The sequence below is a fragment of the Onychomys torridus genome, chromosome 19 (assembly GCF_903995425.1).
Source record: "Onychomys torridus chromosome 19, mOncTor1.1, whole genome shotgun sequence".
Classification (NCBI taxonomy): Eukaryota; Metazoa; Chordata; class Mammalia; order Rodentia; family Cricetidae; genus Onychomys; species Onychomys torridus.
Genome location: NC_050461.1, coordinates 6,480,008 through 6,552,096, shown reverse-complemented (window position 1 = coordinate 6,552,096; position 72,089 = coordinate 6,480,008).

Sequence of the window (72,089 nt, the reverse complement as noted above, 5' to 3'; positions counted from 1 at the left end):
TATGGATCAGCTCAGGAGTTAAAGGAGATCAGGGAAGACCCGCTTGCACCCAGCTACTTATTCCCTAGGGAGAACCCTGGGACACTCCTGTGAGTCTTTAGTTCCAAGGGAGTGAGGTCTTCGATGCTCTATCTTAAGGTGAATCACAATAGATGGAGAAAATAAAACATTCTACAATAAAACCAAATTTATGCAACATCTGTCTCCAAATCCAGCCCTACAGAAGGTGCTAGAAGGTAAACTCTAACCTAAAGGGATTACCTGAATCTAAGTATTTCTCAGTCATTTGAGTTTCTTCTTTTGAGAATTTTGTTTATATCTGTACCCCATTTTTTAGTTGGACTATTTGTTTTCTTGATATCTAGTTGTTTTCTTTATGTATTTTGGATTTTAGCCCTTTATAAGATGTGATGCTTAGGGTAATACATTCTAATGTGATGCTAATCTTTTCCTATTTTGTAGACTGCCACTTTGTCCAAGTGTCCTTTGGTGTCCTTTGCCATATAAAAGCTTTTCAGTTTCATGAGGTCCCATTTTTTAATTATTGATCTTAGCACCTCTGTTCAGCAAAGTCTTTTCCTGTGCCAATGAAGTCAAGACTATTCTCTGCTTTCTCTTCCATCAGGTTCAGCACATCTGTCATTAGTTGAAGTCTCTGAGCATGTGGAGTTGAGTTTTATATAGGCTGACAAGTATGTGTGTATTCTTCTACACAGAAACATCTAGACTGACCTGTACCATTTGTTGAAGATGTTGACTTTTTTCCAGTGTCTATTTCTAGCATATTTATCTAAATATAAGGTGTTTTTAGGTATGTGGGTTTATGTCTGGGTCTTCATTTTGATTCCATTGATTAGCATATCTGTCTTTATGCCAACAATATGCTTTTTAAAAATTTACTGTAGCTCTTTAGTACAATTTGAGGTTGGGAATGGTGAAATCTCCAGCAGTTCTTTTATTGTTAAGAATTATTTTAGCTACCCTGTTTGTGTGTGTGTGCGCGCGTGCGTGCGTGTATGTGTATGTTGTATCTGTGTGTGTGTGTGTGTGTTTCCATATGAAGCTGAAGATCATCAATTCAAGATCTGTGAAGAATCGTGTTGGAATTTTGACGAGACTGCACTGAATCTGTAGATTGCTCTTGGCAGCATGCCTATTCTTACTATGTTAATTCTACCAATCCATGAGCATGGGAGATTTTTGTTTGTTTGTTTGTTTTTTGAGACAGGGTTTCCCTGTGTAGCTCTGCGCCTTTCCTGGAACTCACTCGGTAGCTCAGGCTGGCCTCGAACTCACAGAGATCTGCCTGCCTCTGTGTCTCCTTCTTTAGGTTAGGGAAATTTTTTTCTCTAATTTATTGAAAATACTTTCTGGGTCTTTGATCTGGGAATCTTTTCCTTCTTCTATTCCTATTATTCTTATATTTGGTCTTTCCATAGTGTACCATATTTCCTGGATGTTTTGGGTCAGGAATGTTTTAGAATTAATGTCTTCTTTGACCTAGATGTCCATTTCTTCTATGGTGTCCTCAGACTCTCTCTTCCATCTCTTGTATTCTGTTGATGAGGCTTCCCTATGAGCTTCCTGTTCAAATTCCTAAATTTGTCATTTCCAAATTTCTTTCGGTTTGGGTTTTCTTTATTGATTCTATTTCTACTTTTGGGTCTTGAACTGTTTTATTCATTTGTTTCCACTGTTAGTGTTTGTGTAGATGTCTTGAAGGAATTTCTTCATTTCCTCTTCAAGGAGCCTGCTGTATTCATCAAGGCCATTTGAAGGTCTTGTCTCATGCTTCAGCCATGTTGCAGTTCTTGGGGTTACTGTAGTAGGATTGCTGGGCTCCACTGGACACATATTGTCCTGGATGTTATTGACTGCGTTTTTACGCTGGCATCTAGGTATCTGGGTTGGAAGAAGTTTTTTTTTTAAAGATTTATTTATTTATTTATTTATTTATTTATTTATTTATTTATTTGTTATACAGAAGAGGGCACCAGATCTCATTACAGATGGTTGTGAGACACCATGTGGTTGCTGGGAATTGAACTCAGGACCTCTGGAAGAGCAGTCGGTGCTCTTAACCTCTGAGCCATCTCTCCAGCCCCCTGGGTTGGAAGACTTTAATTCTAGGAGCTCATATCTGGTCTTGTCTTTGTTGAGTGGGTACCTTGTTTCTTGGTTTCTGTTGTCCTCTCTGATTTTTAGGGTGGTGTGGTGGCTGTGTATTGCCTGGTAGGGAATTCTTATGGGATCCTGCTAGGTGTGGCCACTGGGGGTTCCTAGTAAAATGTGTTCCTAGAGATTGGGACACTTAGAAATGAGAATGGGTTATGAGGGGATCTGAGGGTGTCCATAGGAAGGAAGAAAGCTGGATGTTCCATCAGGATATGCTTAGTCCCCTGGGAATGAAAGCAGAGAGTGAGGGAAGGCTACAGAGTTGGGGATGAGACTGGGGGATTGGATTTGGAGGAGAGGAGGGAGAGGTGAAGAGCTACAGTTAGCCTTCCTGCTTCCCTGCTGGAGTGGCCTTTGGTTTTCCATTGAGTCCAGATTTGGTTTTGAAATGATTAAAATCTAAACAAGGAGGAAAATAGTTAGAAGCAGAGGGAAGAACCCTAAGAAAACCATTTTTGTCAGACAGGATTCTGCACTGAGAAGTGGGGAGGTGAAGCATTATCCTTCACTGTGATTACAGTTTTACAAAGTATCTGCTAATTAGAAAGGACTGAGGAAAGCTGAGACAATCATGACACTTAAAATTCAAGCCACTGACCTGGCCTTGCTTTCACACATGTTAAAAAAATGTATTTTTCATTGGTAGCATCAATGTGTTATATTTTTCCCCATCAAAGAGCAACTAATTCCTGGTTTGCCCCTTTCAACTTTGCAACATCATTTAGTCATCCCAAAAGTCCCTGGACCAAGGGAAAGTCACCTAGCCACACCCCACACCAGGAAAAATAGAAGACATATTGTGTAAGGCACTTTCCTTCTGCAGTGTGTCTGCTGATCAATTATTTCATTTATTCATCATGAGCTGGAGCAGTCACGGCACCTTGTTTACAGGAAGTTCTTTCAGAAACGAGCTTTATAAGCTTAAGTGAACTTAACACCAAATCGTATCACTCAGAACTCCACCTATAACTATTTTCTTTGTTCTTACCTGACCAGGTAAGGAGGAAGGTGTGGTTAACCCTCTGGGGAACCGTACACCATTCTTGGGGATTTCTATCAGTTTAAAAATAATCCAGAGTAATGTCATAAACTGACCTGGTTATTTTAGGCGAATTCTGTGACCTCTACTCACTGTTTACTTCCAGTGCCACACAGAGCTGGTATTACCTGTTCATCTGTTAGGCTTATCAGCTGAGCCCCTTGAAGCCTGGGACCATGTCTATTCAACTTTTTATCCTCCATGTTTAATACTATTAGAACTTACCAAATTATTATACCCTTAATTTTCTGTATTCTGTATTATACTGCCAAAGAAATTAATCTCTGCCAAATTAACAAATATTTTTAAATCACATGTACTTTGATACCAAGAGGGCAAAACTCAGTCTGGGCACACCTTGATGACATGGCAGAGATGAGTAATGTGTCAGCTGGGGATGGGAGTGGGTGGAGAGAGAGCATTTGTAGAGTCATAGGATGGTAGAAAGCCTCCCCAGCAGGAGGGTTTACCCAAATTCCCTGTTATCCTTATTCATGTAATTCCCCTTCTGACTTTACACAAAACCAGACAGTTGTCTGGCACCATCCTGGTCTGTTACACAACCAAGATACATTTTCATGCAAGCTTTTAATTTCCCTGAGCAGACAGGTTTTGGCTTTCCATACCTTGAAGGAAAACAAACTAGCAGTCTCATGGAAGGGCTGTAGGTTTGTATATAGTTGTCGTCAAGGCCCAGCACAGGCAGCCCCACCACTTGATGAAGAAATGAGACCCTGGAGGTGGTTATCCTGCCCTATGCCAGATAGGGTGTCAGCCTTTCAGAGAACTGGATTTGTGCATGTCTGCTTTATGACTCTTTGCCTGGTCCATGGTACCTCTTTGTTCTTTGGAGAACTCTTTGCTATAGAACTGAAGAAGTGGGATCCTCAGAAGAAACAATTCTCTATGAATCAATTTATTCCATCACTTTGGCCCACAGGGAGAATGCTGGGTGGGACACCACAGCTCCATGGTGGAGCCTAAGTGTCTTGTACAACAAAGGATGAATTTAAGGATGACCACAGGAGAACAATACTTCCTTTGTTGTGGAAAATCTCCTCTAATTTTTCTCCTGGTTGTGGTTGCTGCTAAGGCTGTTTGTTCATGCAAGTGTTTATAGCATGCCTTTGCACTTTGTCAGAGAAACTGGCCCTCCATCCTGCCATTTTGCAATAGGACTTCTTACTGTATCTCGTGAATCTAATAATAGGCATTGTGGCAACCACCTGTGCGTAAGATCATTGCCCCATGGGTTTCCTTCTAATACCAGCCTTCCTCATGTCATCCCCCAGATCTGAATGGGCACACCCCTTCCTAACAACATGGAAAATATGTCATTAAAAAAAAAGAAAACGAAAACAACTTGCTCCTCCATGAACACCTTGTGACTGACACTCTATGAAACACGATGTTAGCAAACCTGTTGTTCATCTTGCCAAACCAGGAGTTAGGTAGATGTCCACTGTCTGAATCAGCAGGACATCTGAGGAAAGTGTTTTCTACCATTGTCAGGCTTTGTGTGGAATGCTCAGTTTCTACCAACACCATACCATTAGATTCAGTTTCTTGGGCTGTAAGTCAAGTAATTTGCCCTCTGGGTAGATCTCTCTGTCAGACACAATATGTGTGTCCATGTCTGGTACTTGACTTGTAAAATGCACTATATTCTCAGATAATGAAAATGAAGATAGAGACTGCTCCAAGCATCACAGCACCACAAACACTGTGCAACACCCAAGTCAGCCTTTCTTGTCTTTGATTAACTACCTAAGCCTAGTTACTTAATCTTTTTATTTATTTATTTTTATTTAGTTGGTTCATCTATAGAATTATGACTAATTATAACACACTGCCTACCTTAAGGCAACTTTTTGACTCCTGATACTTTAAGGTTTCTTAAAAATCGCATTCTCATTTTGATTATATTTCTATATTAACAGTACAGGGTTTTCCTGTAGGGTTTTTAGGCCTTCACTGACACTGAGATTTAGGTGAAGTTGAATATAATCAGCTTCCATCTTTGTTACTGTGTGTTCTTGCTTCTGTTTAATACTAGTTCAGGTGGATTTGAACAGTGACATGTCACAAAGGAATCATCCTTAGGGATGCTTTCATACCATGTCAAGGTTGTTAGGTTAAAATCCTTATCCAGTTGTAAAAGTCAGACATAACCATTCAAGATGACCTTTTCATGGCCCCAAGTGTTAGCATAGGCATCTTCTCTGTGCTACTTTTCACCGAATAACCAAGCTCTCCAAACCATATAATCCCCCCTGCTTCTGCTCATCTAGGGTTAAACAATTGCCCAAATGTGACTTGCTTTCAGCCCAGCTGGGTAAGCTGTTTAAAGAGATTTTGAAGATGAAACTTGAAAATAATAACAACCAAAAGGAATGACTGTTGGGGATGTATTTTAATGATCATCTGCAAATGGTTACTCTATTGAACGTGTCATTAATAAACTGAATTGCCCAACAGTCCTTTTAGCTAGCCGTGCTTTGTTTCCTGCATGTGCGTCTTTTCCTATCACTGCCAGGCATCATTTTAAAAACATATGGGTCCTGATAACGAGAATTTGAGTACAAAGAAACTCATGTAAGGTAACACAGCTTTATCTCCCTTTTAGTATTCTCATTTCTCCCTCCAGACTGTGGAAGGACACACAGAAAGCCAATGCTTACATGCTGTTTCCTTCCTGAAAATATCTCCCCACAGACACACACTGGTTTTGTTTTGTTTTGTTTTGTTTTGTTGTTTTTTGCTTAGCTTTGTATACTACACCCACCAAAGATTTTGCCCATTCCTGTAGCTTTGTGGTTTTCCAAGATTTTTATTATATTTTAACACAAACTCACACTTTTTATTTAACAAATATTTACAATACTTAGTATATCCCCAAAGACTGTTCTAAGTACCTTAAAGATATTGATCAACTAAATACTTATAATACTGTGGTGGAAACTATTATCCCCATTTTACAGTTGAGCATACTGAGCAGATATGTGCTTAAATAAACACCCCAAATTCAATAGTAGGAAATGGTAGACCTTATTTTGAACTCTGCCATGAGCTATATTCTGTTCTGTTTTGTTTTTTGTCCTATTGGATCCTATCCCACCAGATTCTTTGGTATAGTTTGTACATAAATGTTGCTAAGGACCTTAAGTTCCTTTAGCAACATGGAAAACATTTAATGTTGCTTTGTGTTTGCTATCGCTGTGGTCTGATAGTACAGGATATGGTGTACATGTCACTAGTGTGGCTTTTGGCAATGCTGTTAATGTTACATTGGTGGATATATAATAAGGAGATCATGGCGAACTCTCTATAACTTGGACTTTCAGTAAACACTGGTATCAGTGGTTGAATCAGGGTCATTTCCATGCTTGCGAGTTAGATTACACCTTTGAAATAGGAAGTGATAGTTAATTATAGGGGACACAAATGTGTCCTTCTATAAATCTGAAGCCTCAGGAAAAAAGGGCCCTAGATTGGAGTGGAGGTGTGGATACTTCTTTCTGAGCTGGAAATGAGGTTCTATATTCAAGGACTTGGACTGGGGCTTTACGGTGGTGGGAAGGTCTCCCTGGCTACATGGTCATCATTTGGAAGTGGAACGAGGAAGCCCATAGTCTCAGCAGTGGCTCTGGGTTTATACTTAAGAAGTAAAGGAGTATGGTAGATAGTAGAGTCCTCTGTCCTGAGCCTGGAGAAGCTCAGAGAGAACCCTTGATGGTCTCTTTGAGTGTCAAAATCCAGAGACTACTATGTTCTTCACACCCTTCAGGGGATCTGGGTTTCTTCCTGGAATTGATTTTGTTGCCATTCTTAATGGCCGGTTTTCAAAATAATTGACTCCAAGAGTAAAAGCTATTTTCATAGCACTACAAAGACATTATTTGATTTTGTGACCATGTTTAGTCTTATGGATGTAGAGTTCTTTGAGACAGATCTGCTGCAAAAAATGAATGAAGAAGTAAACAGGAGAACCTTAAATGTGAGACAACATCCTGTCCCCACTGTTTACATTTTGTCAATGCCATTTTTATTATCAGGAAAATATTAATGAGATGTTATCACTATCAATGTATAATGTATAAGTTATTTTAATGTGTTATTAAATATATACACACATTAAAAGTCCCAAGTTTTAATTTCTAGTATCACTAATTATTATTCATAAAAATAGACGATGAATTGGCATCATTAATAGTTGCTAAGAGTGAGCAGGTGGAGCCTTAAGAAGACCAAGTTTGAAAACCGATACGCTAAGGACACTGTCTTTTGAGTAATTCTATGTAGTTCAATGCCATGACTGGATTCAAGGTGAAAAAGAGAATGGGGATGGATTATTGGTCTCTACCTATAATTTTCTATGTACTTTCCTGGCTGTCAGAAAGCAAAGAGCCTAAAGATATCTGTACCAAGACAGAAAAGCCTGGGATATAGGCCCTCCCTTGTTACTCAGCAGTTACTCACACGGTCAAGTCCAAACTCACTGTGGAGGACATATATGAAGGTATGACTACTGGGAGGTATGGTTCATCAGGTGCCAACAAAATTATATCTACCTCAAGTACATTTAGAAAGAGAGCTATGATTTTATTTTTATTACAGACTGATATTCTGAACTAAAAGAATAAAACATAATCATCTATTACATTTTATGCATCTACTTATTTTTCATGACAAATTTGGCAATTGAACAAAATATTTTCTTCCTGAAATATCAACTCCTTAATATGAAATATTACTAAGATAATAGTAGTTAAAACAGCCAATTAATTTATCATAAAGTGACTACTTTTCTCAGAAAAGTAATTCTGAAGACAATAGTAGGAATTCTGTCTTATACATTCCTCCAAATTTTTCCTAGTTGGGGCTTTAGTCAGAATTTGAAGACACATCTAAGGTAAGTGCTGCTGAAATAGGAACTGGCAAAACTCAATACCTGAGGGATGACATCAGCTAAGTATATTGGTGCTGATACTGATGATTAAGGCTGATCTGCTGAGTCCTACCACAGAGACTTGAACATTCGTCAGGCACAGGCCAGATGGACTTTGCAATATGAGACTGGAAAACAAAAGCTATAAAAATACAAGTTGCAATCTATATAATAGTATGACAACAATATGGCAACAGTGATGCTTCATAAAATTGAATCTAAAGAAAACTAAAGCTGCTTTAGGGACTGGGAGATGGCTGAGTGGGCAAAGGTACTTTCTGTCAAGCCTGACAACTTGAGTTTTATCATAAGAAAATCAAGCTGGAACTGGTTCTAAAACTTCCTCCCTGCTAGCTAGCTTTCATAGTAAGAGACAGTGCTATGATGGATTCTGGGGGAGAGGAGCCATTAAAGGTCTTGCCTAGAGATGGACCCTGCACATTACAATACTATCCTATAAGACAAGATGTGTTTAGTAGTGGCATTAAGGTTATGGGAGTAACCAACCATGTTTGGGTTGGATTTAAAGCCTGTTCCACGGGAGAGAACTCATGCCTGATACTATAAAGCTTATCAAAAGCCTGTGACCAGGGGTTTCAGAAGCTCTGAGGAGGAATCTACTACTGTTGTCAAACTGCCTTCTAAATATTTGTGTTTATCCACCCAGATTAGTGTGACACTCAACCTTGGCTAGAGATTCTCTTTATAGCGTTTAATTCACAGACTTCTAACTGGTCAAACTACTGAGAATAAGTTACTATTCAGTGTCAATCTCTAAGTGTCAATCTTTAACCAAAGGTTCAGGGAACATCTCAGAAGAGGGAGCAGAAAGAATGCAGGAGCCGGAGAGTGGGGAGGAGAATGCTGTCTTCTGAATGTAACACGCCAGGGAGCTCATGAACTTAGCTCAGGTAGGGTTACCTGCACATGAAAGGCACAAGATCTAGCCAAGGGGATGAGTCAACACTTCAAAAGCAAGAATGTAGACTCAGTGGGTTATAGCAGAGTGGGGGTGGAGAAGAGGTGGAAGAGGGAGGGGATATGTTGGGAGTTCCTAGGGAGCGTGGGAGGGGAACAGGAGGTGCAGATAATCAAAATACATTATTCCCTTGTACAAAACTGAACAAATAAAAGATATTCTACTAAAAAAAGATAGTAACTGTGTGAAGAACTGCAAGAAAGGTTTAAATTTTGTTAATCAGTATGGTACCTGGAACATGCTAAATCTTCAATAACTGTTTTCTATTATTATTGTCGTTCTATAATTTTTGACAGCTTTTCTACTGTTTAACACGAAACTGTGTGATTTGATGTGTTTTAAAACATGTATATACCTGCTGCCATGGGCTTTCTGGCTGAGTGTACATAGGTTAACATATTATAAAAATTTTTTGGAATAGTACTTTGTCTAGTCAAAGAATTTAAAATACAAATTTGAAAGGGAGCATAGAAATCTATCTTTATTGCATATTTCTATTTAATAATTTTTTGTTGGGAATGGCACCAGGAAACATTGAAAATTAATAAAAGTTATTATTGGTGCCTTGAGTAGAGAGAGCAGCAGCTTTCAGAGCAGCAGGAAAAGTAGACAGAGTCTCAGAACATTTGTGTCCAGCCCTGTGATTTCTTAGCTACAGAACTGTATGTACTCTTAGTAGTCAGAGAGTTCTCAACTACTGGGATCCCACAGTAGTTGAAGTGAAGACACAGAAGCTGTGAAAGTCCCTTACAAAACAGAATACTAAATCTTAACTGCAGTGAGTACTCTGGGGTGCTATGATGGAGTTGCAAGGCATACAATAGATATTAATTTAACCTTTCTTAGGAAGCATAAAAGTGTCTCCTAGACAGTACATGGGTTATTGTTAGTTAAGTTGTTTGTCTGCAACCACAAAATAAATAACAATTTAGTACAGGGTCCTATAAACCAGCTACTAAGTCACTGAGGATCTTGTGAATGGAGACGCTCCATGATAAACACTCATTCCAGGGAAGCTATATCAATACCTGTGTTACTTTTACTTCTTAGAGATCTGTTAATTCCATAGTCTTCTATATGATGCTGAAAATGATGTGAACCCAACTCAGGAAACTTGTCACAGTCAGAAATGTAAACAACTTCCCAGACTTCCACTCCCATCTTCCACAAACACTGAGACTGATCTTATTTGCTCAGTACGCTACATGTGTCCAGTTTGTCCTCCATGCTTCCTAACCTAGTCTTTGCCACATCTCCAGAAAAGCCATTTTAATATCTGTGAAAGATGAGCAAACAGGCTGAAGAGACTAAGATTCTCAGCCAGGAACATACAGCTAAGTGACTGGTGTTCAATGTCCATCCCACATGCACCCTGTGCCTCCATGCTCTAGAAGCTGAAAGATGCAATGGAACCCTACAATTCTCTCTACTTTAAATGTACACATTTTAAATGGTGTCATTGTGATCCCTTTCAGTTAACTGGGGCCCAAACTTCTAGATATGGGGTTGCATAGCACTTAGCTACCAGCATCACTGTAACAGATATGTGGCTGTACCAATCTTTGTACCATAGAACCAACAAAGCATTGGGAAAAACAGGCTAAGTGCAAAATGTTACACAGGGCTTTTTTCTCAGTGTATAAAAAGTAAAAGAGGAATAAGATGCCCAAATAAAATTTCAGCCTCCCCTTTTCAAAGAAAAATAATTAATACATGATGTGGTAAATTGCCTTCATTACCAAGAGACATATGGTTTCATAAACACAGTCGGTGAACAACTGAAAGGATGTTTGCTCAAACGTTCAGCCATACAGCTTTCCAATGCTCTCATGACAGTGTGAGAATAAGGAAGCAGAATTTGCCAGGACTCAAATCTTTCTGAATGTTGTGGTATTAGTCAAGGAAGTTGACTGTGCCTACGTGCCTGTGGTGGCTTCGGCTTCCTGCTGTCACCTGTCACTCTCGCTCTCCTGGTATCCTGCCCTCCAGCCAGAAGTAACCACCTGCAGCTCTTTCCACACACATTTGTTCATGTGTCTCTGTGTTTTTGCCGATTTGTTTTCACTATTGTTCAGTCGATAGTATCCAGTAGGACTTCCTGTGATGATACATGAAATGTTTCTTTGTATGCTTCAGCGTGATCAACTCCAGCTACCTGTGAATACTGAGCACTCAAAGTGTGACTGAGGAACAATGGAGTGTGTGTATGTCATTTAATTTGAATTGATTTAAATATGCACAAGTAATGGTAGCTAAGGTGTTGGAGAGTAAGTGCATCCTGATGGTCTTCCCTCCTTGTCTTCACTTACCACTTCTGGAATGGTACTGTTGACTCACCCACTCATTCTTCAAGATTTGAGATGGCAACCCTTCCCTAACCTTGCTGCATTTTCTCCATTTATCACCACATGCAGTTCTCTTCAGACTATCAAGGAACCTAACACAGCCCTTTCTTTGTTCACTGTTGTAGGCATAATCAAATTTCTGTATCTCTAAAAGCAAATGCTCCAGGAAGCAGCAAGCCTGTAGCACAGGTTAAAGGAAATTCAGTAAGCCACCATGAATTTCTGCCTTAGAAAACGTACCTGGGTATCTCAAACTTGTCCCCCACCCCTGTCTCTGACAGGGAGAAGTCATTGAACTGAACACCTTCCATGGCAAATCTTAAACTGAAAGTTTATGTACAACCCTCAGCAAGTCATTCATCTCCTGAAGCCAGATGCCCCTTTTGTTCTTAACTTCAGGAGGATCTTGCTCCTCTCTCTATTTCCCTGAGGATATTTAGAAATACTAAACCTTTGCCCCTTTTATCAAAGAGACTTTTGTTTGATTCTTTGGTATCAATATAGATTTAAGTCCTTTGTGAAGGAAGTGACAGTGTTTTATCAATGAAACACAAAAATGAAGATATTTTCTCAAAACCATGAATAATGACAATACACAATAGTTAAAAAAACTCTTGCCTGCTTTATCATGTTGGCATCTACTCCCCTCATGTAGTACAAGGAGGGGAGGAAATTTTCATGCCTTGTAAGTTTAACATATGGCTCATTAATACATGAGGCACAAATTCAAACAGCATGCCATCATACTTAGCATTTGGAAAGATGCTTTTATACTAAAATAATAGATTTGGACTACTGACACTCAATTAAAATCATGTATATTTAGTTTATGATTAGCAAGTCTTAAGTTGCCTTTTTTCCTGAAAAAAATATTATATCCAGACATTTGAAAGTCTCTTCAAATGGTTTTATTTAGTATCAAAGAGTTTTCACTTTAAAATGTTAACATTCAAATTAGTCACAGCACAAGTGGTTGGAAAAGATACAGCAGGAATCTTGTTCAGGGAATGAGCAGTTTCCAGTTCACCAAGTTGAGCAAGATGCACTTGAGCACAGTTGGGAGCTGATTATGGACTTCCAGGTGGAGTTCCTAGGACACAAAACTGACATTGTCATTGGCACTGTGAGTCATCCAGGGTGCTCCAGAGCAAAACTGGCTCAGCGGCATGTCCCTGTGACTCAGTCCGGTGGTAGGCTTTAGTCAATGAAGGGAGTGATTCTTCAGCTGGACATGCTAGTGATGGAAAAACCAGCTACTAACCATATCAAGAGGACAATTAGTTAACTAAATTAACTTTCAAAATTATTTTCTTTCAAACTCTCTGGAGTCTGACCTACTCCTTCAAATTAAAAACTTTTTAGTTACATGCCACTAGTTGTGTATTGGATAAAAGACCAGCCATTCATGTTTACTGTTGACTAGGGTCTCTTTCAGGCCTTAAACTAATACGATGATTAATACTAAACATTTGCTTTCATGGGGCTCATATTTTGATGGGGAACCTAGACAATACATAGTTTTTAAAAAGTTACTTATAGCATGTTTACTATTGATCTGTGCTAATGACAACAATATGGGGTAAAAGATGGGCTTAAAGCACTTGGAGAAGACACCAGTGAATTCAGAGCAGGATGGTGAACAAGGAGGACAGAGCAGCAGACACAGAAGTCATTGGAATGGAGATGATACAGCAAGGAAGTCAGTGGCAGGAGGCTGATTTCATAGAGGTGGCCAGCATCAGTCCTTCTCTCTCAGTGAAATGGGAAATTCTCTAAAGAGTTTTGTACAGAAGATAATCTGACTGGTTTTTAACATTTCCTCTGGCCACTGTGAGAGAATAGAAGTTGGGAGGTTAATGCAATAACCTAGGCTCTGGGTCCGAGAGGCTGATGATTTGGATAAGGGTCATGTGGGAAGAGGTGAAAAGCAGCTGTTCTTTGTGTTTATTGTTGAGCTAGAGTCCTCAGGACTTGTTTGGAAGGTTGCAGTCAAGGACCACTTGATTCCGGCATTGGTCTGAGCAACTATAAATGTACTGACAACAGTAATGCTGTTTACGGAGATAAAGGAGTCCAGAGAAAGAGCAGGCTTCATTTTATTTAGGAAAGTGGGCAACTATACATGTAATCAGAAACAGTTTGAGTTTGGAAATTTTGATCAAATAGTTGGATGGAGATATACAGTTGTTTGATAGAATATACATCTGTATTGTAGGGATGGTCAGTGTTGGAACCTTGACTTATAGATAAGACACAAAGCCAGGAGAGTAGACAAGATCATAAATATGGATGCTTTATGAGGTGTCTGAGGGCTGATGTATAGAGAGAACATCAAAGGAGCTTGAGGACTGGCCAATGGAATGACTGGAAACCAAGAAAGATGTCCTTAGCAAGATGAGGAAGGCAGGGAAAGAAGGGACCAAGCATGTTCAAGGCTGCTGGGATGGTAAGGCAGAAACAAAAAGACTGGGATGGGGTGGGAGTCCCTGCTGATTACCATCATGTTTTGTTAAAGGGAGCAGATGAGAAGCTAGTAGGGAGGAGTTGAAGCGGTGTGTGGGGAGGAGGAGGGATGGAAAGAATGAGCACAGAAGATTGTTTTTGAGAAGTTTTCTTGTAAAGGGGAGCAAAGAAATGAAGCAACAGGCTGTGGAGGTAGGTATGTGACAGTCAAGGCAAAAGTCTTTTAGAATGACGTGGTTACGACTTTCACTTCGCTCCTATTGTTCACCTGAGCAGTAACAAACCATTGTTTGCTCTGCCTTTGTAGTGCAGCAGCAGATACACTTGAAAAATGCTTACTCTGCACATTAAATGTTTAGTTCTCCTAAGGGTTCTTGTTTTTTTGTTTTTTTTTTTCTTTTTTCTGAGACAGGGTTTTTTTGTGTAGACCAGGATATTTTAGAACTCACTTTGTAGACCAGGTTGGCCTCGAACTTGCAGAGGTCTGCCTGCCTCTGCCTCCTGTGTGCTGGGCTTAAAGACGTGCATCACCACCACCCGGCTTAGTTTTCCTAATCCTTATAATAACTATATGGAGTACTTACTCTTATGTTCCTAACCCACAAAAGAGGAAACTGAGCTTTGAAGAGGTTTTTGTTTATATCCAGGATCACGCAATGGAGATACAGGTTCAGAATTTTTTTTGTCACAAAATTTGAAGTCTTGACCACTACATGTTCATTTCTGCTCTTTGTAACTGCATCCAGGTGTAACTTGAACTTCACATATTGTTTACGTACTCTTTCATCACACTTTTCTGAGCATCTTTTAGTTTCCTGTACCTAAAGCTATCTCTCTTCCCTGGTGGCTTGCTCATGTGGGAAAGCCCAGCTTGTCTTCAGGATGAACTGGAACACACCAACAGCAAGGACACCATTCTTGGAAAGCTCTCAACGACCCGACCAATGCTGAGTATTCCAAGGCCCCATTCCAAACTAGAAGAATATAGTGGATCAATGCTTTGTGTTTTTAAAATACAAACAGAGACAAGAATACACTAACTGATCTCTGTGCACCAATGAGATAAGATATTGAAAGTAAATAAAGATAGACCAGGAAATAAGCAATAACGACTTATAAAACAATATCTCAGTGTTGAAAATGTTCTGCCTACAGAAGAAGAAAACATTCCTCAGTCTACTTAGTAGGTAACTTTTATTTGTCTTTAGAGACAAATCTGAGGTATAATAATGAAATGGGTTCAAATTGAATTAAAGTGGGCCTGTAGGCACAACAAAAAATAGATAATCTCATTTAATTTCAACAGCTGCTGTAAATCCTACAAATCATGGGATATTTGGGTCTTTATCATTGTTTAGCTGGATCCCTCTTAAAGGTGTGCTTGAAAAGAAGACTTGTCTACATTTCATTGATAAAAGGGAGAAGGAGCAAGAGTAGAAACGTGGAGGGACTGTATATGGCCTTGGTTCCTTTTCTGCACTCTCACTCAAGAGATTAGGAAAGGCTAAGGAAATGTTTTAGTCTAAATATCTCCAAATTACTAAAGATAAACAGTTTGAATCTTTGGATTAAACCATAGCAGACCAGGGAATAATAACTGAAAATATGAATAAAGAGAAAATGTATTCCTACTGACATCTTACATGCTCCAGGGTGGGATCGCTGAGCTGTCTCTCATATACCTACAAGAAATAATTGAATTCAATGCTGTGTCTTTGTCCCAGAGATTATTTTAGAACCTATCTTAACTAGGTCTCTGTCTCTGTCTCTCTCTCTGTCTCTCTCATTGAGATTCAGCAACTGCTAACTTATTGATTCTAAAACAAGTGAATCTCCAGGGTTCTTAAGTGGTCTCTTCTCTCCATTGGAAAGGATACAAGGCACGTGCAGACTCTTGTTCTTGGCTGTGGGGACTGTCCCTCTATCCCACCAGAAAACACACATCCCCTCACCTCAGCCTGGCACAGCCACTGCTAGAATTTCCTTTGTCTTAATAACTGATGTGACCTACACCAGGGTTTTTATTTGGTGGAAGTGGTAAAGGAAACATCTTGGTGATACTGTGCATAAAACCATGCTCCTAAGACCTGTGGACCTCAGTGATAAAAGAAATGGCCTAGCTATGTGCAACTGGGGCAGTACTTTGCTGGTCATGTTAGAGGCACTCACGCTAGATTAATTATTGTCTTGAATACTGCTCTTTAAAGTAAATGCAAAAGTAAAAATGCAAAGAAATGTGAAGTGGGGCCTTTGCCATTGGCAGATAGTTATGAGTTTATGTGACAGATAGTGGAAACGGGCCCTGGGAGGGTGGGCCCCACTGAACATGATTCTGCTATAAGGTCAAAGTATGTAAATCCAGTCGTCAATATGACCATTTGTTTGCAATTATTTTTCTAGAGGAAATAATTTTTGAAATAGTTTTACATGACTAGAAATCCTGTGTTCTGGTAAGAATCTTGTCAGGAATGAGTGAGCTTTGCACTCAGGAAAAGGATGCTTTAAACACAGTGTTGTGAAAAATCTAAGATGTGGATTCAGAAAGTCCTTTGTAGGTGGATTGAAAATCAAGCAGTGTGTCCAAGGGAATAGAAAGGCACTCACAATTGTGACGATGCTTTGCAGGGAGCTCATCTGCATCAGCCAAACTCTAACTTAAGACGACATTGTGCTCCCACTACCCAGATTAGCTTTGTTAAATTTCCATGCCCATTTCCAAGAGGCGAGCTCAAACAGAACAGCCAGAGAAGCTCATATGTCCTCTCTTTCTGGACAAAGATGACTATTAGCTTCAGGAATTTGGAACTGAAATCCAGAGAATGTCCTCAGTCTAAGTTGGGTTATGTCAGGGCAACTGAGTGGTGATCTCCAAGTTAAGTTGTGTGCAAATGGAGATGTTGGAATTGAGGGTAGGAGAGAGAGAGGGACCGACAGTATAAAGGAAAAGAAATCAGAAATAGAAAACCTGGGCCAGTTGAAGAAGAGGGATTCCTATAGATAATAAAAACAATGGGTCAAATGAACTGTCAGATGTCATCTATTTTTTTTTATTAAAATGAATTACATGAAATTTCATGAGTCCAGACGTGTCTTTGAGGAGGGCTATGTGTGGATGCATCACACACAATCTATTAACGATTTAGGACATGCCTGCTAGTTTTCCCCCTGCCCCATTGGAAGTGAGGCTGTGTTTCATCTGCTAATACCAGGGCATGCTGGGAATAGCTGTAACTAACACAGCTCCTTGGGAGTAAGGACTTCTGAAGCCTAGTTGTTAAATGTTCCTCCTCCTCATACTTCTCTTCTTCCTCCTCCTCCATCTTCCTTTCCCTTTTCATTTTGAGACAGCATCTCACTATGTAGGCCAGGCTGGCCTTGAAGTCCTATAAACCCTCTGGTCTTAGTCTCCCAGATACTGAGATTGTTGGTGTGTGCCATCACACCCAGCTCATGCCCTGAATCTTCTGCTTGGTTCTTCTGGGGTGCTTCCTCTAGGAAAGACATATTCCATTAAAGGACAACTGTTCTGAAACCAGCATGCTGGAGAGACTGTGTATATATACTGGAATCAGTTCCAAAAGAACTTGCAGTCTGCACCCAATACCAGTGTCAGCCACAGGAATGAGCCATCCTGGATGTGCATTTTTCAGATAACGGCATCTCTAGCCAACATCTTCCTGCAACCACATAAGAAACAGTCAAGCAAGAGCTTTCAGCTGATCCTCCTAAATTTCTGACTTAGAAAACCGTGAACAAGAGAAAAGGCTTGCTACTGATCACACAACCAATAGTGCCTAGCAGAGCCGGCATAACCAGAGATAAGATTTTCTTGCTATTGGCAAAGATGGTCTAGTAGGCATGCTCCTTTTCATTCTTTGTGCTGGAGACCATCCAGTTAGGGTGCTCTAACCCTGGCTAAGAACGTGAAGACTAAATTTTGGAGTTAAGTGTAGGAAGCTTCTTTTCACAAGCTTATATCAGGATAGAAACCTTTGAGGGGGGGTGCGGTTCAGGGTGGAAAAACCTCTGAGTACATGTGAACAAGTGAAAAGTCATTACTGCTTGCTACTGGGAAAACTCAAGCAAATGCCTCACAACAGTGCCGGGAACCATCAGAACAGTGAGGCCTAGCTGGGTAAGGAAGAGAGGGAACAGGGCAGTGTTGCCTTGATGGTGTGCCAGCCACCGTGGTCTTCAGAGGAGGTGGGAATTCCAAAGCCCCTCAAGCTGCAACACATGACTTCTTCAAGACAATTGCTTCATCGGTGCCCAGCTGTATCAGATCGCAGCTGAGTGCGCTGTTTCATGACCTGCTTTCTGATTCATGGAATCAATTACCCAGCCTTTGAAAGTTCCATCTGAGAGCACAATGCTAAACTGACTGCTATCTAGATTTAGTACAAATGAAACAACCTGTGTTCAAAGAAATCCTGCTGGATGTGGTGGCACAGGCCTGTAATCCCAGCACTTGAGAGGTGAAGACAGAAGATCATGAGTTCAAGTCTACCCTGGAGTTGGAAGCCAGCTTGGGATATATGAGGCTCTGTCTCAAAAGTTCAAAATGAAAAAGAAAAGAAAACAAAAACAATCCCAAAGGGATGCTATCTACTCACCTTTTTAGATCTAGGTCCCCACAGGCAAAAGGCACCAGAAACCAGGCTATACAACAGTGCAGGAAGCCTCCTGCCCATGACTGTGATACACAAACAGCCCTCTCTAAAGCCAGCTGGTGGTTGCACCAAAACTGGTTTCAGTTCACCAAATATTATAGTCAGGTGAACAAAGCCTGAAAGCTACAACTGTACACAGCATCTATGCTTTTATTGACAATGAATCAAAAAATTTAGTGTGTGTGTGTGTGTGTGTGTGTGTGTGTGTGTGTGTGTGTGTGTGTGTGTGTGTTGGTTTTCCCACCCTCTGGGGCCTGGGGATGAAACTGAGGAAGGTCGTCAGGCTTGGTGGCAAGCCCTTTACCTGCTGAACCATCTTGCTGGCCCTGAATTTAAATTTTTAATAAAACACCCTCTGTTTTGTTTTGTTGAGTCCAAAATTCAGCCAGGAGAAGTTAGTTTCCAGCCACTTTGAATCCTTTCTGGATTAGTTTCAGATTTCTCTGTTTTATTCTACTGAGTGAATTTCCCAGGAAGCAATGCCTGAAGACAACATTTTTGTGCTTCTTGTAGAATGGCACTAAGCTCAGCTTTAATGTGATGTTTTTGATTCCTACAAAAGATTCGTATTCATTTTGCTGTACAGCATTTTTTATGTAGAAATATACTTGGGGAATTTCAACTGGAAGTTTGCAGGAGAAGACATCTGTCTTTCCAGACAAGCCTGTGTGTTGCCTCTCGTCAGCTAATTAGAAGGGTAGCTTATTTCCTCATTTGGCTTGAGTTCTAAGGCTTGGGTTAGATACAGCATTCAAATAAAAAAAAAAAAAAAACCAAAAAACCCACATTTCTGGTGCTGTGGACTTTTACTTTTTCTAACCCCAATGTTCTCTAAGTTTCCTTAGCTGTAAATTTCCCTACTTCTCATGTCTCCTGTGTCAAATCTTTTGGGGACATGTATGATTTGAGCATAAATGTATATAAAACATTTAGCAAATAGCAGATAGTTTGTATGGCATGGATTTGTGAGCCCAATACTCTGGGTTTTTGTTTGGTTGTTGGTAAACTTTTGTTTTGGAGGCTGGGATCTCACTCTGCTTCCCTCTCAAGTGGAGCTGCATACTGCTTCAGGAAAAAGCACCCATTTGCCATCCACTCGGTTTTCCAGCTGGGACTTTCCTGGTGGGGCTTTCTAGACTCTTACTCATTCCTTTCTTTCCTGACTACACCACCTCCTTCCTCTAATAATTTCGAGTTCTCTTTCCAGAAATATCAACCAGGCGGGTACAGTTTTTCAGTGCTTCCTATTCTAGTGACGTAAAACACCCACAAAAATTCTCTGCTAATCCTGAGTAAAACAAACAACAATATGTCAGCAGTGCTCTGAGGCCACATCATGCAAGTCAAATCCACACATGCCAGTAATATGACTGTTGTTGTGTGCACATTCTTAAGGGGCAACAAGCAAGCCTTTGCTTTTTGTTGGGTAGGCTCAAGCCCATAAATGTCATTATTTAGAAATATCAAAGATACTTGGTTTGGTTTTGGAGGCTAGAATTTGTGTCTGAAAACGGTCCCAGTTTTCTCAGAATTTATCAGTACCAAAAGAGGCAAGATTCTTTCAGTTTTCTTTCCTCTTTGTTTTTATGTGTTTTAAGGTTCTTATGTTGTATTTACACAAAGTATTTCCTTTGAAATACTGTGTCTTTGTGTAAATAAGAAAAGCAAGGCACATTTGTATCTCGTTGCTATCTATCTAGCTGTGAAAGAGACAAGAGACACAGTTTGTGATGGCTGACTGGCAGGCGTGGATAAGAGCTCTGGGTTCACCATGGACGGGTCCTCAGGAGCCTCTGGAGGTCTGTGAAGGATCCCACCTCGTTGATTCTATGTCCTGAAAATTACCTGAACTGTGCAAGAGAGTAGGATGGACAGAGCTCAGCTTCCCTCTTTGAGTCTGTGATGGTTGTGCACATCCCACTTTAGACACACCTGTTCTTCCTAGAGCTGACCGACTTGCAGGTCACACATTCTAGCCACTTGATCTAGAATTCAATATAGAGAAAGGAAGAAACCATCTAGGCTTCAGAAAGGACAGGTAGAGTTCCTTGAACCAACCCAAGATATAGTCTACTTATGATGTTGGATGAACTGTCACAGGGGTGAGGGACCAGTAAGTATGTTTAGAAGTTTTCGTTTGTACCTCTCATGCTGAGGTTTCTTTTTTTTTAAGGAATTTTTTATATTCATTTTACATACCAATCACAGATCCCCCTCTCCTCCCTCCTCCTGCCCTTCCTGTCTTCTCCCCAACCCACCTCCCATGAGGAGTCTGCAGAGCCTGGTACATTCAGTAGAGGCAGGTCCAAGCCCCCCCCCCCCCCCTGCATCAAGGCTGTGCAAGGTGTTCCACCACAGGTAGTGGGCTCCAAAAAGCCAGCTCATGCACCAGGGATGGATCCTGATCCTACTGCCAGGGGCCCCTGAAGCAGATCAAGCTACACAACAGTCTTGCTTATATAGATGGCCTTGTCCAGTCCCATGAAGGCTCTACAGGTGTTGGTCTAAAGTTCACTAGTTCCCACTAGTTTGGTTTGGTTGTCTCTGTAGGTTTCCCTATCATGATCTTGATGTCCCTTGCTCATAGAATCCTTCTTCTCTCTCTTTGACTGGACTTCTGGAGTTCAGCCTGGTACTTGGCTGTGAATCTCTGCATTCCATTAGTTACTGGATGAAGGCTCTCTTGGTCCGATCAGACCCAACAGATTCTGTGTCTAAGGAAGCTGCTGAGGTCGCAGGGAGATGGGTGGGTTTGGGGTAGGGCTTAGGTCTTCTAGGTTGCAGGGTCCCATGAGAGGTTTTGGTGGGGGAGCCTGCCCACAGGAGTCTGCCCTGCTGGTGGGCAACTGGGCCAGTGATGGGAGTGAGGTTTCTTTTTACTTCTGCTTTAGACCCGAAGAGTTCCCCAAAGCTTCCCACCCCCACCCCTGCTGTAGTACTGTTTAAAGACAGTGGAAACTCCAGTATCTTAGATGGAAGGAGGAAGAAGGATACTAAGGGTGTGTCTTTTTGTTTAAAACTTATACTTTTTATTTTACATTTAATATTTTATGCTTTTTAATATTTAACAATGTCATACATAAATAGTTTATTTTGATCATACCCCTATTTTACTCTCTTATCATGCCTACTCCTTCTGAACCCCTTCTTTTCTCACAAATCTAGAGACAAGTCTTTGCAGAGTATATTTTGCACCCCCTACCATAAAATAAGCAGGCTTCTCTGCCAAAGGTCCCCATTGCCATACTATTCCATCTCCTATCAGGCACAAAGTAATGGGACCAGCTTGCCTTGCACTAAATGCAGCCTTTGAAACTACAAACTGAAAAGAAATATTTCTTCCTTTAAATTGATTTCCCTCAGGCATTTTGTCTCATTGTCACAAGGCTGACTATTTTTTTTTAATTGGGTATCTGTTGGTCTGGACTCTTAGTTGAATGTGAGTAAACAAAAAGACAAAACAAAACATTGAACTGAGCATAATCCATCAAAGCAATTTGTTAACTGAGCAGTACCAGGTTATGACTAATTTCTTCTTTGTTTTTTTATCTGAGAAGACAGGTTCTCATTATGTAGCTCTAGCTGTTCTGGAACTCACTATGTAGATGAGGCTGGCCCCAAACTCACAGAGATCTTTATTTGTCTGCCTCCTGTGCACTCAGATGAAAGGTGTACTCCACAGCCTGGCTGACTAATTTCTGATATGGTTGTAGTCAGAGGCTCTATTGTGATTTGTTACTCCCTACCTCTTTGGCAATTGTCTTCTTTGAGTGATGGCCAGAGGATGCCAGCCTTCAAGCTTTACAATCTTAGGAGGCAGAAAACACCTTTCTTCAGGAATGAAGAATAGGTAACTGTCCAAGACCTGCTCAGCTTGAATCATCTAAGTATTCTTTAATACAATGGAGGTCTGACTCCTAGACAACATGTCCACTTCTAAGTAGGGAATTGGGACCACCCCTAAGGAGTAGAGAGGTCCATTGTCAGAGACTGTTCCTAGAAGATCCAAAGCCATTACAGCCCAGATACCCACAGCTTGTGAGCAGAGGCACTCTGCTCATTGTCTGAAGACCTATTCCCACTCTGCCTTCATTTTGCTGTTACTTTGTATGCAGAAGTTCTCTATGGCCCAGACATCTTAGCTTCTCAAAAACAAGATTATGCAACAGTCATTTCATTGAGTCTGTGGTGTGAAGAATGTAGAAAAGACAAAAAAGCAGGGTTTACTATTAATCATCTCTGCTGCCGAGACCTGGATATTGCTAGGCCATCTGTTTACTCACGTGTAGAACAGAATTTAATTTGCAGGGTTCTAAAAGGGAAGGTGATTGCTCAATGTTCAAGCAGAAGAATGGCTGCCAACGCTCCCAGGTGTTCAGGATGGCCACCTGCTTCCCACATGCTTCACTGGAGTGAGACAAAGAAGGTTGTGCTGGTCTCAGCTTCTGATCATGTCAGCTCCCTCTCTCTGACACAGCTCTGAAGTGTTGAGCGTTTATTTGGGGGCGCCTGGCAATGTAGACTTTCAAAAGCCAAAGCATTTGAAACATTCATCTTTTTATCCCTAAAAATGGACAAGAGGACTGATAACTCTCCCAAAGCCCGGGCCACACCTGCCGCTGATCCTGCATCACGTGGTGATGACTCTCCCGGAGTTCACGGCATTTCCTTTGACACATCAAAGTGAAACTCCTAGAAGACAAAAACAACGTATCTGTTGTCAGACAAAAAGTGCCTCTGTTAGAAACTCTAACACAAGGCTGAGTCTTTTTGAAGTCCTAATACCTAGTTGTCTAAATTTGAGCGTTAAAATCGCTGAGTGGATACTGGTGAAAGTTCAGGCTGTCATTCTGGAAAAGCCATCCCTTTCAAAAAGGACAATATTATAGAACTGGGCAAAGAAGTTGAAAGACCAATTGAATCCACAAAGGCATTTCCCCCAGAGGAATACGTTACCCACACATCCAACTGGTCATGAGGGTCCCTGAATTTCAGGAAGTCTACTAATGCGCTCCCTTCTCTCTTTCTCCCTTAAAGCCCTGCTTCTGGCACTTCAGTCTCCCAACAGGATATTCTCCCCTAACTACTTTCAATGTTTTCTTTTTTCTAATCTCTTTTCTCTAGCAATCCTTCCATATAAAAACATCTATCTGAGGCCTTGGGACCGTTCACTAGCCCCACCATGTCTTAGCTTTCTTAGCTGTTACTTAGTTCAAAGGATGATATATGGAGTGGTTTGAATAGAGTCTGGTTACATATTGGCTGCATAAGTGTGAGTTATTATTTCTTCTCTTCATAAGATCCAGTGCGGAAACTCCTCCCATCTTCCAATAAAGACGTGTCTCCCATGTGTGGCATGCAGGTCCCTTCAGAACCTGTTTGCTGTGCTTCCCACTGACCCCCTTTCCTATTGCCTCTGTCATCTGGGTTCTGTCCAATGCCACCCAGTGTCAGATTCTTCTGCGTTTCTCCCTAGGTCCTCTCTGTGTGAACCATCACTGACCTTGTTCCCCCTTCTGCAAGGCCACACTCCAGTGAAATTTCTTGGTATGGCTCAGTGTCTTTTTGGTGCTTTCTTATATTGTTAGAGAAGTATGGTTGGGGTTATAGCTCAGTAGTAAATTGTTGGCCTACCATGCATAAGGCCCTAGGTTCAGTTCCCACTAACACACACACATACACACACACACACACACACACACACACACACACACACCAGAAAACAAAGTAATTGTGGTATATTTTTTAAAATGCATATTACCATTGCTTATTAGATGTATAGAATTACCTGAGACTTTTATCGCTTGATTTTTAACCTTCTCAACAAAAATAAAATTTCTGTTAAATGAGAAAGCTGAGTCCACAGAGATGAAGTTACCTTTTATCTAAGGAAGTAGCAATGTCTGGATTCTGGAATCCATAGTCATCTACCCATATGCCTTGCTCTTTCTCATTCTGATAACTTCCTTCCTTTGCTACTTAGAATCACTGCACTGTCTCTTTGCCTTGAACAGCATCATTGAAAGCTCTGCCTCTGTTCATGGAGGAATTCGCCCAATAAAAGTGGAAGCCGGGCGGTGGTGGCGCACACCTTTAATCCCAGCACGCGGGAGGCAGAGGTAGGTGGATCTCTGTGAGTTCAAGGCCAGCCTGGTCTACCAAGTGAGTTCCAGGAAAGGCGCAAAGCTACACAGAGAAACCCTGTCTCAAAAAACCAAAAAAAAAAAAAAAAAGTACCTGAATATTAGCTCAATTTGACCTCCATATTCACCCAAATGTGAGCATCCATTCCCCTTTGCTCTCTGGCATTTTCCAGTTACCATGTGGATGTCTCTTCTCCTTTCTCCTTGACTTTCTAGACTGCCTTGGCTCACAGGTGGGCATAGAGAATGGCCACTGGCTCTGTGTGCTCAAGTACTGAGTGCTTTCTTACTGAAATGTTTCCCTGGCGTCATCTTCAGTCTGGCCTGTGTCTTTGCTTTCCATTCCTAAGGACAAGAGAGTGGGCAGTGGACTTCTGGAGGGCAAGGATTGTAGCTTTATTGTGAAGTAGGGACCTGGCACATAGTGAATGATAATTAATGGCCCCAAACAAATGACTGACAGAAATGATAATAAGCAGTCAACAGTATACAATATATGAAAACTGAAATCCAGAGGAGTCAAAAGGTGACTGAACTTCTGTTAAAGAGTCAAAAGGTAACTGAACTTTCATTTCAGTTCTAATGAGAAGTTCATTAGTGGTGGCCCGTGGGTGAGGTTTATGCAGGCAATCCCGGTAATGGTAGTTTGAAGAATGGATTAGTGCCTCTCATAGTGCCACCATCTACCAACATGCTAATCAAGGTAGCAGCAGCCAGCTATGACTGGAAGATTAAGAGGTCAAGGCCAACCTGAACCATGGGATGAGCTTGTCTCATTAAAAAAAAAAAAATAGGTAGTTCTTCTAACCAGCTGAATTGAGCCAAGGGCCATTCCTTCTGCTAAACCTTTCTCTTGATGACTCATTTATTTATTCCTCAATCCTCTGAAGTTTGACTTTTGTGATTTGTGTCAATTCCAAAACTAAAAGAAAATACCTTTCTTTCCTTAGGGAAGTAAGGTACAAAATATGAAACATTTTAACCCATAACCTGGCACATGCTAATGATTTTATTGTTTTTCTTTTTTGACAAGGTCCTGTATGTAGCTCTGGCTGATCTGAAACTTACAGTATAGACCAGGCTAGCCCAAGACTAACAGCAACATGCCTCCTCTGCCCACTGAGTGCTGGGATTAAAGGTGTGCACCACCAGGTCTGGCTCACATGCTCTCTATTTAATATACTTGTTTTATTCTTCCATTCTTCCTAAATACCAACTATGTATGATTCTCAAACTTCATTTTTAGGAAAACAGATTCGTTGTAACAGCTAGTCAGTCTTAAAAATAATGAAATAGAATTTTTTTACAAATATGGTCAGATGCATTTTTAAAGAACTGTACATTACTACATATGCCTTTGTAAAAGGGACATGATGCATTTTCCTTCCAGCCTGAGCATCTACCAAAACCTTGATGTCTTTCAAGTTTCCTGAAGAAAACAATTAGGATTGATTTCTCTGGGCTTCTCAGGCATTCAGTGTGGTCTGGAAGAAGTGGGCCTTACTTCAGGTGATTCGAGTTTGAGCTCTGGTTATCTTCAAAGACAACTCCCCCATCCCAAGACAGTGTGGTTTATACACTGCTCTAGAACTTGTCTGGCCATCCTAGAGCTTTTGCAAAAGCCAGCAGCCTCAGGACCCTACTTTTCCTTCCGTAAAAGGAAGTCCCCGTTCTCCAGTTCCAAACCATTTTCTCTCATTCTGTGAGAGGATTAATGTTGGTTACTGTCCCAGGCAGCCACTGTCTTGAGTAAGCATTTGCAAGCCTTTCCAGGCTCAGGGAAGCTTGGCAGGACTATTTGGCAGTTCCCCGAGCTTACTAGAAATACCAGAAGCCCACAGTTTGCCTAATGCTAATTGAAGTTTCAGCCTACTCTCCAAACCTTTATAGCATTTAGAGGATCGAGTAACTTAGGAAATGTCTTAAGACAGAGATTGCCTAAGGCAGATACTAATTAAAAAATCAGCATGACAGACAGCAACAGAGTCCACAGGTAACCCCAATGAGCTGCACCCCAAATCTTCAGAGAAGAGCCTTTGTAAGTTTCAAAATATTCTGTATTTCACTTGCAGTGCACGGGATCACTTCCCAACATCACCTCCTGAGGCATCCATGTAAATCTTGCTTCTTAGCTTTTAGGAGTGTTTGGTTGCCGCTGAGCCCTCCCATCAGTGGGTGTGGGACTCTGGTATTCTCCACACCTCAGGGGTGTGGCAAGATGGGTCACCTGTGCCAAGTGGCTTCCCCCACCCGAGGTGTGGTGCTAGCTCTTCTTGTTACCTCATCTTGGAGTGTTTTAGTCTCTCACCACAAGTCATCCAGAAAGAAAACAAATTGGTCATAGGGTTTATACCTTGCTCTTTTTCATTCATTATAACTTTTTGAAATTATAATATAATTACATACTTTTGTTTTTCCTTTCCCTTCCCACACTCCAACCTCTCCCATGTATCCTTCCTGTTCTGTCTCAAATTCATGGCCTTTTCTTCTTTAATGTGTGTGTGTGTGTGTGTGTGTGTGTGTGTGTATGTACATGCATATTCCTAAATACATAAATACAACCTGTTCAGTCTATATAATGTTAACTTTATGTATATGATCCCAGGACTGACCATTTGATATTAGTTAACCAATTGGCGGGCTCTTTCCTGGGGAAGATCATTTCTCCTGCACTCAGCACTTCCCATTTTCCCATAGTTCCTTGTCTAGGCTTTGGGGTTCCACAAGCCTTTCCCTTCCCATGTCAGCATCTCTATTGGTATCACTGCTTGTGTCTTGTTTAGACAGCCATGTTGATAAGACATCATGGGTATAGCTCCTCGGACACTTCTAAGAGACACAACCTCAGGGCAAACCTCCTATTCCCCTGTCTCTTATGATTTTTCTGCTACCCTCTTCTGCAAGGATTCCCTAAGCCTTAGTTAGGTTCAGGAATAGCGTAATAGATTTATCAATTGGGGCTAGGTACCACATACTCTCTGTTCTCTGCATCTGGATCTGTTATGGTCTTTTGTAATGGTCTCTTGTCTGTTGCAAAAAGAAGTTTCTTTGATGAGGAGTAAGAGCTATACTTATCTGCAGTATAAGGATAAATATTTAGCGTGTAGATAGGGATTCTGCTGGTTTGTAAAGTGGTAGTTGTATGATCTCCTCCAAGATTGGTGATACTTCATTAATTGCAGGTCCTTGACTAGGTTTCTAATATAAGGCATGGTTTCCCCCTTGTTGAGTAGGCCGTAAATCCAACTAGAGAGCTGCTGGTTACCACTGTGGTCTTCATGCCACTGCTGTACCCTTGTGCAGTAATGCCCACACTACCACCACCTGTTCACCAAGTCCGAGTGAGGGGCTATGGATCAAAAAACAAAGACAAGAGACAGCGGGTCATTTGCCTAATGCCCTTTTTTGAAGGAGGGAGGAAACCTTAAATACAGGCTTACAGCACAATGCGGGAACCCCAGAGGGCAGATACAAGAACAAAGAACCTCCGGTGAGCCTTCAGGAAGAAGGAAACTGGCAGAGAATCAGCATAGGGAGGACATCTGGTCAAGGTCAGCAATCAAGGCAACAGCTACTCAAAATGGGGACCAGGGCCCCCCATACCCTTAGGGTTATCATGTCATGCTGGTCATTGCTGTGGTTCATAGGTGTCATAGCTGGGTAGGGCTGTTGGTTGCTTCTATCCCTTGGAAACTTTCATGAGACCTTCTGGTTCCATGAAAGCTAGTGCTCAGGGAGGAGGTTTTTAGGTCTGATCCTGCTTAGGGCCTCTGGGTCCATGTCTGAAGTGCATGGTGTCTTCCACAACAGGGATTTGCCTTCCACTTCTGGGGTACAATGAAGGAAACATCCTTGCTGTCATTTTACTGTCCTCTCTTCAGTATTTATCTCCCCTTCCTCCCCAATTAAAGCCCCCCATTTTCCCACTTCCCCCTTTAAAATCCCTGTACCCTGCTATTCCCCCATTTATTGCCCCCCATATCCTCTTTCACTTTTCTAGTTTTTGTAGTTTCTCCATGTTATATACTTGGATTGGAAGACCTGGCGCTAGAAACTACAGATGAAAGAGAACATGCAGAAATAATCTTTCTGGGTCTGGGTTACCACACTTAACATGATCTTTTCTAGTTCCATCCATTTACCTGCCACTTGCATGATTTCATTTTTCTTTACAGCTGAGTTGTGGACATGTGCCACATTTTCACTGCCCACTCATCAGATGAAGGACATTTGGGTTTGTGTCCACTTCCCAGCTATTATGAATAGTATGACAATGACAACGGCCTTGCAGGTGTCTGTGGAGTAAGATGTTGAGTCTTTTGGACATATGCCAAGGAATGGTACAGCTGGGTCATATGGTAGATTCCACACTTGTCTCCATGGTAGTTGGACTAGTTTGAAACTCCACCAACACTGAATAAGTGTTCCCTTTCTTCACCCTCCCCATTCCTCTTCTTGGATGTTTTGTTATTTTTGACATTCTGACTAGTTAGACTCCACTTTTGTTGACAGGCTTCAAAATACTGGTTATGGCTGTGGGGCTCATGGAGCAAGTCTTTCAATTTTCAAATATGTATTGTAATCACTGGACTGTTTCTAAGATACAGATACAAAGGAAAGGAAGAGAACCAAGTAGAATGGAAGGAACAGCCTTTCCTTAGAGAACCATGGATTTAGAGAGGGTGAAGAAGAAAATCTGGTCAATGTTCTAAAACAGTATGCTTGAAAAACTATTTCCATCTTTAGTTGTTCTAATGTATCACTTTCAAGTAGGTATTGATTTTAGTGTGCAGCCAAGCATGGCTAGAGTGCTGATTACCAGGATCCCTCTTTGAGTTCTGGCAATAATTGGTTCCGTGAAGTGAAGACCTTAACAAAAGACTTGAAGCTAGAGAAGTGAGTGTATAATGGCTCAACTTAATCTCCACAGAGGTATCAGGGAACAGCCATGCAGTTCTATCAGGGGGTCCACAGCCTCACGCCTGAGTGAGTTCACTAGCTCCCAGGGTAAAGAGAAATAAAGGCTAACATCAAGCACTTTCATGACCTACTTTTTGTTTGTTTGTTTTTTGAGACAGGGTTTCTCTGTGTAGCTTTGCACCTTTCCTGGAACTTGAACTCACAAAGATCCGCCTGCCTCTGCCTCCTGAATGCTGGCATTAAAGCCAACGCCTGGCTTTGACCTATTTTTGACTGTGTACTTGAAGAGACACAGTTATTGTGAGCATTTATCAAGGGTTATGTGTTACATCATGGAAGACAGAATATAAGTTCAAGAGGAAGCAGGGGATGTCAGAAGCAGAATGGAGAAGGCTTCCTGGAGGGCCAAGGGTTGGCACTAGCTTGGGAAACATGCCTTATTGTTAAGTTCTGTGTGAGAGAGTTGAGTTCAGGATGAATAAGCCATTTCCAAGAGGTGACATTGATTTGTCATGTAGGGAGACCTTGGTGAGGAAACAAAGCAAAGATAGCTCCTCGTCAGCTCTCTTCTGAGCTGATGTGGGAAGCATTTAAACACACAACTCAATTTGCAAATAAAGCAATCGTGTTATATTCATAAATGGAAATTATTGCTCAGACTAATGGAACTGAATAAAGCAATTTCTTAGTTCTCAAGTAGAGGTATTAGTGATTTTTCTGAGTGTGTCACAGGACTTGCTGGCTGGTGGCATAGCAGTGCGAAGTGATGAGAAGGCCACAGCACATGTGCACACAACCAAGCGAAGATTGCTTTAGAGTAGGATAAGAAACTGTAGTCCTAGACCCAATTCAGGCCAATCTGTTATTTATGTGTGGCCTGTGAGTGAAGAATGGTTTTTGTATTTGACATTGTTTTTAAAAAATCAAAGGAATAATAATTCACAAGTGAAAATTATATGAAACTCAACTGTCATTGTCCATAGTGAAGTGTTTTGGGATCAAGCCACACCCGACTAGAGTTTCCCCATTGTCTTCGGCAGTGTTTGTGCTATAGTAGCAGGCTGACTAGCCAGGACTGAAGCCAGCGGTGACCTTCTTATCACTTTGCCCTGCTGTCCTCCAGCCAACAAGCTCACTGGCGCACTTAGACATTTGCTCCTTTGAATGCCACAAGCAAGCATCACCTTTCTGAGTGAGAAGACGTTAAAGAAATACATTTTAATCTGTACAGCAGATAACATTAACAGACAAGCATTTGCAATTAATTTTGGTTATGGAAAACATCAAGCTTAATCCTCCATTAAGGCAAATGTCATCCTTTCTCCCCCCAAGAATTACTATTTTTATTTTCATTCATAGACCTGCACAACAGAAACTACTCAAATAGTTTTTTATTTTGAATTAATTCTTTTAAAAACCAGAAAGTAGCTTTCTCCAGTTACAAGAGTATTTCTACAATATTGACTCTGCCTTCTGGCCACTAAAGCCTAAAATAGTTATCATCTGTCCCACAAAACCCTGTGCTTTATAACAGGGTTTTATACTTGAGGTAAATTTTAAAATTTATTAATTGGTGTGTTTGTGTCAGTCTGTCTTTGTGTCTGTCTGTGTATATGTGTGTGCATGTGCATATACTTATATGTGTATGCATGTGCATGTATGTGTGTGTGCACACGTGTGCATGCATGTGTGTATGTGTCTATGTGCAAGCTTGATGTTTCTACTACTTGGGGTGGTTTTCATAGCACCTTCATGAGACGGTCCAAACAATTGCTATTATCTCTCTTTTATGTAGCAGTTTTTTGGGTGATAGAAGGTGACAGGTATCCTCTCACTTGGGTAGCTCTCTCAGGTCTGGAAATGTTCACTGTATCATCATTGCCACTGCTTGGATACATACTATAAAACAGTAGAGACAATGGTACCATATCCTGTCTCAGGGGAGTGGGGAGTTGGGTCCATAGCTCCTAGTTCCAAGGAATCCCTCTCTGGAAGAGCTAATAAAATAGGTCTATAGTACTGATGAACTCCAGTGTTGCTGTGAGTGAACCCAACTCTTCATTGACCCAGGGCTAGGGGTTAATTGTGTTCTTCCCAAGGATGCTGATGTCCTGACTGATGGATCCCATGCATGTAGTCTGGTTTTCTGTCACTGTGTAGCCCAAGCTGACCTTGAACTCCTGATCCTCCTGTCTTAGCTTCCCAAGGACTGAGATTATCAGCCTGTGCTCCCATGCCTGGCTTTGACAATAGTGCCTGTACACAGGTAATTAAGTGACAGTGAGGTTACTAGAGTGCACTGTGATCTAGTGCATCATATGATTTTATAAAAAGGGAAAATTTAGAGATAGGAACACAGAAAATATGGTGTGAAGACATAAAAAGAAATAACATCTAAGAGCCAAGAGATACCTGAGGCAAGAACCTCGAAGCAAATATAAAATAGATTCTTCCTTGTGTCCTGAAGGAACCAGCTTTGCTGACACACTTATCTCCAACCTCCATCTTCAGGACCATAAGTCAGTAACTCAGTATATTTCGTTCGCTTGAGCCACACAGTGTGTGGTGCTCTGTTGCACATCCCCAGCAAAGTCATGTGCCTAAAGCCTCTTTGTCACTATGGACAAGCTCTGGGGACAGGAAGTTGAAAGGGAAGGCCCGAAAAATTCTTTCCTTGGGCGGGCAACCTTGACTCAGTGAGCGAGAACGGTCAGGCAAGCAGGGGCAGTCTCAGACAGGACCTCTTTGTGGCACTAGGTAACAGAATTATTCACAGGCTACTGAGACTCCAGTTCTCTGCGCTGGCATATGCTTCTGAAATTATTGATAATTTACCTGGTACTGTTTAAGAGGCAGCTGGCGGGTTACCAGAAATAGCTAAATTTAAAGATAAATAATAAGAGGGATATTGATTTCAGTGCATTTCTATCTTTGGAAATAGATCATACAGTGACATTTATAGGTGAGAAATTAGCCATGTACAGGTTTTGATGTTGGGTACACATAGCAAATGAAAACAGTAACAAACAAAACACCCAGATGTCTGCATTCTGACCCAGCTCACATTTATTCCAGCACACTGTGGGCTACTTGGGGATTTTAGCTGACTTATGCACAGTCACAAAGATGATTTTTGTCAAAAGACAACTTTATTAGATTTTTACTAAAAATTGCAATATTAGTTACAGAAATGTATTCCTTTGGGAGACTTTTAAGCTCTCACAATTCATACCATTTATTCACTAATTTAGTTCATTTTTCCAGAACTGTTGACAAGCAGTAAATATAGCTCTTGATTATTTCTGGATCCTCAGACTGGGATTTCTCTCAGCATTACACAAGAAGATGCTTTCTGGTAGGTCTGTTGCAGACATGAGGGAGTGCATTTTCTATTGTCAGGCAGGCTGTCTACTGCCCAACTGGTATTTCAAATTTAAAATACTAGAAGCCATTTCAATTAGCCATGCTATGCTTGTGAAGTAGTTCTGACTAACTTTTCATTTGAACCAATCTTATAGGTCACTTTGAGTTGACAGCTTAGCCACAAATGCATTTTCAGATGTTTCTGCCTCGTTCTACTTGTCTGAGGCTCCTAAAACAGAAGGATGTACTAACAATGTGTTTGAAACAAAAAAATTGATCAAAGGAGGTCCAGAATCCATGACTCTCTAACAGGACCCTTTGTCTCTGGAAGTGAAGTGGTGAAGATCGGTGTTTCCTTTGGCTAAGCTGGAGCTGTGATCTACCTGGGACTAGGAAATGGCCTGAGGAGCTTGTCATTGATAGACGTTTTCCTATCTCAGTCCCTCCTGCCACTGTGATTTCCTAAAGGAAAACCAAGGGGGAAGGGGCAAAGGGAGAGGTGACACACAGCAGAATCAGACACGGATTTCAAGACACCAGGAATGCAAGCTGCAGAGGGTAAGATGCACTCCTTGCGTGGACTGTGGTGCAAACAGCCTCAGTTCCCGAGAAGACATAATTCAGCGAGGCACCACCATGCAGACGATGGAGTCCTCCCTGGTCTTCACATTGCCCAACAGTATTGATGAACACTTCTCTCAGTGTAGGCTTTTACTTCTTATTTGTACATGGAGTGTGGGGGGTGGGAAGAGAGGGAGGGAATGAAAATTAATATCGTATGCAGAGGAAGCGATAAGCAATAGAGTAATGAGTGGAGCAGTGGGTTTGAACTCATTTCCCACAAGTTAGTCATTAAAGTCCTGAACTGTAGACTGACACCAAGTTGGGCACTTGATATGCATTTCCATTTAGTTGTGAGTCTGTGAAATTACAAGAGGGAAGTGAGGCTTGAGAATGTTTTGAGTCTCCAGGGACGCAGAAGCAATAGGATTCCCTCTTTCCCTTCTCTCTCTTTTCTCGGCCCTCCTCTGCCCCCACCCATCTCTCTTCTCTTTCTTCCCTCCCTCATTTCACTCTCAAAGTGACTGACTAACAACAGGGAGCTGGCAAACACCCAAGCCCGGGCCTGTCATCCTTAGGACTTAGGGGATAGTTAATGTGGAGGCAAAAGTCCTCACTTCCAGAGAACCTCAGTCTTCTGCTTTTATGGCTCCTCAACTGATCAATGAGGCGAGGGTGATGTGTTTCTCCCCAAGCTACTAATTTAAAATAATGGTTATGTCTTTAAAAAATCCCTTTATAGAATGTCTAGACTGGTGTTTTACCAAATATCTGGGTGCTGTAGCTTAGCTACATTGACATATCAAATTTACTATGACAGAGAAGTAAAGGCCACATCACTCACCTACAACAGAGTCAAGATTTGAACTCAGATGGCCCCACACCAAAGCTCCAGGTTCCTAGATCCATGTCTGTTGCCCATGCTGATTGTCAAGGTTGTCCTGTGCAAATGGGCCAGGCTTCCTGTTCCTGGGTGTCTCCACAGTGAAATGTTCCCCTTCTGCTTTGTCTGCCTCCTAGGAGAGCCATTAGGTCCTCAACAGTGGAGGCACATCGGATCTCCTAGTTGGATGCCAGTTAATGCCAGTAACCTTAAACTTAAGGTAATTTTTCCACCCTTACCTTTGTTTAAAACAATGTTGTCTTCTTGTCTGTGGATCTGTATAATTTGCACATCTTTGAAAAAGTTTGTACATAGGAAATGATTGGGAAAAAAATTAGTTTCTCGTAGATATTTCAGATTTGAAACTAGTTTGCAGTTTCAGTTACAGGTTTAGAATGTCAACACATAGGATGGTACCTGTAGGGTGTTTCCTGGCAGTACTTAAACTGTGTGTGGCCATACTGAGATTGAGGAAAAAGTGGAGACTTTAGGCCAAGGTGATTGCTGGCTAAGCTGTGGAGGTGTATGTCACTGGCTGGTAGAGGTAGAGGTGTATGCCATGGCCCATGGAGGTGGAGGTGTGCCCAGATAGCCTAGTGGAAAACAAAGACATCACAGACACCTACTTTCTGTTTCAGAAGGAAATCATGCATATGTATAGGAAAGGGGGAAAGACAAGATGCTTCTGAGTGATTAAATGTTGCTATTGATCAGTATTCCTGTTGTAATGCAGAACCAAGACTGTGTCTTTCTCTATTACATGGACAGAGGGCAGCAGATTTTGGGCAGGAGGCTCTGCTCCTTGTATTTCTCTGGAGAACGTCTAGAACTTTCTTTGCTCAAGCAGAGCAATTGAATGATTACTACTGTGAGCTGCCTTAGGGCAAGGTCTGCATTCTGCACCCTTCATCCTATACCCTGCTCCCAAGAGCACTCTGTTTCTGATGTGGGTAGGGTCTTGATAAACTGAAGCATTTATCCCCTGCAGCATGGCTGCTCTAGAAAGCATATATGACTCATATTAGATTGTGATGCTTCCTTATTAAAAATAATTCAGTGTTTTGTTTTTTTCTTGTTCCAGGTATTAAGTAGAGAGTGTAAAACGTGTCCTATAAGCCATTTCCTTCTGCCAGCCTGTCAGACTGGTTGTGCCACGCCAGTTGTTGACAGCTGTTGCTTCTTCTGGTTGGTCAGATCTTGTCCTCTCTAAATTGCTAAACATTCAGAACATTACCATACTTCTGTGACCTGGTTAGGAGCTGCCTCTAGGACTCATCTCTGTCTCAGCACCCTGTAGTCACCGTCTGACCTTCTCTGCTCCCTTGCATGTGTTATGCTCAAGGAAACCTTGGTCCACACCCGTTCTTGCATTTCTGCTGGGAAGTCTCATGGTTTCTCCCCACTGAGAGCTTCGTTCACTCTTCCTCTGGTAATCTCCGTTGTAACTGCATGCCTGCTGTGGTTTCCTTGACTTCATACCTCCAGATGAATTTAGAGATCCCTCCCATACACTCTCAAAGTACATCAGAGCTTCCTTTTAAGCATTGGTCATCACTTTGTTAAAAGAATTATTTGTGTAATGGTTTATGGTAGGCTGTGTGACGCTGGGAGACTCAGAGTACTACTGTTGTCTTCAAAGAAGAGTCTTAATAAATATTTAGAGGAACAACCGCATAAGAAAAAGCTTGGGCCAGAGGAATGAGAATAATCAGAATTTTCTCTACAGCTCTTCAGACTAGAAATAACTCCTGTTGAGTAACATCTATCATTCAAATGCTTGTATACCAATTTCAACTATCTTAGAAGCGAGGCTCTGAGATGTCTTTGCTTTGTTGGAGCTGGACAGATTTGAGTAGAAATCGATGCCCTCTTCTCTCCTCCATACCTCTCCCCCACCAAAAAAAAAAAAAAAAAAAAAAAAAATCATGTTCTTTGCTACTGTCTCTTTCTTGTCTCGGGTCATGGCCACACAATGGTTAAATTTTGTCTGTGTATACCAGTTCCCCAAGATCCAACTTTGAAACAGCAATGAAAGGTAAAGCTTGCTGCATTTCCTTTAGGTTTTATGGCCTGATTTGCTTTAGATCCAAGGAGTTGATCATGTGCTAATTTGTCTGACTGTTTTGTTTGCCTAGATCAATTAAACTTTCCTGTATTTTTTTTGAAGTAAAAATATTTTCCCACATGAAAGAGTCATTTGGGGTAATATAACAAAACAAAGTTGGCCATGCACATCCTGAATGCTGTTGCCAAAATTTGGTTTTAATTAGCTTTATGACCCATCAAATAGCCATTTCCATGAGTGGACCCTTTGCCATATCCCTACCAGTTCATTCAACATTAATAGGAAAAACTTCTGTGTTAAAACTTGCCACATACTTCTACAGTTGCAACCAAAATGCCCCCAAATAAACAACACATAGTGTATTTGTTTTTCAGAATGGGAAGCATACTTTTCTCTTGCATGATGCTGATGTTTAGTGTTAAATAATGTGTTCATTTTCTAAGGATCTCCTTAGAAATTGAAATCATTGATCAAAGTTAAATATCCTAAGCAGGTTTTCATGTAGCATGTATAAGTATAAAGAATGATGGTGAACGAGAGAGAGAAAAAGAAACACATTCTTTTTTAGACTGTGACAAATAATTTATATTTTTTTAAAAAAGAAAGAAGACATAAATGTTTCAGGGGCTACAATTTCAGCTGGGGTTGAAGTTGAAGGGAGACTGCTCAGGGATCACCCAGTGATGGGGAAAAGTGGCAGCTCTCATGAGGATCCCAAGCTGGGCCCCATCTTCATCCTCTAACCCCACCTCCCTGGAGAGCATAGCAACCCAGCCCTGGAAGACAGTCCCAGGGCTATTAGACTCCTACTGTTTTCAAGGTCCAAGTATTTGACGACAGGAAACCCAGAAAGCATGGCTAGGTAAGAGCAGTTAATGTTTAACTCAATGTTCATCTTAACAGAATCTGGAAACCTGGTGGACTCTTTCAATGTTACTAGGATTTTCCCACCAGTTGGGCTTCACATGACAAATATCTGTGAAACAGCACAATTTCACTCATAGTTGAAAAAGAGAGAGGGGAAGGCATCAACCCATGTCTAGGCCCAATTGGACGGTAAGGAGCCTTTTTACAGCCTCAGTCCATCTTCAAATGGGGTTTCTAGCCTGCCTGAAAGATTCTGCAGTTTCTTTAGAAACTTGTCTTAGTTACATTGTAAAATTTCATTTGAGGTTGACTCTGTTTAATTCAATTATGAGGAGTTTCCTAGTTACTGTATAAAAATAGCTTTTACTGTTTCTTTTTAACTCATTGTAGAATAATATATAAAAATTTAAGAAAGACCACCAAAATTTATTTCTTGGAATAAAGTTTATATTATAGCAGGTTTAATACATCATTTTAACATTTCTAAATGAAGTAATATATGTTTTTCATTTATTCCAGGACGGAAAGGTTATAGATGGAAATGTCACTGATTGGCCAAGCTGAAAACATGCTCATTTCAGTGGCGGCACAGGCCTATCAGCTTGGTGGATCACATGAACAAATGCTTAGATTCATCTAGAATACAGCCGTAGGGGCATTTGGTGATTATGTTTTGTATACCACCCAAGGTAGTCAAGTCTCAAAACATCTTTTGCTAATTAAGTTACTAAAGAGAAATAAAATTTCACATTGTCCTATTTTGAAAATTTTAATCCAGCTGTTAATATCAAGGTACTTTAGTTGTAAATAAAAAAAGCTGTAGGCAGACTTGGTGGTGTAATCTCAGGCTTGGGAGACAGAAGCAGGAGAAGAAGCACTGTATATTTGAGGAGAGCCCACTTTGTGAGTGCCAGGCTAGCCCCATCCTGTGCACACAGCAAGATCCTGTCGCAAAGGGCTGGGGGAGAAGTAAGTGGAGGAAAAAAGAAAAGAAAAGAATCTAAAAGCAGCTTAAGTGGTATGTGACATTTATAGCTCATGTAACAAGAAAGTGGGCAGTCCCAGGTTTGCCTAAACTAATATTTAAATGATACCATTAGTTCCCAAATTCTCCTCACACTTCTGCTCAAGCCGGTTTCTCTCAGTTGAGTTTTTCATGCCCCAGGATGCCTGCATGGTACTATGGCTCAGCTGCAGGCAGCCACACTCAGATGCTTCGAAAGCTTCCTCTCCTCTAGTGTGAAGGTTGTCTCAACAATGAACGTGTCCCCAAACTCTGAGCACACCAAGAGAAGGAGGGGGATTAGGCATTTATTGGCCAAGAACAATCACTCCTCACAAGCTCCTAGCCCAGCATCCCAAACACAGGCTTTCCCAGGAGAGCAGTCTTCTTACCTGCTTGATCATAAGTAAAATGTTGGCCTCAATGGTTTTCTACTTTCACAAACTGGTGAGGCTGGAGAGAGGTAGAGTGCTGACACATTTCAGGGTTCCCTTAGGCAAATCTCAGCAGGGAGTGCGTTCCCTTCATCCCTTTCCCCTTTGTGAGAGATTCCCAGGGTTTCACTGCTGGAGCTTTCCCTGTTAGAGTGAATGTATAGATCAGATATCTGTTCTCTATGCCTTGAGCTCCTTCAGGGCAGTACCCGGAAAAATGAAGGAAAACATATTTTTAATAATGATCTTCATTCAGGCAAATAGAGAACACTGGGGAACTTGGGATGCAGGAAATTTAAAAAGACTGAGAGCACCTTGGACTGAGTCTGGAGATCAGGGCTCCTATACCCACTACCTCCTCACATGGTGCAGTGCCAGGCTCCCCTGGTTGTGAACTCTATAGGGCACACTGATCATTTCCATTTGCTATATAATGCTTCTTGCTCTTGATATATAACCAAGAAGGATGAAAAGTGAGGGAATCAGAAAGGAAGGAGAGGCAGGAGAGGATCTCACATGGCATGCATTTCAGAATCTGGAAAGAGGAAATTCATAAACAAGGAATTTTGGAACAAATTAAAAAGTCAGTTTCTCTGACCTACTTAAAAGCAAGAAAGATATTACTTGTAGTTCTAGGGTAAAAGGTGAATGGTTAAAAGGAGGAAACAGGCATAGAACGCCTCAGTTTCCAGTTTGGTTTTGAAGGAAAAAATTTAGATACTGAGGGCTCAAGCAGTGATTACATTAGAGCCGTTTAATTTGGGGCAGGTTTTTTTGTTTTTTAATCCCTGGATTCTCTAATTCCCTACACAGTTTTATTTTTAAAGCCTTTGTACAAGACAAAATGACCAGAGAAGAGATGTTCTTTTTTTTTTTAAGGGTTTGAAGTTTGTTTGCTTAACTAAGTGTTTGCAGTCATAATTAGGTTGCATATTAAAGTTCAAAACCAACTCATGTTGGAAGTGACTGAAAATTGTTACCATCTGACGGCTTTGTGGGCAGAGCTCTCACAAGCGACCCTGCACGCACCAAGGAATACAGGCCAGTTTCTGGGTATTGCCCCAGGAGGCTTGCAGGGTCTGGGCAATGCTCAGACTGCAGATTTCCCATGGTGGCATCGTAGGCCTTAAATCTTAGCTGTCATAGCACAAGAGCTTTGCTGTTGCAGCAAGCCGATGTGTTTGGCTCGTTGGCTACTTTCATCTCTCAAGGGTTCTTATCTGTCATTGGTACTGCAGCAGCCACAACAGTTGCCCTTCTGAGGCAGTTCTCTAACACTCACAATGGAAAACGCTCCTCGATGCCAGGCTTTCCAAGGAGACAGAGACACTGGAGAGGGTGTCCAGGATGAGTCAGCCACTCTCTGTTGCGTTGAAAAGCAAAACTGTCTTTAATTTTAGCAGTGCCCTACTTCCATCTCGGCTGGCATATGATGCTGATTTGGGAATAGAAAGAAGAGTTTTATATGGTACTTTTCAAACATCTTGCCTCGAGCAAGAACCCAACTGTTTCTGCTAGAGAAGTCTCTCTCTTGGCCTCCACACCTAAGTCTTTCATTTCTTCTTAGAAGTGAATGCACAGCCCAAGTCGTCTCTTCTGATGATGAACATCCGGCAAGAATAAAAGTCTATGAGATGTGTGATGGACATGGTAATGGAGGGTTAGTGCAGAGGAGCAGGGTGCTTGGAGCCACCACAGGTGGTGTTGAGGGATGATTACATTAGCTAAATCTCAAGGCCCCAGGTTTGCACACAGTAGGAGGAAGAACACACTTTCTTTCAGAACTGTCTGTATGAGATTCATAGCTGAATTTGAATCAGGTTGAGGATGATTTTGGTTATTAACTCATTTGTCTGTGTTCCCTTTTAATTCTTCTAGGGCATGCACGCCAGTATATCCACACTCCTCGATAAAATAAAAAGTGGAGTCTGAGTATGGAGAAAGTCCAGTTTAATGACAAAAGAAGCCACTGAGCATTTGGTTTTGTGTTCCAAAATAGGCAATAACTATAAAACACAATAGAAAGAATCATAAAATATTAGACTGACTTTATAACAGAGTGTGTGTGTGTGTGTGTGTGTGTGTGTGAGAGAGAGAGAGAGAGAGAGAGAGAGAGAGAGAGAGAGAGAGAGAGAGAGAGAGAGAGCACACCTGTTTGGAGGACAGCTTGCGAGAATCAACCCTCTTCTTCTACCTGTGGGCCCTAGGGTTTAAACTCGGGTCTGGTGACAGGTACCTTTACCCACTGAGCATCTCACTGGCATTAAACAGATTTTTTTACACTTTTTAAAAAGTCAATTTTTGAGTATTTATTTAAATGTACATCACAAGCAGGTATTATAAGCACCACTTTCTAACTGAATTTCACCCTTCAGACCCTACAATAACAATGTTTGGAGAATAGCAGTAAGTAGATACTATTCATCCCAGCCCTGTGCACAGACTCCACAGTAAAGACAGTAAACATGTAATTTTTGTCAGAGAAGAGAGTCGATCGGGACCAATGGTATTACAGTACAGTCTTGTTTGCAAAGTGATCCTATCACCCATGAGTGTTTGTAAGCCATCGGGACCTACTAGGATGCAGTAGCATAGCCAAGAAGAATGCTTAAATCCAATGTTTACACTCAGACAATACTCTTACTTTACTGAAAATTTGAATGACAAATGGGATTATCTATATGACCTTGCTTAAAATGTTTGAAACTTAAATTTTATTTCTTTTTGACATGTGATTCTATGACCCATATTTATAAAATGTGTATTGTGTATAACCAAATTTTTTTACAAGGAAAAATTGTCAAAAGTTTAGAGATGAATGATTTTAATGATGTTCTATAAAATTCCAGACTTAATACAACACATGTTAGGACCTTAGGGCATATGTACCAGGGACTGTGATAAGACTGCTTATTTAAATCTCAGATAGAAATTAACTCTGTTGTTGAGAGCCTGGACTCTAGATTATTACTCTTGTATCTAAAGGGTATGAGGAAGCAGACAAGCATGCCAGCCCCTTGTGCAGTGTGTTGTTTTTTTAGAATGACTGGCAGGGAGTGAATCTCATTGGCCAGTGATTTCCAGGGATGTACAGGGACCCAACTCTCAAACTCAAAATCAAGAAGGAAATGTTCAATACCTCCTTGTTAAACTCCAGCCATGAGTATGGAGGCAATGAGGAATGGGTGGAATTTACTCAAGTAAAAAGAAATCTATTGTAAACTATCAAATGAGCCAAGCATAGAATCAAACAGGCAGAAAATGGTGGCATTACTTTTTCACACCTTACAGAACCAAGCAAGCTTTCACACTTTTGCATCTGATAGGGTCTGTTCCTCTTCCTTTCTTAAGCAATATTTTGAGAAGATTCCTCACCAGTTGTGGTCAGTTTTATACTTGGCCGTTGTCTACCCTGAGTGGCACCTTCTGTAGTTATACTAGCCATCTATGACTAGGGTATATTCTGATTAGCCAATATCTGTGTTACAACAGCTAGGAAGTGAATTAGATAGCAACACCACCTACTAATATTAACAATAAATAAGTCACACTTTCAGCATTCAAAAAGGATATGTAAAAATTCAAAACTTGAATTTGATATCAATTCCAAACTTCCACTTTGAACCCCTCACACTGGACATATCTCACTCATCACTCTGTCAACCCTCTCAGAGGAACAACGAACTTGATAGGGGGCAGATCTGGGTGTGTCTAGCTTAAAGTTGTCTTTTGATGCAAAAGCTGTCTCACCTATCATAGAGACGATCATAAAATGTTATATTGCATGAAATATTAATAGTCTCAGAAGCCCACAGCCCAACACATGGCTGTGACATCATCACTGCTTTTCCACCATATCATATAGAGAGGGACCTGGGGTGAGGCAGAAGGATGCACTAGTCAGGCCACAAGGCCCTGTGCAGCAGGGTCCCAGTTATGTCCTTCCTTTCACAGGGACTGTACTGCATCCTCTGGGTAGGCTCATACACCTCTTCTTACTTACTTACTTACTTACTTACGGATGATAACTATGCTTCTCAGTAGAGTTCTGGATGTGAATTCATCTCTGCCCTTTGCATTTACTCACCAGGAGTTTTGGTAGACAGGAATCATCTGCTCAAGGGTTCAGGCTATTATTTCAAACAAGCGAAAAGGTAGGCAGGAAACACAGCATTTTCCCACAGGGGGATTTCTGGATCCATCTAAAGCTTTCCTAAAGGAATGGAGTCTTGGCTTGCAGTTCAATTAACAGCCTCCAAGGTCAGACACCTCTAATGGAACTTTCTGCATCATTCTATGCATTATTCCTGGAAGCCAGCTTCTTTTACTGTTCCTAAACTTTTGAAGCACCTGTCCTGACTGACTTGGGTTTTCTGGCAATTCTTGATGAGATCATACTTCCCCAAAGGATCTCCAACATTTGGCATTCCCCCAGCAGAGAACAGTCTTCTGAGTGATTGCTTGTCATACCAGACTAGCCTCTGCCACTGATGGGACATGCACATAGACATCTGCTCTTTAGACCTTCGAGGAGAGAATTAGATACTAATGCCATACACCAAGAAATACACGAATGAAAAGGAAGACATGACTGCTCCAAGGTATGGTTGAGGAAAAGGGTTTTATTATAGATATGCAGGAGAGAACAACCAGAGACATCTGGAAGAGTCCAGAGCAGAGAGAGAAGTAGTAGATAACATGACCAGCAGACTGAACCTGGCCAGGGGGTGAGATGGGCAAGAAAGAAAGAGGAGAGAGAGAGGACCCAGAAGAACCAAGGAGAGTCAATAGGAACAAGAGAGCTGAAAGAGCAAGCTGAGACAGAGAGAGAGAGAGAGAGAGAGATAGAGAGAGAGAGAGACAGACAGAGAGAGAGAGACAGACAGACAGACAGACAGAGACAGACAGACAGAGAGAGAGAGAGAGAGAGACAGACAGACAGACAGAGACAGACAGAGAGAGAAACACCAAGAGCACATGGTCAGAATGGCAGGTTTATATAGGGATGAGAAGATGGGGGAATGGAAGAGAAGCCCCTGGCTGGAGATGTTTACGATAGGGAGTGTGTAATGGTAAATAAAAAAAAAAGAAAGGCAAAGTGGATGCTTCCCAGCAGGTCCTGCCAAGGTATGCCACTAAGCAAACAGACCTATCAATTTATTGGGGGAGGGAGAGAGTGAAAGTGAAAGAGGAAAAAAAGAGAAAGTGCTGCCGTGAGAGAGGCAGCAGGGCAGGCAGCTAGGCAGAGACAGAAGAGACAGAGGCAGAAGAGAGGCAAGAGACGAGAAGAGGGCCAGCTGTGCCGGATGGGCCTTTTCAGATGGACACGTGTCACAGAGCTGGTGGTGGGAGGCACCTGGTGACAGGTGATGGTGTGACTGCTTTGGCAGCAGAGGCAGGCTGCGGGGGCAGCAGGGGAAACTAACAGAGGGGATCGTACAGGAGAAGAGCAGAGAGGAGCCACAGGTACTGAGCGAACCTGGCAGTCAGAGTGCTCTCTAGTGTGCTAATAGGCACCTCAACTGTTTATCCTTAGTTTCTTTGGGATCTGACAATACAGACCAATTTTTCCTAAGAAGTTAACTAAGGATGGTGTGCTGTGGATCCTTGTTTGGGGAAGAGTATGAAGTAAGATAGGCCTGTCCTTGATTAGTGCCCCTCAAAGATGAGCGGATAAAGACTATCTCCTTGGGAAACTCTGCAGAAAGGGTTTAAATGTTCTCATTAGCAGTGGAGGTGGCTGGGATCTGTTTACAGCTTTGGACCTCAGTTGATGGGAGAGCAGCATGGGAGGTCTCCTTTGGCATCCAGTTTTCCAGACCAGATGTCAGGGTTCTGCTAGGAAGGATGCTTAGGAGCAGGGGAGACTAGAAGCCAGTCCTGTAGTTAGCATAAACCCACTAGTACAGGGCCGTGTTCTGATCCACAATGTGACTCCTAACAAAGTATTTTTTCTCCATGCCCATTCCCAGTCTTAAAAAACAAAACCAACCAACCAACAAAACAAACAAACAAGAACAGATTCCAGGAAGATTTGATGTTTTAAAAGAATAGAGTAGTGGAGTCTTAGCATGCAGGTAGCTCAGTTTCCTCAAGGACCAGTTGAGACTGGGTTAGGCACCAGAATTCCCTTCTAGTTCTAACTTCACATGGTTCTGAGTCAGCAGACCCCAAATGGCATAATATTACCTTCTGGGGACTCAGATAGGCTAAAAATAAAACAAAGCATTCACATGGATTATAAACTTATATCTACCCAGAAGAGGCATACATTCACAGCAGCTAGTTCATAATTACCCAAACTTGGAAGCAACTAAAATTTCCTTCAGTAAGTGAATTGGTGAGCTAAAGTTATCTAGTCAACAAAGACTTTTCTCTATGTCATTTACTGGCCTGATTGCTCCTCTTCAGCACTGAATAACATTTCATTGACTAGATATAATCATAGCTTGTCAACTGTATAATCCTCATTATATGACATTCTGGAAAATACAAAGTCATAGAGAAAATACCATGATCACTAGTTATTAGCTGTTGTTAGTAGGAAGGCGCTGGAGGTGAATGAGTGGACTATAAGATTGCTAGGGTAGCAAAACTCTCCTCTGGATCACATTGTTATATACATGCCATCTTATATCTGTCAAGTTTCACAAAGACTAGATACTAATGTATATTTTGGGTGATATTAATACATTGATATCAGTTCACCAGTTGTATAAATATGCAGTGCTGGTAAGGGGTGTGTTTGTATGAGGACAGAGAACATATTCTGCTCAGTTTTGCTCTGAACACAAATCTACTTTGGAAGATAATTTATTAATTAAAAACAGTAACCCCAAACCAAAATAACAAGCCAAATATCTTGAGAAATTACATAGTAAGTGAAATAATATGTTCATATTTAAATAAAATGTGTTTATATATTAAAAAAGAAAGGGCAATGTGGCTTGGCTATCCTTTAATATTTCCATGAAACACAAGTGAAAGAGGTTGCACAAGGTATTAAAGTCCAGTTTTTAACTCTTAATCTCTTCTAAACTGCCAGTTCAAGATGAATCATTGGCTGAGGCCCACAGGTCTTATCTCTAAAAGACTCAATCACCTTATTGTCTTTTCAAGAAACTGTATGTGGAACATTGACTGTGGCTGCCTAGGGAGCCCTCTTAGTTGAACATTGGTTCTTGGCTCATAACACTGTGAAGTAAGAAGTGATGGGACTGTTTATGAACTGTTAAGATGTTTGTTTACTGTCAAGGACTATATTGACACTCCTCATTTTTTATGGCTATATCTACACTTTTCTTCAATGGAATCTTTTGTGTAAGTTATTGAACCTGGTAATATACTGAATGTTTTTTAATTTAAACTGATTGGAATGCGAATTTATTTTTCCATCTCCATTTTATCCACTTAAATTATAATAGTAAGTACCCAAAACTGTTTTAAGAGTAATTAACTCAAGTTGGGTGTGGTGACACATGCCTTCAATCCCAGCACATGGGAGGCAGAGGCCATCTGATATACATAGTAAGTTCAAGGACAGCCAGGGCTCTGTAGAGAGATTCTGTCTCAAAAAACCAACCAACCAACAAACAAAAAGAGAGTAATTAACTCAATACTGATCAATACTCCCATATGTTTAAGCCTATAGCATCATGATGCCCTCTAGTGGCTAGCCCACAGGAAAAGTCAAAGAGTCCCACAGAAGGACAAATTCTTTTCTAAAGGGGAAATTGCTTACCTGCTGCAATGTGCTGCTGGTTTTTTGTTGTTTTTGTTTTTGTTTTTTTGTTTGTTTGTTTGTTTTTTGTTTTTGTTTTTGTTTTTTTAATAAAAATCAATGGGGCTCCATCTTCAGTTGCTACTGCCTTATTACCTCAGTACCACAAAGATCAAGGTATATAATATTTATAGTACTCATTGTGTGAAAAGCATTGTAGCCCTTAAGTAAGGCCAGTGGGTAAATGTGGCCCACTGTAACTCAATTGTCTTCAGGTAGGTGCCTGTGTGCTGATAGATGATGAGAAAACTACCCTGTGATTCACGAATTTGTCACCCCCAGGCCTTTCCAGCACTTAAATGCCTGTTTTAGAAGTAGACTGTAATTTCTGTGTAAGTAGAGGTCCTAGCCAAGAGACAAAAGAGCAAGTCAAAGCAATGAGCTAATCCTCCCCAGTATGTGGTAAATAACTCACATGAATTGTTTCTTATGCATGTAAATTCCTATAAACAACAGAGTAGAGATTATCTATCTCTTCAAAACTGTATGTCTCTCATATATGAAATAGATATTATAAGATTCTGAAGAAATATTTAATCAGATCATAAAAGGTCTTAAAATTATTTTTTTTTCTAATTATTCAATAGTTTTGGAGTAAAAGAAACTTAAAATGTACATAAATAGTCTTTTTTGCACACATTTTTTTCTTCCCATTGAAGTCATTATTGGAACACATTTGATGACATCCCTTCAATTATTATTATTATTTTTGTGTGTAAGAAGTCACAGACTTCACACTCTGATAAGTCTGTATTTTTTAGATATCTGAGGTTTCATGACAAAACTTTAAAAGATGTTCTCCTTAGGGGAGCTGTTCACATGAACTGACAGAAACTGCCCTACAGTAGAAGAGCTTTTTGGAAAGTAGACGAAACATTTACTTTATAATAAACCCAAGAAATGTTTGTGTTAGTCTCTTGCCATGTGTCTGCTAGTCTGCATACGAAGTTAACAAAGTTGGCTCTGAAGGGGAAATGACTGAGAAACCAACACAGAATTTATCAGGATTCGTGTCCTGCCACTGAGAAGTAAGACCTCTCAACGTTCCTCCAAATCAGGAGGTACACGCATGTGCATGTGTGCGCGCGCGCGCACACACACACACACACACACACACACACACACACACACACACTGCAGCTAGAAAATTAAAATAGAAAAGAAATTCCTAAGGCAGAGCCTTCTTTTTCTATCACTTGTGTTTATTTTCCTGATTTATCATTTACTCTGATGTTAATCTCCTTTTCTGTCTTATTTCAGCAATATATCTGTTTCCATAAAACCACTCACTCATGAATGAGGTGACTGGTCAGACCTACATGCTTGTTTTATGAGAATTTACCTACATTCTCTTGATTTTGTTCTGACATTCTCCCCTTCTGCTTCTAAAACGGACATGTAAGTGATCCTTGGCTCTTTTATTTTCTGGATGCAATCTGAATCTGTTTCTTTCTGAATAAATAGGTTCTGAGTTCACTAAAATCAGACAATCTATAGTTTATAGGAGTTTTAGAAAAGCCTCGTTGGTTTAAGCAGTCCAGAAGACCAGGCCTTTCTGTTCTCTCACATTGCATGTGTGCTGTATTTAGTTAACCTTGGTTCTGACCCTTGCCTTCTCAGTAACCTTTAACTGGCCAGGAACCAAGGCTGGGCTGGAGCTCCCAGGATCCTTCAAAAGGAGAAATTAATTAATCTAGTGGTCCAAATTAGAGAAAGGACAGCTGAGGGGAAGGACAGTTTTTCCCCTATTCCTTAAAAGGAAAAGAAAAATAAATGCAAAATATTTTTAGAAACCGTTGCCAACCAAACCAACATAGCATTAAATGAGAATGTATATACCTATAGTAATATTCAATTTGCTTCACATTGGTCAAGCATAAACTATGAAAAGTTCATGAAATGATCTCCCTTGGTCAACCTTGTAAACTTAAGAGGAAAGGAAATCCCTGAGATAGAAGGGGGGGGGGAACTATTTGAGTCCATTTGTTTCCTAAAAGAAGAGCCCCCAAATCCTATCCTCATCCCTAATGTCTCTAATATATAAAGTAAAATTTAAAGAGGCCTATCCTGGCACATAGATGGAGAAAGAACAAAAATCTTTCATCTGTTCTTATATTTTTTAACTGAAAATATATACCAGTCAATTGGAAACTTATAAAAGTAACCAACTAAAGAACAGTTATTTAACCTGACACAAATATGTCTTTGAAAAAGACAATATAACTATTATAAAGGTATCCTTTATATATTATATATATTATATAATAAAATGAGGGCAGCAAATCAATTGAGCAGACAGGAACTCAAAGAATATCATTATTTTTATTGGATGCAGGGATGTTAGTAGTTTTATATAAACAGTCATTAGATATAAAATATTCACATATGACAAACTAGCATCTCTGATCATTAAATAAAAGGTGAATTATTTAGCTTCTAGTTAAGACTATCATCTAAATATATGCAAAAGTAGAGTTAAAATTATTATTATTACATTATTATTATTGAAGTGCTAGGGTTTGAACCCAGGGCTGCCTTGCATGAGCTAGGCAAGAGCTCTACCACTGAGCTATACTGTCAGCCCTGAGAGTTAAATTATCAACGACAAAACACCAAAAGGATGCCAAACAAGTTAAAGATGGAGATGTGACAGCTACCACCTAATGTTTGCCCTAAGTGACAGATATCAGTGAGATTCTTTAATCTTTCTTTCACCTCCCTAATTTCCTATGATTTAATTGTGGAATAACTTTTTAAAGCATATATTCTCATTTTTCACAAGTTTTGCTCTACTAGTTACACTTTGTTATTCCTTCTGGGTTCCAAGCAACTTACAGGCAAGGTTGTATTTATGATTTTTTCTGATTTTATATTTCCAATTCCTTTTTTTAGGGCTGTACAGAGGTATGATTGATAAACATTTAGTGAATTACAGTACAGTAAAATGATTCAAACACATTAAGAAACAACTTTAGAAACAACAACAATATAATGTAAATTGATGTAAGCTGGCTGATATGAAATATATTCACCATGAAACTTTTCATAATTTATGATTTTTATATATAAGAATCTTAGTCTAAAGCCTCTAATATCCAATAACTATAAAATCAAGCCCTGCCCAGTCCCAGACCCCAGGCATACTATTGAAATGTAGATAAAAAGACAAGTAACAAAGTATTAATATAATGACTAACATTTGCAGAGGCTTGTTAAGTGGAAAGGGCCAGTCAAGGGCTCTGTGTACATAATCATACTTAATCTTCTCTACAAATTTGTTAGGCCCCGTGTTTACTGATAAAGACACTAAAGGTTAGAGGGTAATTTGCAAAGGTTCATACAGCCAGCAAGTATCTAAACTGGGATTTAAGCTCAGGTCTGGTTAATTTCAATGTCTATGATTTAACTATTAGTCCAGATTGGCCGTCCTTCCTCCCATTCTGCCAATGCTGAGATGCCAAGGTTCAGTGACAATGTAATGTTTCTTGCCTGTATAGACACATTGCATTCCCTCCTGCCTTCTATCCCCTTCCTTTCTTCTCCCTACTTCTTCCTTTCCCTCCCTCATGCATGACCTCTGAGTTGGCTAGAATGTGAATTTTTACGAGTATTGAGCATGAATTTGAGAGGTTCACCCTAGATCTGAAACTATCAACTCAAAGCCATCACCTTCTTACCATATTTACTTATAGCCACAAAACACCTGGTGTTTACATTGGTTATGAAATGGAGGAGTTGGGCATGGTCTCCCTACAGAGTGCTGGCTGCCCACAGTTAGGCTGCATAGAACAGCACATGCGAGTATAAAGAAAGAATTTTCTCACAAAGATCATTTTAGAGCATTGGTGCAAAGCTTGAGTAACTGAATTTCAAGTTGCTTGTAACAATCTGCCCTTTAAATATGGTTGCATGACAACCTAATGTCCTTCTATTAAATTTTTCTTCTGCAAACCATTGGATAGAGTAAGTACTGACAGCAAGCAAAAACACCTATTTGGTGCCTTTAATCAATCTTTTACATTCTTACCTGATTGGTTTCTTTATTGCTGATTTGTTCCTACAAGTCTATTTGATCAATTACTCTGAAATTGATGAAATAGAACCTTATGAAAATAATTTGTTAGTTAATATAGACACTTCCTATGTTGTTCAGTATTTTGCCATGTAGCATACCAATTTTCCCCCGAGTATTTCTAACTTAATCTAAATCCTGCATTATCTCCAGCAACCTCATTCATTGCTGAGAACTGTGACTCTCTTCTCTATGATGTGCACCTAGGCAAGAGCTCTATCTGTTTTCTAGACAGAACCTGCCCAGGTTTTTTGTTTCCAAGCCATTTATTATGGTGGTTGCCCTCCTCTGAACTCTTTCTGGTTAGCTGTAAAGCACATTCTATGCAGTAATGCCATCCTAGCACAGAGAGCTCAGAGGTCATATCTTATCCAGAAGGGAACTTCACAGCCCCACAGGCATGCATTTTTTTCTTCGTGGTTGAGGTGGTTGTGAGTACTCTGACTGTTCTGCCTAGACACACCTTAAGCACGCAGCAAGTGGGAAGTGGTTAGTAGGCAGGAGTCTACATGTTTGGAAAGAGTCATTGCTTATTCTGAGAAGCACTAATCAGTTCAATTTCTCTTGTGGCTACTTTGAACCACTGCCCTTTCCTAATTCCAAATACCAAAACAGAGTGATAACCAACAATTACTGAGTGCTGTGATGTGCTGGGCACTGTGCCGAATGCTGAACATCTATGAACTCAAGTAGTGCTCACAATACCCCCCTTATGTTAGGTCATTACCTTCATTTTAAAGGTGAGGAAACAAAGTTACAATGACCCAGGTCATATATCTATGACATAAATCACCATGGATTTGAACTCCTGGATTTGTTTGTGAACTTTGTTTCTTTAGTTACGTCGAATTACTCCAGGCAACTCAAAGATACACTCTTGGTGCAGAGCATAATGTTCCTGGTTTGTCAAATTTTATTCAAGAAGTAACATTCTTTCCTATGTTTTTATTTTACCAAAATATTTTAGTTTCTTACTTTTTTTTCTTCCTCATCCTTAATTGGGAATGTGTTCTTTTTAATATTATTTTGTATTTATTCTTTTTTTTTTAGTTTTAGTTGCTTTATTTTTTCCACTTTTTTATTTTTTGGCAAGCTTCCTGAATCTATATACTAAATTATTTTCACCCCTGTTACTCTGACTCGCCTCTCTTCCTCTCCAGCTGAAATCCATTTTCTGTTTCCCTACTTTTTTGTGTGATCCACTGAGTTTTATTATTGCTTGCTTGAGCATGAGTTTGGGTTATTTGCTGGAACATGGGTAACATATCAGTGGCTGCATCACTGAGGAAAATGGTAGCTCCTTCTCCAGTATACCCATTGCCTGTCAATAGTCCTTCAGTGAGGCTGGAGCTGCAGGAGTCCATCTTCCATCCATAATGAGCCGTCAATGGATCCAGTGTAACAGACCTGTGTCTTGTGTAGGTCACCACAGATGCAGTGTGTTGATGAGGGCAGCTGCAACTCACAGGTTCCTTGTAACTGCTGCTGCGAACATTCACGTCCATTGTGTCCCCAGAGCCTTGGAGGGGTTAACATAGCCATCCCACAGTCACTCACTGTGCACTTTGACCAATTCTGGGTCTTTGCATTAATCACAACCCGCTTCACAAAGAAGTCCAATGAAGGTTGAGAGCAGCATTAATCTCAGAAGGTGATCAGCGGTAGAGTTCCAAATCTATACATATGTCCTGCCCCCCTGTGTTTTTAATTTATGATCTCAACTCTATTAATTATTTTACTTGATTTACTTAGATTTTATTCACTTCCGTTTGTTTTCCATTCTGTTTTTGAACTTGGCTCTAGTTTACTTAGCTTGTGTGTGTGTGTGTGTGTGTGTGTGTGTGTGTGTGTGTGTGTGAGAGAGAGAGAGAGAGAGAGAGAGAGAGAGAGAGAGAGAGAGAGAGAACTGGCACATATGTGGAGGTCAGAAAACATCTTCTAAGAATTGGCTCTCCCCTTTCATCATGAAGAATATTTTTGCCTGCTAAAGAAATTGAGATGGATACACTTTTATCTTTATCTACAGACAGGAAGAAAGCTTTTCATTGTTTTCTAGGTTGCATAGTTTCTAAAGCACTACGCCATATTTCTCTCCTTACACATACGTTTAATCATACAATACATTTTGATAGTGTTTTTCTTCCTCCTCAGTCTCCCCCAGAACTCCTCTACCTCCTCATCCACACAACTTTATGTTCTTTCTCTTATTTACATTCTTTCTCTTTCCCTCAAAAACTAAAACAAAACAACAAAATACAAGCACAAAAACAGGAAATCAAAACAGGGAAGGAAAATACCAGTAAGACAAGAAGTGCCAGTGAAACAAAAGTTCACAGGAGGAACATGGAGTTCCTTTTATGTTGGTCTGCCCTGGAGTGTGGTTGACATACCCAGTGACATTTCACTGGAGAAAACTGGTTTTCCCTTTGCCAGTGAGTGTTGATTGCAAGAAGCTTCTTGGTGAGGGGTTGAACCCTGTGTCTACTCCCCCATCTCAATGCTGGCACCCAATCTGGCTTGAAGCTGTGCAGATCTTCTTCTGCATGCTGCCATAGACTGTGGGGGTTCACACGTGCACCATTCCTGTCAGTTCTAGAAGACAGTGTTTCCTTGGAGTCATCCATCACCTCTGGCTGCTTCCTCTTCCACAAATTTCTGAGCCTTAATGGGAGGGGTTTGATGAAGACATCCTATGTAGTACTAAATGCTCATCTTCGGTGTATTGTCCAGTTGTGGAAAGTCTTGGTGTCAATTACCAACTCCTACAAGAAGAAGCTTCTCTGATGAAGGTTGAGTGAGGCACTGAGTTATAGCATTGTGTCGTTAGGGGTCGTATTATTGCTATGTTCCTTTAGCAGACTAATAGCATTAGGTTTTTTTCTCTAGAACCATGACCTATCTAGTCTCAGGTTGTCGGCCCTTCTAGCAGGGTCTGGTTTGGGCTCCTTCTCATGGATTGGGCCCTAAATGCAATTTTTAAACAGTGTTTGGTTACTCCCATGACATTTGTGCTGCTGTTACTCCAGTATATCTTGCAGGCAAGTTGCTGTTGTGGGTCACAGGGTTTGTAGCTGGCTGATATTGGTGATTACAATATTTTTTGTTTTTTAATCTTTTGTAATGTGTGTTCACGTCCTCATCTCACAAATTCTTTTAGTATTTAGGATTTTCCTTTTGCCTTTGGTTTGTATCATCATCATCATCATCATCATCATCATCATTTATTATCTGTCTTGATGACTTTATGTTTATTCTCTTAGGGTTTGTTGACTTCTTAGAATTATTTATGGTTTTTATCAAACTTGGAACATTTTCAGACTTTGAAAAAAAAGCATTCATTTTTCGAAGCTGAGGTGGTGGCATGCATCAGAAGGCAGAGGCAGAAGGACTGCAGCTAGTTTGGGACTATCCTGGTCTGTGTAGTGAGTTCGGTGACAGCTGGGGCCATAGATGAGACTGACTGAAAGCAAACAAAGGAACAAAGTCAGGTTTTGTATCCTTTCTTTGTGGCACTTAATATACATTGTGTTAGACTAGTAGTCAGTGATACTTTGTTAACACACACACACACACACACACACACACACACACACACACATATGCTTTGTAAGTACATATATATGATATACAACATTTATTCTCTTTGTGTTTTTTATTTTGGAAAGCTTGTACTGCGTCTTAAATTTGCTAGTTTTTTTTTGTTATTGTTGTTTTTTACTTTAAACTTTTGGTGGGGTCTAATTTGACTTTGGTCACATTGGATGGCTTTTCCTCTTTAATTTCCTTTCTATCTCGGAACTAGCACTACTTAAATATTTTTAAGGAATGATGAGCAAACTTAGTCATGAAAGTCTCAGGGAACAAGAAGAGTGGATTGTGATGAGGGCTGAGAACAAAGGGCCTCTTTAGGCTGTGAATGGCCATTCAGGCCATTTAGGAGTTTGTGAAGGAATGTTATCAGAGAGTTTGGAGCAGCAGAATTATGTAATCATGTTTGCATTTTAAGATTCGTATTGTAGTTGACTGTTATGGCTGATAAACTTCAGGCTGGTAGCAATGGAAGAGCTGCTGGAGAGCTGTCCAATAGGTCAGTCTGGAAGATTGAAACTACACAAAAAGTTAACAGATGATTGAGAGAGAGAGGAAGAGAAGATGAATCAAGGAAGAAAAATCTGGGCAATTAGTCAGGAGGCTGAGTCCATGACATAAATAGCTAGAGGGGAAAATTCTAATAAGAAAGAAAAACTGGGGAGATTCCTGATGTCAGTATATCTGAGAGATGTTCAAAAATATCTACTCATCAATTTTAATAATCTGTGGTTCTGTGGTTTAAGTTTCCTGTATGACCCCAGATGGTAGGCAAATGTGATGTACATGCTGTCCTGTATTACACACTGTCTTGTATTACATGTTGTCCTGTATTGGTGATACTTTGGAGGAAGAAAAATACAGACTGCTGTCCAAAGTAAGGCCACACTGTTTAGAAAAAGGAGAGTGCACAGAAGAGCACGAGGTGACTCACAAGGTGAGCTAATCCAGTGGATTTGGGAATGTGAGATTGTGATGAGCAAAACTCAAAATTCTTCTAAGACTTCCAGGATGTGTAAACATTGGGATAAACACTGGGCTTTCCAGCGCATGGACGGTGATGGTTTGAGCCAACCCAGTTGAGTCTGAAAGGGCAGGGTGACCTAGCTGAGGTCACACACATAACTGAGGAGCCACAAATAGTCTTCTGACGTGTAGCTATGTCAGCAACACACATTTTTAAGCTTGTCTTTCCAAATATTCTCCAGCAGTTACTTTCCTTATCGATTACTTTACATACTCAGTTGACAAGTATACACTAAGAACCTACTATGGGCCAGACACCAGGCTTACATAAAATGGCTTACCCCAACTCTCATGACCTTGCCTCCACTCACTCCTTGATGGCAAGACAGTTCAATTCAGCACTGGCATTCAGCACATTGACACCACTGAGCATGTGTGGAAGGAGCTTCCTGGCACTCTGCATGTCCACGATAAGAATCTAGCGCTACTCAAAGGAACCTTGACATCTTTGTTATCATTTTGTTGCCTTTATTTCTCTCTTACCTTTCTGAGTGTCCTTGCTGTGTTACATAAACAGAATTTATAAAATCATTTATTAGGTGTAAAACTATTTTTAACTACTCTGATTACCTTGTTTTGCAAGGACAAAATTTATGACTTAAAAACAGATTACTGAAAAAGGAAAAATGAGTTATAGAACAGAATACTTCCTACACATTTAAGTATGACAAAAGTAATTTAACAACTACTTGGGCAGGATGTTTGTTAGTATCTGATAAACTTACACTGACACTGCTCTGGTTGGGGTTTGTTTTGGTTTGGTTTGGTTTATTGTTTTATGTTGTTTTCTTCATTCCTGTCAACTCGACACAAGCTATCTGAGAAGAGGGAACCAAAATTGAGACAATGGCTAATGAGACTGGGGAAGCTTGTAGACAAGCCTGTGGGGCCTTTTCTTATTAACGATTGGTGTGGGAGGGCCCAGCCTGTTATGGACAGTGCCACCACTGGGCAGGTGGTCCTGGGATGTATAAAAAGTAAACTGAGCAAGCCATGGAAAGCAAGTCAGTAAACAAAACTCCTCCATGGTTTTTGCTTCAGTTCCTACCCTGTTTGAGTTCCTGCCCTGACTTTTCTCAGTGATAGATTGATACCTGAAATAAGATGAAATAAATCATTTTCTCTCCAAGTTGCTTTTGGTAATGGCGTTTTATTACAATAGAAACTCTAACTAAGGTAGACATAAAACTTATAATGGGGGGGGGTGTCTATATAATCAGTATCTCTATGTTTGTCTGCCTATCCATCCTACCCGATTGCCTACAGCATATGACCCAAATGTCTATTGGTAGTAAAATGGGTTAATGGAGTGTAGCATGTTCAAACAACTGAAATATATACAGAAAAAAAATGTAGCACACATCAGAATATAGATGAGAATCACAACACAATATTGAGCGAAAGTTTTGGTTGTTGTTGTTTACACAAATATTGAAAACAGCTGACACTCAGGGGTTAACTGTTCTCTGGTATCATGACTAGAAGCATACCCAAGGAATTTTCTGGAGTGCTGGCCAAATTCTGTTTCTTGATCTGGGAACAAGTTACATGTACAGGTTCATGTTGCAAAAGTCACTATGGTGAGTCTATATGGACATTATATTTGAATCAAATATTTACTTTTAAAATTGAGAAGTAAAATCCAATCTATTCTATTTCCTAGGTCCACAGTTTGTCTAAAATATGGTTTGGATTCACAATGAATGTTTGGTGATGGTCATGTTTATTTAAAATTTTATCATTTTATTGGGTGATAATTACTCAGTGACTATATATAGAAAGTCTTTCATTATGTAAGAACAAAAGTAAATATTTATATGAAATATTCAGCACCATCTAAACATGAGTTCTCATTAGACAGTAATGGCCAAGTTGTCACTATAGCTGGCTATCATACGAAGTGCCTTGTGAGCATATACTCTCCAGCAGGTAGAACTGATAAACTTCATTGAACTAAAGAGTCGATCTGGTTTTTTCAACATTCAATTTTGACCTTGCTGGCTGTGGTGACATATATCTATAATCTTGTGACACGGGTGGGTGAGACATGGAATCATAAGTTGGAGTCCAGTCTGGGCTACATAGCAAGCTTAAGACAAGCCTGGTATATATCAAGACTGTGTCTCAAAACAATCATACTTACATACTTGACATGACTCTTTTACTTAAGTTTTTTTAAAATAAATAAGAATATACTTTAGTTTTTGTCTCATAAACACTTCTTGAGTCTGTTCTATTATCTACACCTCAGCATCTTTGCTTTGTTGTTCTTTGTCTCTCCTGCATAGACAGCTGAAATGGCCCTACAATTTCTCACCACATCTTGCTCTCTGGAAATACACTCCATCTGAGTTTCAAGTGGCAACAGTTCTAATCACTGTATTCTTCACCTTAAAATCCTTCAACATAGAAGTGGTGTCCTTGGGTTCTCTAGATAAATATTTTTTTATAGTGCCTTGATTCCTTTCTTTACAGCTGTCAGAAAAATCTGTTTGTTCTGTTTTAAATACATAATCTAATTCTATTTAATGTCACTGGCATTGCTATCATTTTTTTTCTTGTCTAGAGTTACAGAGGCCTCCTAACTGACCACCCTGCTGCTGTTCTTGTCTTCTGTAGTACCAAAGTGATTAAAGTAAACAAACATCAGATCATGGTCCCTTAGTGCCATAAATGCCCCCACATGGCTTCCGATTTTCTTAGAGAAAGATCCAAATCACTCTGTAGCTCAATACTATTTCTCCCCCAACTCCTCTTTCTTCTCCTATATTACTCCTCACTCACTCAACTCATTAGGATTCTTTGTTACAGAGGTACTGATTCTGGCATTCTGTGAATACACAAGGTACATTTAAACCCCAGACTGCTGTTACCTCTGCCTGGAATGCCCTTCTCAACAGCAACAAACCTTATTTCATTACATCCATTCACTGTTTGGGCAAATGTCCTCTTTTCTAAGTGAACATCCTGACTCCTTCTGAAGACATGTTGGATGATGAAAGAAGCAGCATGGAAGGGGAGATGACATGATTTCTGTTTTCTTGGAATTGTTGGGTACCACAGGAACATATGTCGACAGTTATCATGTGCATAAGTGCTGGGGTAAAACTGAAAATGTAATTCCAACCAGAAAACGGTGAGTAGAGCCTAGGGAGTTGAGAGGGAATTATTAACACATTAGAACTATGAGAGAAGAAGGAGAATGTAGGGAGTAAGAGAAGACTGAGGTCTGGGTGTACACTTAGGAACAAACAGAAGCCTAATTGAAAAATTAGGCAAGAATATTATCTATATTCCATTACATATATGTCCTGGTTATTTTTTTATGATGAACCTGACACAACTTGGAGTCACTTGGGAAGCTGGGACCTCAACTAAAGAACTGCCTCAATCAGATTGGTCTGTGGCCATAACTATGAGAGACTTGATTGATGGTGGATGTAGGAGGGCTCAGGCCACTGTAGGTTGTACCATCTCTCACAGTTGGGCCTACATTTTATACAGAAGCTAGCTTGGCATGATCCATAGACTGAAACAGTGAGTAGCATTTCTCCATGGTTTCTGCTTTAGTTCATGTCTGAGCTCTTGCTGTGACTTCCCTCAGTGACCGAGAAGGGTAAGCCAAATAAACCCTTTCCTCTCTGAGTTGTTCTTCACCACAGTGTTTTACACAGCAACAGAAAAGCAAACTAGAACAATATAGAATGTCAAAAGGACATGAGATAGTCTGAACACAGGATGTCAGAACTTGTGATTAAGTCATTGGTAACATTGATATTTGCAATTTTGAGAGCATTGTAAAGAAACCAATTGACAGTTGTTTGCATAGAAATTAGTCCATTTGTAGAATAAAATAAATATTTTATATTTATTTATAAACAACAGGCGATTATTTTTCATTGTTCTGCAGGCTAAGTAGTCAAAGATCAAGGTACCAGCAGACATGATAGGGCTCACTTTCTGGTTTACACATGATGTCTTCTTGGTCTATCCTCACATGGCAGAGGGGCTTATTGTATGTATACCTTATTCATGATGAGAGGTCCACCTGCATCACCTAATCACCTCCTACAGGTCCTGACTGTCAATCATGTCATTCTAGGGATAAAGATCTCAGTCCATGTGTTTTAGAGAGATAGGAACATCTAGATCATTCCATTCATGGGTTGAGGACTAAATGTGAGTTGTACAATTTGTGAGTGTATTGATGTAAATTATTCTTTCATGACCTTTGTCAAGAAGGGGAGATAGGGAGGTAACATTAATAAGAAGGAGTTTAAGTTTGCACAGTGTAAAAAGGAGGCAAAGTCTGAGACAAACTTTGTGCAATTGAGAAGGATGCTGCTATGTTTAAAGAAGATGCTCTGAAAGATTCTGGCATGCTACAGTTGCTGGGGGAAATGGAAAAAGGGCCTGACAGTATAAAACTGTCTAGAGCTTGATGATTTTTGTGTTAGTTTCCATGCTAGCTTGATGAAATCCAGACAGATCACTATAAGGGGGTGTATCTGTAGTTTTTCTGGTCCTGCCTGGCTCACAGTCAGGACAAATCTCTCTCATCCTCCAGTCGTGTAGCTGCTCAGACCCAACCAAGTAAACACACAGAGACTTATATTACTTATAAACTGTATGACCATGGCAAGCTTCTTGTTATCTAGTTCTTATATATTAAATTAAGCCATTTCTATTAATCTATAATTTGCCACGTGGTTCATTGCTTACCAGTATCTCAACATCTTCTCATGGCGGCAGTTGGCAGCATCTCTCTGCCTCAGCCTTCCACTTCCTAGACCTCTCTTCCCTCTTTGTCCCACCTATACTTTTGGACTGGTTACAGGCCAATCAGTGTTTTATTTACTAACCAATCAGAGCAGCACATTTGACATACAGAACAGCCCACAGCAAGGGGGAAAGGTTTCTTTCGGCTCAGCTTTAGAGGTGTGTCAAGTCCACTATGGTGGAGAAATCATGCTGGGATTCTTGGCAGGAGGAATGTGTGGCAGGCTTCTCTTGTGGTAGCAGACCTAGAAGCAGAGAGAGTAGGACCAGAAATAGGAGTGGCCAGTATAGCTCTCAAAGGTCTGCTCCCAGTGACCTGCTTCTGCCACCCAGAACTTCATAGCCTGTAAAAACAGCACCAGAAGTTGGAAATCTGAGAGGGACGGGGCTCATATGCAATCCATGATAGTTGTATTTGACCACTGTCTTGATGTATACAAATGAAAAAGACATTTAGGAGAGCAAGAGATAGATACTTTCAGGGAATGTCTTATGAAGAACACAGTTTTGTTTCTGTGAATAATTTTCCTTTGAACATGACTGGTTATTTATTTTATAGAGGCTTAAGCTTCCAGTTACCAGAATGGTCATATTTATCATTAATATTTAGTGTGTTGTGTGTGAAGGGTTGCTGGAAAATGACCCAAGAGCCTCACGCATGCTAGACAAGCACTTTACCACTGAGTTACATTCCCATCCTGCTGTAGACAGTCTCATCACATGGCCTCTTGGGCTTTATTGTAAGATCTAAGAGTTCTTACTTGAACCTGTTCTAACTTGGAAAACATGTTACACTTCACCTTGGGGGCTTTCTTTTGTTTTATCTCCATTCAGATATAGGAACCAGAGTTGCTGTGGTACAAAGCAACAGGATTTCCCTTTCTGCCGAACATGCCCTCTAAGGATGCCTAGCATTTGCTGAGTCCTTTATCCACAGCAGCACTGGCACCTCTAACAATATCTAACAAGGCTCTGGACTTCTCTCCTGGGTGGATAGTTACACATCAAGGCCATCGGTGCAATTAGAAGGGATTTGTCAATTCAACTGATTTCAGACACTTTCTGTACCCCACCCACTTCCTGCCATTTAAGACTTATATTAACTTATTTTTGGAACTAGAGGCAAATTTTGGTTTGATTTGTAGAGCTCGCCAAATTTGTGTTCAAAGTGTGTCTAATGTTATTGGAAGGGAGAGGAAGTGAATTACACTCAAACTTCCTTTTGAATTTTCCAACCATGGCCTTAGAAATCATGGAGAAAACCATAATACTGAATATTATTTGTCATTATATATTATTACCTATTATTATGGGGCACTTATTATTTTATGTGATGTGTGATGATTAGTAAGATCTCCCCCTATAAAATTAGAAAGCAGACATGCATTTTTGGTAATTCTATCCTTGTGTTTGGTTTTAGTACTTCTTTTATACCCTGGACTTTGTAAAAGCATTAAAAATTTGGAAATAGACAAGAAATTAGGAAATAGACTATAAAAATTTTCCTTTAGCACTATAAAAGTTAGCTATAGAACCATGAGAAAATGCTTCTACATAAAGATAGTCACATTTCATATTCTAGGAATGAATTTCATGTATTCTTGCTATATTGCTGATGGTATTCTGCTCTCCTTACAGCAATGTCCAGACATTTATTTGTGCTACCACATAACAAGACTGACCTGATATGATGGCTGGATTGTAGATTCTCTACATAAATGATCTGTTGCTGAAATAAATTATACAAGTTGAAGTGGTGTGAAGTATTAGGACACAGATGAACTTATTCCCACTAATTATGCAATATTCTCACTGGACAGAAAGGAACTGTCACCAAATGGAGATGGGGATGACAGATTTCATGGCTCTAAGAAGTAAGTGAGAAGTGAATTGTCCATTGTGGCTACCTATGGTCCTTTGTGTCTCTCTCTAGTGATGGTGGGCTGCTCAGAGAAGCTACTCATTTCACAATGCTTAGCTAGAGAGGCTTTTAAAGGAAAATTTCATGTTTCAACTTGTTATGAGTTGAATGTGGTCTCATCCTCTTCACCCACAATTTAACACATTGAAGTCCTGTGCTCTGAAGATGACTGTTTTTAGACAGAGTATCTTTATAGAGTTAGTCAAGTTAGGTCACAGAGAACACAAAGATGAAGACAGCATAAAGAAACTGAGAAAATGGTCATCTCCAAAGCCAAGCAGAAAGGACTAGACTCCATTCTTCCCTCATATCTCCCAAGAAGCAATTATCATGTACAAAACATTGACTTCCAGTGTATTTCCCCAGAACAGTGAGAGGATGGAATTCTGTTGTTTGGGTCACTTGAATTAAAATAATTTGTTTGCGTGTGTGTGTGTGTGGGGGGGGGTCCTCCAAACTAAGATATGACACTCCTGGCATTTCTTTTTGTTAGTTATTTCTTATTTTATGTCTGTGGAAGGAAGACTTGTTCTTACCTCTAAGGCTTTATCCCAAATTGTTTCAGCAGTTGGAATGTCCTCCATCTTCACTCTGCAAGTTCATTAACCAGAAGTAGATCCCTGCTTCTGAGACTTTCTGTCCTCATATTCCATTTAGGGTGGTAGATAGAGACCAACTCTATAAAGGTAAACAGGGCCGAGGATGTAAAGGAAAATACCAATAAAAGAATCCATCCCTCAATTGCTATTTTCATGTTGCCTGAAGCTAAATGTGGATTTTTTTTAAATCAATAGTTGCCTGGAGTGGATATCTGCATCATTTCCTTTATACCAGTGTTTATGTAACATCCAAGAAATTAACTAAAACTTAAAGCAGGAGGTCAGAAAGTTCAGCAGTTGCCTATGGTAGAAGACCAGGATGCCTTCACCAGTCATCCACAGGGGAGGCATCGGGGTGGCCAGGGAAAGGAGTTTCAACAACCCCCTGGACACCCATCGATGGCCTCCAATGCACAGCAGGAGATCAAAGGTTTGTGGGTTTAGGTTTTCAGAGATAGTGTCTTTATAGAAATGAAGTATTTACAAAATAGGATAGGAAAAGGCAAGCTGAGATCCCTCCAGGGAGGATGGGGCACAAATGGAAACAAAACAAGTCATATACCTAAGGAATGCATTTGTCATGAGAATTAAGTCAGAAAATACAAGTTAATGCCGAGCAAGAGGCCTCCTTCCTCTCCTTCCTCATCGTCACTGTCATTGTCACATGTCACAAATATTTTGTTACTTGTATACACATGTGGCAGGTGGGGACGCCTGCATCAGGATGCATATACAAAGGATTTCATTAAGATTTTATCATGAGGAACAAAATATTTTCTTCTGGTCCCATCTAGGTGGAAATTCGTGCTGTTTAGTTGTGACACAATCAGAGTGTTATCACTCTAGCAAGGACAGCAGAACACTAAAATGTGGTTTAAAAAAAGGCTTTTAAAGGCCAGCAACCTATTGACAATTAAAATGTAATTAGTGAAGCAAAACAATAGTTTGCATCTTTTCATTATGCTTCTATTTTTTGACAGAATGTTTTAATTACTGTTTTCTTTCCTCTTCCCTACTGTTTCTATTGATTTGTTGCCAGTTTGACTGTGTCACCAGGACCTCCCTGGTTCCTAGTGAGTTCCCCTCAGGGGCTTCTGTCTGCTTCATTGTCTTAAAGTGAACCAGATCTCCTAAATACCTACAAAACAAAAATAAGAAGTTGAAAGAGTTTTGAGAGAGAGAGAGACAGAGAGAGAGAGAGAGAGAGAGAGAGAGAGAGAGAGAGAGAGAGAGAGAAAACAAGACATGAATAAAGGTATAGAGAGAAGTTAAAGACAGAGCTACAGTTTGGATTTTAGATCCAAAAGAATAATTTTTATTCTCAGTTTAAAGAAGTAACACAAGGAACAGGCAAAGGACAGATGTCAAAACCTCTTTGGATTTGCCCATCAACCAAACTTTCCCCCAGTTGTATTGGATTTGCTGAGGTGAGCTGTGTCTGAGAGATGAGCAGTCTGCAGAGCACAGCCTCAGCCCACTCATCATGGATTACTGTGTTCTGTTGACCTCTGAGTTATGAAAATTTACAGTTACCTTTTAGATGGAAATTGTAGAGAACTGTTGTTAAAGTAGAAGCTAGAGAGGAGACACTAGTCAAGGTTCGTGTTCCTAATTCTTAGACCATGCAGACGAAGAAGGGAAGGATCCAGAGATGTGACCGCACCAAGGATGGCAAACAGTGTGGTCTGAGGCAGACTCTGGTTTGAGTGGTGACTCAGTCATTGTGTGAGCCTTGGGCAGACTCCTTGAACTTCTGAATTTTGTTATCTTAAAAGCATGGTAACATTAGAGACTACCTTACATGGTTGTTGTGGAGATCTAAATGAAATTATATCTTTATGTAGAAGCATTTTCTCATGGTTCCATAGCTAACTTTTATAGTGCTAAAGGAAAACTTTATACACTATTTCCTAATTTCTTGTCTATTTTTAAATTTTCAATGCTTTTACAAAGTCCAAAGTATAAAAGAAGTACCAAAACATAAAGAGTATATACATAAATGTATATAGCATGCTCTATCCACACTATTAAATAGTGTTATAAAGCCAGAATTCAATTAGCATGTCCACAGATGCCCTCCCCCAATTCCTTGAGTATTAGAGGGTGCTCTGGCCAGGAGGGGAAGTTGGACCTAGTGCCTCCTTGACTGAGTGTGTTCTTTTGTTCCATTGTGTGGAATAAATGGTCTCCTGGAGCCACAGGCCAGATTTGGAGCCTCTTCCATGGGGCAAGCCATGCTAACAATAGCTTCCAGGTGGTTTTAGAATTTATCATGTGAGAGTTTTGAAGCAATTGTGAAATACAGTAATAATATAGCTCATAATTTCCTGCTCTGTCTTAGCTTCCATCTCTTCTCTGCCCTTCCACTTCTCATAGCTCTTCTTTCCTGTTCTTTTCTCTTTTTTTAAGGCTAATAATCAAGGTGACCTACCTCATTCTCCACTAATGGGTCTACACCTACAGTTTGAAATTTGTGTTGATTAACACCATCTCCTACCAGCTTCTGAAGACAATGTGTCCTTTCTTCACTGTTCATCCTCTTTGTCATTTTCTCCCTAGGTAACGTCTATTCTATTCCATAATAGACAATTTCACTGAAAACAGTGAATTCTTAGCTGGGCAGAAATGTCATTGTCTGGAGAGCTTCTCACACAGCATTGGCCTCTCAGAATCACTGCCTTCAAAAGCAGCATGGATGCTTTTCAGCCTCAGTCAGTATTTGCTCACAGGACATCTCACATCACAGGTTCCTTGCATTTCCACTTCCTGAGCCTAGTCATTGACAGGAATACCTTCAGACAACTGACCTAAAGGCTTTTCATTTACTCTTTCAGCCCCTTTGAGTCTGGACAGCCTCTATTATGGCTCTTTGTGGTGCTCTATAAAGATTACTTGATGATGATGATGGTGATGATGAGGGCTGGAATCTGCTCATTATCAGTAGCATGTCTTGGCCAGAGCCGTTGAAACATGTAAGTCAAGCACGTCTGGATGCTCTCCAAAGCTGAGAGCTATTGTGCCAATAGGACATAGAATGCAAGTGTGCCTTCCACGTGAACACAGAAATGGCCCAGAGGAATACTGGCCTTTTCTGATATGTCACCCTTAGGAGAGACAATTAAGCATTATAATGTCATGTAGTATCTTTGTATGTCGTAGCACTTCAGTTATACCATACGCTTCCAAATGTAATATGGTTATTACTGCAACTGAGTGCCAGACAAATTGTTAATAACCAGCATGGGTCTTCTGTGGCTACAGTTTCCAGATTTCCTATTTAGTTTTAACGTTGTTCTGTTTATAAAATGTTAGTCCCCGTCCCCATTATGGTCTGAGTCATTACACTAGATTTAAAATTGTTATTTTATAAAACTTTATTATTGAAGTATTAAAAATTAACACACACATACACACACACACACACACACACACACACACACACACACCCCAGACCCAAACACTATACAACTCAATCAACTTTTAGACAGTAATAATGGCCATTCAGAGCAGAAGCTAGGGAACTTCATGCTGGATTTTATATTTTCACTATGAAAAGTAAAAAATCCATAACAGAGTTAGAGCTAAAAAAAAAATAAGCTTTATATCCACTTTGATAACTTATGTCCATTACCCACATTTGCTCCTTCCTCATCCCCTAATATTTAGACTTTCTTGTTCTTTTATTATAGAGAAAAAAATGTAGAAAGTCAACAGCTTGCAAATATCCTTAGTAATGGAAATTACACAAAGCTTTTCTGACAGTATGTACAGAATGTGTGAAGCATGTAAGAATTTAAACAGTTTGTAAATATCTAAATATCTTGACAATTTCCTTTTTTAATATACAGAGATGATGATAGAAACTTAAGATGAATTAAGAAACCTTGGCCAGACTTTTTAAAGTAACTTTGAGGAAGAAGAAAATAGCATGCAAGCCACCAGTTGCATCTTCCTGAATATTTGAAGCATTTTATTAAGGGGCTAGATTGGACGCGCAGCTTGGGAAGGAGGTAGACTTGCCCCAGAGCTGAAACTTTATAAGGCAAGCTGCAATAAAGATGACGTTTTATGATAGAGTTAACATAAATGCATGAGCCACAGGGGCTCTCATGAAAGCATAAGAACGAAGACTCAACTCTGGAATAGGTCTTCTTGTTTTATTTTCTTCATTTGGTTGAGCCCACTTATCTCTAATTATTCTTTAAATAAAAGGGAAGTGCCCCTTTCATTTCATTTCCTCTGAGCTAAAGAGAAAAGAGTAAAACTTTGAAAGGGGTCTCTAGTCTATAGGCTTCATTAAGAGCAAACCAAAAGCAGACACCAGTGTTACAGGTCTAGCCTAATTTCAAATGAGTTACAGAATCTATAACTCAATGAATTCGTGACCTCACCAGGCCTGTGGAAGCAGCATCCACTCACATGCTGGCAAGCTAAGGCAAACTAAAGGTGAGTGATGCAATCTTATTTACAGCAAAAATAACCACCAATTGCCATGGTTTCAAGAGTCAAAGGGGCTTGGATGAGAGAGTAATACAGAGGGGGAAAATCAAAACAAACAAACAACAATAAAAACCTCTAGCCCATGTCATTGAACATTCTGAAGACCAGTGAGGGTGACAGGTGAGATCCCAGACAAATTATGATGCAACTCAGTGTCTCCCATGAGAGAATAAAGCCGAACCACGAAAGAATACAGCTCGAGCCCAGCTTCTCCTCAGCAGTGACACTCCTTTCAGAGGAGTCATACTGGGATTGGTGGTAACTACAGGTGCCATTTGGAGGGAAACTGTAGCTCCCAAGGTATCTCTTGAAATGTGCCCAGATAGAGAAGTGTTTCTTTAAGCTCATTGGGTAGAGACGTGTCATGTGTTCACACTGAGATACTTACATGTGGAAAAAAATGTCCACTATGAGAACTCACTATCCTTTAGTGCGTTTAAATAGCTTTATAGCTTTACAGAAAGTGCCTTTACTTTCTCTCTTCTTACTCAACATCTTTACACATGAAAATTTGCTGCTTCTTTGATTTAAAACATAATGAAGTACACAGATCCATTCGCTCCTGTCTTATTCTTGCCAAGGAGTGATTTAAAATGGATTCTCTTCTCCGCCTCACCACTCCCCTGTGTCTACTATAGTTCTCAACCAACACCACTTGAGTGCTTCTGGTTGCTGCTGCCGGAGAGTTGACACCTCACCTCTCTTTCTCAAGACCTTTCCTGTGATAGGACACTCCACTTGTCTTAAAACTGTATCTTGATTCTGATAGCTTTTTACTATCTTGGTAGCCACATACAACCATAATCTCTGACTTGAAGGTCAGTGATAGCCTGTTTAAAAAAGCAACACTTTGGTTAGCATGTATTACTTAGACCTAGAGATGAGTGTCCAGATGCCCTTCCCATTCCTGTACTCAATGGTTTTGATCATCTCCACCCACATTACCCGGCCCCTCCCACTCCTTCCCAACCCTTCCACTTTCATGGTTTTGTGTATGATTAGTTAAGTTAGATTACAGTTGTTGACAGAAGGCTGCCCAGCTCACCAGGGGCCACACCACTGAAGAAATTCTCTCCCTTTCCCAGGAACCATTAACTGTCTGTGCACTCCCAGGGAGGGCAGGACCTTATGAGTCCCTCTCCCTTTATCAGAATGCTGATGGACTCCATCTCCTGCAGGCTTGTGCAGGTACTCCTGGCTGCTAGACCTCTATATCCAGAGCCACAGGCTGTGTGGGGCACAGGGAGACATAGCTCCAGAGCTCGCCAATTTCCTCTGACTCCAACACTTTCCCTGGCCCCTTTTTATAAGGTGCCTTGAGTCTTGAAGGCACTTGGTTCAGCAGGTACCAGTTCACAGCTCCCCAGCTCCTCTGCTCCCCTCCTCCCCTGCTCCCCTGTTCCCCAGCTCCCTTGCTCCCCAGCTCCCCAGCTCCTGTGCTCCCTTGCTCCCCTGCTTCCTTCTCACCTGGCTTAATAAGTTCATGTGTGGTTCTAACCCCCTTCCAGAAAAGAGATAACTGTGTATTATCTGACTGTTTGATTTCACAGATGAGGTGTCTTATCTGCCATCTTACCCTGAAGTCTTCTAATGGCTCTCTCTACTTCTAGCCCCTCTCCTCATTGACCTCTGAGTGCTTTCCTAGCAGAAACTCCAGACTTCACATATCATTTACAAAAAAGGAAAGGGCTCTGCAATGGCGTAGGAAGCCCAATACGATCGGTCCTCTCAGTCCCCTGGACACACTTCTGCTTCTTTTGTTTCTCAACGTTACTAGGCATGCTCACTGCCAACCAGACTAGGGCTTCCCAACCAGGAGACTCTTGATCAGTGTCTGGGGACATTTGTGGTTGTTGAAACTGGTGTGAGTAGAGTGTGCCACTGGCATCTAGTTTGGACTTATCCTGGGATAATAAACTGCTTATTTCCCTAAAAATGGAAAAGCCATGGTTCCAATTAGAATTGTTTACAATTTAATTTTCCTTATTGTTACCCTGCGGTGATATAGTTTCACCAGGAGGTGAGTCTTTAATGTAATTTTTGGCACAGGGAAGGGATTTCCAGCCTGTTCCTTTAAGAGGAAAGTTTATCTCTGATGGGAGCAAAGAAGAGTTTGAAAGGTTCATGAGACATTGCTCATTCTCATAGGTTTGCAAAATCTGCCTTCAGACCCCAGCGCCCCCCGCCCAACCTGTTTCCATCCATGCTGAAGCTGCTCATTACATGAGGAGTCTGGAGGTCCAGTTCAAGGGAGCCGCACATTCTAAGTAAATTATGGGTTTGAGGTTATAGAAATTTGTTGTCTGGGCACAACGCTCTGGTTCCTTCTCTTTCTTCTAAACATGTAATACTGATTTGCCATTTAAATGTTTAATGTGTTCTCTCTGTATGTGCCTCTCTTAAACCTAATGAAACAAAAATATGGTAATCGTTTTCTTTGTTTTGATGGCACAGTAAGGTTGGTTGCGACACAAGGGAGAGAAACAGCGGCTTTTTACTTTTAAGCATAGCTTTAAAAATAAATCTTCAAAAAAATACTCTGGAGACATCTCAACAAATGCCCTGTGATCTTCGGCTGAACTGTGAAGTTATTTTTTCCCCTTTTAAACATCAGTAGTTTTACTGCTTTTCTTCTTAAAAAAAAAAAAAAAAAGGCCAGTTTGGGAGGAATCAGTAATTACAGACGATTTCTATTATAACTTTTATTTCTGTGTTAAATAAAAGGGAAAAAGAGGGCACTGTGGGCTGGTTGGTGGCTAAAGGGCTTGTGGTGCATGGAAGCCTGGGTTCAATCCCATCAAAATGCTAGATATCCATATACCCCTGAACTCCCTGACAGGGGAGGCAGAGAGGAGACTCTCCGGGGTGCAAGGTAGGGTTCTGGTCAATTAATGTAGCTTAGTTAACCTGTGAGCACCAAGGATTGGTGGGAAGGATTGAGGAAGACTCCAGCATGGACTTCTGGCCAACACATGCACTTGCACACACATACAAAGAGAGTAAAAAGGAAAGAACAAACAAACAAACAACAACATGAAAATAAAATAGCTAGAGAGATGCCTCAGTGGCTAAGAGCAGTTGCTTTTTTAAGTTTGGTTCCCAGCACCCACATGGTGGCTCACAACCATCTGTAACTCCCATTCCAGGGAATCTGATGCCCTCTTCTGGCCTCCACAGGCACCACACACACACACACACACACACACACACACTCTATAGGCATCCATGCAGGTGAAACTCCCATACTTGCAAAATAATAAAATAATAATTTTAAAAAATTTAAAGAAAGAAAAAAACACCAAGACACAAATCTCTCTTTATCTTCTTAGAATTTGAAAATGTATTAATGCTAATAATTCTGTAGAGACGTCCATGGTTCCAGAAGATGAGTGTGAACAGCTGTGCCCTCCTGGCTTGGCTGTACTCTCCTGATACAGTCTGTTGTTTATAAATGGCTTTTCTAAACTTTCAATGCACCATAGGTGCTTCTGATGCAGAAATGATGTTAACCTTCTGTCACTCTGGAGTCCTAGATCTCAGAAGGAAGTCACAGATCCCCTGGAGCCTAAGTCTCCTGAAGAAGTGGACCACCCTAACAGGTGTGCATTACTGAGAAATACTGCCCATCTTACAGGCTACGCATTAGCATGTTGCTGGTTGGGCTTTCTTGTGTGGCCCATGCAGCAAAGTACTTTCATATGTTTTATTTAGAGGGGAGACATGATTGTGTTATGTGTAATTAGAATAGTTCTGGGGAGCTCTGATATGTTTTCATGTACAAGCTAGAAAATGGATGATAGAAATCATCAGTAACAACAGCAAAACTATCAAACCTAGCATACCAGTGAGAACTGCCAGGCAGACGACTGTGCACCATGGTAGGTGTAGAATGCAGAGCAGGCATTAGGTTAGGATTCTCTGGAAAAAAAAAAAAACAAAACAAACAAACAAAAAAAAAAACAGTTGCAATGATTAAGACAAGAACCCAGTGGAAGGCTTTAAGCTTTGTGTTGTTTTTCTTTCTTTAATCGTAACAAGTGACCTTAGCAGGGGCGTTGACCATGACTATAAATCAAATTTCTCCAAATGGAATACTGTCTTGGTGATTCAGAAAGGGGAAGTACATGTTTTAAAAATGGCTCATGCTCAGGGATAAAAATCAGGCCTCCTTTTCTGTTCCTATAGTGATATATGCCAGAAAACACTAGTTGGCCCCCAATCTGATCTCTGCAGATGCACGCTTGCTTTCCTTGCCAGCTGTAGCTAATTGCACGAAGGCTGCCTCTTGTGCTGAACATGAAAGGGAAACCTGTAATTTGCTGCAACAGACCGTACCATTTCTGCCATACAACTGCTTTTTCTGTCATGTCAAGGAGTGGATTTCTTGTGGTGTATTGGCAGCTCAGAGACTGCAGGAGAGGGAGGGAGAGAGGGAGAGAGGGAGAGAGGGAGAGAGGGAGGGAGAGAGGGAGAGAGGGAGGGAGAGAGGGAGATACTTCAGAATCCTTTCATGTACTTTACACAGCTCAATTAGAGAATACACTGGAAACAAGTTTCCCTTTGCACTCTGACAGGGGGCATCCTCTTATTGTTTATACATAGTTCTTTGAACCAATAACACTGACTTACAAGGTAGAGGTCTACACTATGAGTAGCATGCAGTATAGGATTAGTTTCTATTAAGAATGAGAATTATCTCCAAAAGCTCATGGAAAATTTCCCACTGAAGACAGAGTGAGGACACCTTTCTACACATACCTGGCCTGATCCTCATCATGTCTCTCAGAAGGTCATGCAGGCATAAAATAAGTATCACTTAATGCCTTACTCCTGGTGAACAGAATCTGTCTATGAAATGTTTACTAGAAATTCTGCTCCTAATGAACTGGCTTCCTCCCTGCCCCCAGGTCCACATGTAAATGCCTGTCAATACGAGGCCCTCCTTTCATTGAGTGGCGATCTAATG